At 38.8% G+C, this 60948-nt stretch overlaps 2 protein-coding genes across 2 annotated transcripts; one reads left to right on the top strand and one right to left on the bottom strand.

The window, feature by feature from the left end:
- Window positions 1–340: 340 nt before the first annotated feature.
- Window positions 341–5600, bottom strand: syap1 (synapse associated protein 1). Its single transcript, XM_055060137.1, has 9 exons — window positions 5287–5600; window positions 4125–4243; window positions 3866–3932; window positions 3367–3440; window positions 2841–2980; window positions 2555–2718; window positions 1329–1375; window positions 1064–1220; window positions 341–948 (listed from the first exon to the last, which is right to left on the bottom strand). Exons 1-9 carry the CDS (start codon window positions 5474–5476, stop codon window positions 818–820), a joined length of 1089 nt encoding a protein of 362 aa, XP_054916112.1. The 5' UTR covers window positions 5477–5600; the 3' UTR covers window positions 341–817.
- A 299-nt stretch (window positions 5601–5899) lies between these two features.
- Window positions 5900–9226, top strand: phospho2 (phosphatase, orphan 2). The gene is made up of 4 exons (XM_055060025.1): window positions 5900–5988; window positions 6427–6520; window positions 6633–6727; window positions 7261–9226. Exons 2-4 carry the CDS (start codon window positions 6450–6452, stop codon window positions 7785–7787), a joined length of 693 nt encoding a protein of 230 aa, XP_054916000.1. The 5' UTR covers window positions 5900–5988; window positions 6427–6449; the 3' UTR covers window positions 7788–9226.
- The last annotated feature ends 51722 nt before the right edge of the window (window positions 9227–60948 follow it).

The following is a 60948-nucleotide window of genomic DNA, read 5'->3' as shown; positions in this document are numbered from 1 at the left end:
GGAAGTGTGCCCATCACTGCGTTTCAGTCTATACATGTGGACATACAGAAACATTTAGCAGTTGTGACTGCAGAAGTAGCTTCTACAAAACGTTGCTGCTGGAGCCAAACACAAATATAAGCCACAGTCTTCGATCTTATTTATAGAAAATGTTTGAAAGTTATGTACTGTTTTCCACTTTGCCATTAAAGACAACTTCATGTTAAGTCACTTAAAAAACTTTTGCAGTGGTGGCAAAACGTTTTGTTGTGTTTATGCTGCAGCGACGCTATGAATTACATCTACTTCCAACATTACTCGTTCCATAATTTCTCCACCACAGATGTGATGCAGCCTGGTCTGAAATAACATTATCATTTATTAAAGAATCCAAAGAAAGTAAGAAAATCACAGCAAAAGTACAGTTTTCCAGCAATAGAGAAACATTGTACACAAAGTATGAAGAGATTAATTTTTTATAATAAAGGAAATCTAACTTCCAGTATAGTGTTACAGCTGTCTTTATTTACATGCCACTTAATTTCACATTTAACCTTCCTTACTGTGCAACACAGTTGTCCAACTAAGCAGGGAATGTCACCTATTTTGGTGGAAGTTGTCCCACATACAAGTCAAAAGACAGGCTGGAGGAAAAGGAGAAGCTCAAACTAAGTAAGAAAGTACAATTTCATTAATATACCTGCCCAGCCTCCAACTGATGCACTTTTGCTGCAGCTGGATCAACTTTACTGCGTAAGGAAAGAGAGATTTGGGCGTGTCGGCCCTCGTGCATCACTGGTGGTTCATTCGGAGCCGCGGTTTTATGCGGCGTCGTTCCCTAGCTGTCCTCGGACTGGAGCATCTTCTCGATCTCCTGGTCCCACTGGTCGTCCTTGTTGTCTGACTCGGTCACCACCTCGTACTCCTGGAGTTCTTGCTGCAGCTCTTTTTCCCAGTCTGCTGCCTCATCTGGATGGGAAGCAATAATCAGAACAGTTTGGAATTCACAGTGAAACTTGTTTCATTCAGCGTGAAAAAAACAAAACAAAAAAATTGACAACAAAGGAGCACTGAGGAGGCTGACCGTCTGGAGACGGGACGCTGTCCTTCTTGTCCAGCACCAGCTGCTCCATCTCTTTCCTCAGGTCCTCATGATTGATCGCCGTCGAGTCGAAAGCGTCGCTCACAAACTCCGAGACTCCAGGACTTGTTGAAATCTCTTCCTCCTCCTCGTGGGGTGCCTGAAGTTTGAGTAAGCAGGCAGGTTAAAGTTAAGTGACTGGCTTTCCTCTTTTTTAAACATGACATCATAAAAAACATTATTCAGGGTCATGTTATTTTTTTTTTACCTTCTGTATGTCGCTGATGGAAACTGGTGGAGTTTTTGGTCTAACGTCTGCAAAGAACCAACATCATGTTTAAGTTTCCAGTTCATGAACTTTAAAGTCATCTGCCTCTGAGGGACAGGGAGCAGGGCTGATGTGGACTGTTGTTAATAGGCAATATTTTACAATGCTGCTTTTAACGCCACTAAGATTCAAAATCATTTTAACAAGAGACAGATTTTTTTTCTTCACAAAAAGTCAAAACTTATCTACATAAAATCATAAACAGGTCTCAGTCTAATGGTTTCCAATATAAAATATAAACTAGAGCTAGTCGATATCAAAAATAAATCTAATTTTGATGATTATGGCAACACTGGTCAACAGACCAAAAATTGTCTGTGGTTTTTCAACTGTGTTAGCGTCATTCTGATGAGCTGAATCCAAAAATCACATTGGTTTTGCTCAATCAGGTCAACTTAATGAACTATGGAGCAACATGAGCATCAAAATGCATGACTTGTTCTCACATCTGGATCAGTTTCCCTTATCAGGGTTTATTATTTGATTTATAGAAATCTTCCAGTTTGTAACATTAAATTAATACACTCTGTTAGAAAACATTCTTTCTTCTTCTAAAATCTTTTTTGGGTGAGCAAAATTAACAGAAATGAACTGATAATGTCACAAAAAAAAGTCACCAATTTAGTCAGAAGATCAAATTGCTTTAAATCAAATTAGAATAAAAACCTGACCTGATTGAGAAAAAAGGATGTGATAATGCAGCTGAAAAAATGTAGACAACTTTCAAAAAATATATTTTTCTAATCCATTGTAATGATATGATATTTATTGATCCACATTTTTATAAAGAATTTTGATGTGTGGCATTTGAAACATAATATTTAACCAAATATCGCATGTAAAAAAACCTTGTGCTATTGCAAAACTGCACACATTGATTCTGTGATGAGTACAAATGAATACATTGTGCTTTATTATTATTATTATTTAAAATATAAAAACTAAACTTTAAGATGAATTCCTGCCAGATGTTTCGGCAGTAATCAGGTTGATGATATGCAACTTGCAAAACCCACAAACTAGGGAAAGACAAATTTAGGATAATTTTCCCAAATTTTTCACATTTATCCAGAAATACTTCTTTTGTTTGAAAGAATTTTCCAGACCACTTTGTAACTCTGTTTCTGCTTCAGCAAATTTTTAAGTCACGAAAACTAAAGCGGGACCTTTTAAGACGATGTCGTCAGGTGAAACGCTGTCCCCGCCCTCCCCGCTGTCCTTCTGCTGCTGCTGCTGCTGCTGGTGGGCTGCCAGCGCTGTGAGCTGAGCCGACTGCTTGATCAGAGACACCCTGTAGAAGTAATTCCTCCAAAACACGTCCTCCTTCACCCTGCAAGAACACAAACCCATGACAGCATTTGGACACTTTCGCATATTGTGACAATCAAGGAGCAAATTATTAGTAGTTTCGAGACAATCAGGCATGACACAAAGAAGTGAAGGAGCCCTTACTGTTTAGGAACCAGGTCGAAGCGCATGCGGTTGAGAAGCTGGTCTTCCTCCAGCATGACGGCCGCCAGAGGGTACATGTGCTCCATGTCGAAGTGGAACTGGACACCAGCCGGAGGGTCCCGCAGGAAGTTCCGCTTATCCTGGAACCAGATGACCCGGAGGTGAAAGATCAGAACATAATGGACTGATAGACCCACCATCTCCCGCGGCATTAGGAATCACGCATGCTGATATATTGTGAGTGGTATACAATGCCTCACCGCTAACAAACTTGTTAACTTGCTAAATAATTAAGCGCGAAATTCAAACATGCAAATTTAGTGTTTATCAGCCAATGTTACTTTAGAACAGTTAAAATTATACACTCTGCATTTCAAAGTCCAAGTAGTTTTTTTGTTGTTATCATTTTCTACTCCTGTTGGGTTCAAATCAACAGCTATAATAACATTGGTACATTGTAAGCTTATTACAAATAATGCTAATGATAGTACTTTTTTTTTTGGCACATAGAGTAGAATTTTCTTACAGCGGACAGAGCCAGGATCTGCTGCTGGATGGTCTCCTCCTCATTGTAGCCCACCCAGGGAGGCACTGCTGCTTCTACACAAACATCAGCCAACGGACACAGTATTATCAGTATAATACCAAGTGATACCGGCCATTCAGACAAGGCAGCATCTCTGCTATCTAATCATTATATCATGTATCATGTATCATATCATGTATTATGTAGGTTAAAAACCAGACATTTTACCAACAGATTAAAAAATGGCTGAAGAGACATCTGAGAACAATTGTTGATGTTTCTACACATCCCAGCTGGTAGGGGCACACCGCACTCTTCAGATTTGTATTAGAAGAACATTTTGAAATCCCTGTGCGTTATTTTCTTTCCATTTTAAAAAACCTTAAACTTTGCGTTGCTCCTTATAATAAAATCAAATCCACTGGAGAAGATGGAGTAGTGACTGCATGTGGTCTTTGATGTAGGTTTGCTGCCATAAACTCAGAGGTCTTTCTTTCACCTGACTTTTTGGCCTTCTTCTCTTGGACAAACTTCTCCTGCTCCTTATGGAAATCTCCCAGAATAGTCTGCAAGAAAACACACACACACACACATGCACACACAGTTTACAATACACTCAGCAGAAGACCAATCAACTGGCCTTATCTGTCTTAACAGAACAAATGATAAGTCAAACACTGCCCTTGAAATAAAACAAATTCAACCATCTGTGAATAAATGTTTCCTAAAAGTCCCATTAGCCAAAAAGAGCAAAGTGCCTTATCTATGATGCCATCGATCTTCCCTTCTTCCACCGTCTTCTTGATGGTCTGAGCGGTCCCCACCACAGAGTCTGACAACTTCTTGGTGGCACTGGAGGCGAAACTGAAGATGAACTCTTCAAGTGGTGGAAGCAGAACGGAGAACAGAAGTGTTACACAACCTGTGGCAGACTGATACGGTTTTTCCAAAACACTCAGAAGTTTACATCCACTCTTTATGGCCAACACAGGTTGTTAATATTAAGTTTTAATGTTTTATTTGAACTGTCCTTTCTGTGTTGCTGTGGTCTTTTGGCTGTGTGACCATTTCACTCTTGGTTTTTAACCAGAGGCTCCTATACCTCCCTGTCACTATTGTTCCCTTTCTCCTGCACTGTTCCTTTAAATAAGTTTGATTGGGATAATTATTTTAACGCTCCTTCATTCCATTCTCTGACCACAATAATACTGTTCCATTTAGTTTGTTTGTTTCAGCTCAACTACGACTGGTAGGAAAAGGCCCCCAAACTCAAAAGATAAATTAGGGATAATCAATAACATATTTCTTTTTTTTTTAAATAACAGTTTTACAAACTGAATATAATATTTTAGCTCCAAAAAGCTGTTACCTTGCATACCTGCATATATACAATCAACTGAAAGGTGAGGCAATAAATACCTTCAAGTTTTCTCATGCTGCTGTCTTCAAACTGGTTTGCCTGCTCCCAGTGACACTGGTGTCCCACCAGTTTGCAGTTTATGGTGAGTTATTTATAAGCAGCTTCAACAAATTTCCTTGATTCTACGGGTGTTTTTATCAAATGACAGTAGAATAATTTTGAAGGATTGTTTACCTGGATTTGATTAATGGGTCAGCCTGGACTTGGCATTTCTTCTTAAGAATAACTCCAATCGACTTTTACAGTTTTTATAAACCTGCAATTTACCCGAGATATGTTTTGATTTGAGAAAATCCTCAAGAGATTAAAATGTGAGGGACTAAAACGGTTGAAACTGCACGTTAATTGCGCCACCTTAGAAAAATAGATCAAACCAATCCTTTAGAGCCCAAAATAAACAAAACTTCAATCTTTCATGACCATTAGGAGTGGATCAAACAAACCTCTGACCGCAGCTAGTTACGATCATTCAGAAGAAAATAGTAACATCTGGCCCTCACCACCGAGTCCTTTGCTGTGATCAGGGGTTTCTTCTTTCGTATCCGTTGCCCCATCATCCTGCTCATCTGCTTGCTGTTTGTTTACCTCGTTTTGGGCTTCAACCACCTTCTCTTCCTGCTCCACACACAGGCTTTCCTTCTCCTCTGACGTCTTCTCCAAACCCAGCCACGTCCCGAACCCTTTGAACATACTGGTCCGAGGGAGAAAACGAACTGATAAAAGAGAAATGACAGACAGAAACTGACTGCGAACTCAAACAAATGTAAAAATGTTTTTAATGCAATCAGGAACTAGAAACTTCTTCGTCTCTCTTTCTGCGGTGCTCGCTCGATGCTGCCACTCAATGGCCACAAGGCTGTAATACGTTTGTTGACTCAATGATTTCTTTACAACAAGCATAGCAGAATTAAAAGAAATCAAAAAGGTTAATTTACCTTAGTAAAAAAAAAAAAAAAAAAAATATATATATATATATATATATATATATATATATATATATATATATATATATATATATATATATATATATATATATATATATATATATATTATCTAATAACGTGGCATTCTGAAGAATACCACGTCATACCTAAATACCGCCAGAAGGGGGCGGTATTTAGCAGAAAACAGGTAAACGTCCGCACCGCGCGAGCTTCGACTACGAATACGGCTTCGACTGCTTGATGACAGGAAGAGTACGGGTTAGTTTCGTTCTCATTTTACTTGTTTAAGTTGAAGTTTGTGTAAATTGAGTCAAAATACTGCGTAGTGCAGTTTATATATGCCTCGTTGTGTTTGCTAAAATCAAGTGAAAGTGCGGACACGGGAATTTACCAGGTTTACTTGAAAGAAAACAAGGTTGCGCCAGACGTCCGTTAAATACCTGGTCATTTTAAAGACAGAACACTCAAACGGAACTTCCACCCACATATACAAAATACAAACAAGAAAAAATGATTAGTTTAAAGCTGGTTTTCCGATCGGCCTGATAGATTCGATGTTTCATGGAGACCATTCCCTTGTGTTTTATCGAGTCATTCAATATTGATTTGATTTGGAAAAACTAACGTGACCCAGTAATAAACATGCAACGAACATGTTGATCTTGAAGTTAATGAATTTTTCTTCTTCCGAGGCAGGCTGTTGGAAAGTGCGGCTAGAAATGAAGATCCTGGTGGTGTTTGATTTTGACCACACTGTGGTGGACGATAACTGTGATATCTGGGTCATCAAGTACGTATTAAAAGTTTTGTTATATGTCAGAGGATACAAAGAAACTGGGTATTTTATAAGCATTCTAAGTGTCAGTTTATTAACTGGTGATCTTTGTTTTTCCTGCTTTAAGGTGTCTTCCGGAGCAGACTCTCCCAGACTCTGTGCAGAGCACATACAGGAGGGGCCAGTGGACTGAGTACATGGGCAAAGTGATGGCCTACATAGGTTATTACATTGTTTTTCTTATGTTTTAGTTTGTTCTCCTTTGTGCTCAGTGAGTCCTCCACAGAGGTGGTTCAACAAACTGAGTCGATCCATGAACTCTACATTAACTTAAAAGTTAACTTACCCCAAGCAAAAGTTTCTAGTTCCATAACAATTTAGATATTGTAGAACCAATCAGAGCCAGGAGAAGGATGTTGGTGCCTTCAATCAAGCACATGTTTGTGCCACTATGGCAACCGCTTTTCCCCATCGCCAGAGCATGTGGTGAATGCTAAGGCTAGTTAGCATAGTCACAGTGGCCTCCTCCTGGCTCTGTTTTTAGTTGGGAGCGGTGTATTTCTTCAGACAGCAGCTCAGGTGGGATGTGGAGGAGATTGAGCTTTTCACAGATTACCTGTCTCATAACAAACTGTAATGACATGGTGACAGTTTTAACAAAAAAAAATGTTTTATGAAAGTTAGTTAACGGAGTTTTTAATGTGACCTGTACCCCAGTTTTCCATTCTGATCATTTCTGTCTTTGGTTCTAACAGGAGAGCAGGGGGTCGCCCCCGACCGGATCCGCAGCGTCATGCAGACCATTCCCTTCACACCCGGCATGCTGGAGCTGCTCACATTCATATCAGAGAATAAAAGCACGGTGGACTGCATTATCGTCTCCGACGCCAACACCATGTTCATCGAATGGGTCCTCCAGGGGGCGGGACTCCGGGAAGCTGTGGATCAGGTGTACTCCAACCCAGCCAGCATCAGCGAGTCTGGCCGCATGGAACTGCAGCACCACCACTCGCACGAGTGCGCCAAGTGCCCCGTCAACATGTGCAAGAAGAAAGTCCTGGAGACATACCTTTCCGGGAAGGCAGACGGCGGCGAGGTGTACGGGAGGGTGTTTTACGTGGGGGACGGCGGGAACGACCTCTGCCCCGCGTTCTGTCTGAGTGCGCGTGATGCTGTGATGCCCAGCATCACAGCATTTTTGTTGATGATTTTGTTGTGTTTTGGGCTTTATTTGCTCATTATTTATTGTTTTTGGTTGTCGGGTTTTATTTTGGATATTTAAGATGTCTTCCAGTTCCAGGGTGAAGTATTTTGTGCAAAATGAAAGTTTACTAGTCTTTCAGAGGGCAAACTTGCATTATTATGGGATTACCAATATATTAGTTGAAAATGGTCTCAAATAACTTTTAGGCCAATTTATTATCCAGAAAATTTTGTGAACAACTATGTCATTTTAAAGAAAAAAAAAGATAGCTAAGTTAGCATTAAGAATCAGACCACCCCATACCTCCAACTATATGTTTGTGCCACACACTATCTTTTATGTTCTATATTCACCTCATTATGTTCCCATCTGATTACAGGTGGCTAAACCTGGCCATGTGTTAGCCTCATGAAAATATTTGCATTTGTGGGATGTAAGATATTTGTGAGTTAAATGAATTTGTCTTATGATTTATATGTCAGTTATTTGAAATTTTGGAAAATCTAGTCAGAAATCCTGACTAGTTGTTTTGGTCTGAGAGAAGCTTTGGAACCAGCTTTTTGAAAAATGTGGTTTATGTAGTCTCCATGGATACATGATTAAATAACAACACTCAACTTATAAAAAATATTGAAAATGCAATCAATGTCCGCCTATTAATCTTACAAAGTCACTAAATTATTTAGTGTATTGTAACTACTCAAGACCAGAAAAACAGTGTTTTGCTCCATTGCATTTTAGTGATGTATCATTTTCAGAAGTCACTTGAATGTTAACAGTGAATGTCAAAATTCATTAGAAAAATTATTCCCAGTTTGAGTCAGTCCAGTTGGGATTCGTTTCTTTGTCAACATTTTTTTTTTAATTACAGAAAATTAAACTGGTTGTGGTTTAAAATTTTATTTCTGGTTGAGAAGATCTGTTTTGTTTTGTTTTGTATAAAAATTTGAAAAAAAAAATTGTCAGTTGCTGATCCACTTTTCAGAAAATGTCTCAAAAACACATTTGGTCTCCTTGGATACGTTGCTTGTTATCAAACTTTAATACTTGAAAAATATATCTTAGTATTTGTATTATTACTAAATATTTTAGTTTATATTGAAATCCATTACAGCTTACTTTTATTTTTCTAAGACATAGGAGACTTGAATAATTAGTTATTTACACAACGCTGTCTTGGTGAGTTTTATATTTGCATCTGTTGTATTACAGTGAATCTGAAGAATCCTCTGAGTGACGATGGATGGTCAGGGTTGTCCATATTTATTGCATTTGGAGTATTCAAATGAACATTCATCTGAGTTTATTGCTGGGTTGCGTGCAGCCCTGATCTTCAGACTGATTAAATGAATTTCATAACACTACCACTATGAGTTTTATTGATGTGCATTTCTACTGTTGGCTGCATGTGGGAGTAAGAAGGTATTTATTCATACCAAAGGATTCACTGATGGTGTCAGAGCAGCTTTGTGATTCTGAAAAATTGTGGAGCCCAAAGGAATTTTAATTTGATTGACCACGAGTGGAAACACATCTTTAAACATCTGTAGTACTTTTTAAGTGTTAAAGTTATGTAAGCAACAATTTAAGTTCAATCGTACTGAATGGATTATTTAACTCTAATAAAGATAAAACGTTCCTGTTCAGCAGCATCAGTTGTTATAGAAGGGTGAATGACTTGTAGTTTTTTACTTTATGCGCACTATTGGTACAATCTAAGATTAAACTCCTCAATGCAGCCTATAGCCCTTCAATTTATGTTTCCAGATGTTTAAGAGTTTATGATTAGGAATGAATTAGTCAAAATTTTAAAAAATAAAAGGAAAAACTTTAGACTTTTGGAGTTTTTTCCAGCAAATTTGGACTTTTCAAAATCAGACATTTTTCCAGTTGTTTTTTTTTTATCTAGAACATTTCTGGGATGAATTTCAAAACCAAAAAATATTTAGATTAATTTTAAAACTACTGATTTTTCAAACTATTTTTCAACTTTTCAAACTCCGAAATGTTTTTTTGGTTCAAGAAAATTAATGAAGTTAATCTAAAAATTTCAGTGTTTTTGTTTTTTTTTTCTTGCCAGAAATGTACTCCTCCTTTTTCTTGTCTTTATCTCTGATGACCCGAATGCAGCGCAATGACAACAGGTGAAAACAGACTTCACTCCTGGGACAAAAGGTTTGCCTGCTGGTTCCCACCCTGCCCGTGTTCGCTGCATCTGCCCTCCAGGCCTTTGCAAACACTGCAGCTCATTTACTCCAGAACACACTGTGAAGGTACAAACTTTAAGTGCAAATCCTAAAATTCACTGTAGTGGAAACAGTGCTGAAATATTAATAAAAAATGTCATGGTCGATTTTGACTTACTAACATCACCTGAGGTGATATTAATAATTTTCCCATATGTGTGCAGTTTGTGTTGCAGCGTCAGTTATTAAAAAAGAAAAAAAAAAAAAGCTGATCTAGCAGGAAAATTCAGCTAAATGATTTAACAGCACAAATAATGTAAGCTGAAGACTTTTATTATTACAAGCATCCATTTGTTTTAACCAGTGGTATATCAAATACTTATTTCCCCCACTGTATCTGTACATATACCACACATTTTTATTTCTGATTTCTATTAATAAACGTTGCAGATTTGCCTGTGCTTTCAGCATTTAAAAATAAATAGGTGGGGTCACTTCAAAACCAGTAACATCAGCAGCCACATTGATTCCTGCCTGTGTGGAACATTGCTATAATTCACCCCCCATCTGTTTAGTGAAGGACATGCTGCTAATTTAAGAATTTAGTGGCTTTAAAAGCCGCCATTTAGGCAAGCAACTTTGGTTCATGTTCTGGGCGCGCATATTACGAAGCCTTAAGGGAGACACTTGAGGAGATGGGTGAGGAGTAGGAGGGATTTTTTTTTTTTGCTAAATTAAGAAACCGAAACATAAATCCTTTAAAATCCAGCATGGAGCAAGACGCGCCTCTCTGTGTAATCAGTTTTTAATAGTCATCAAGGGAGCTACTCTCCTCTCCATCGTCCCCTATGGTGAAATTATATGTGGATGAACCAACGACTGCTTGGTTGATTTCTGCAGCACTGCAGGGAATTGGAAATCTCCCGGCTAGCGAGAGGCTCAGGAGACTAAATGGAAGTGCTGCTCTGTTTCTTTTGTATGAAGGAAGAGGAGAACCACAGCCACGTGAAAAAGCAGCTCGGTTCATGTACGCTTGTGGCCCTCAACCCCAACTTCAGTTCAAAAATGATACAAATTTGGCTCTTTCAGCGCAAGGTGGCTGATGCAGACTTTTATTATTTTGGAATCAGCGTCAAATGTTCTCCAATGTAATTTTCTGACGAGTTTTCTAAAGGCAACACAAAGTATTTGTCTCTTTTAAACGTCCTTTTACAAAGTGTAGGACGTCGTCTATCCTGATTCTTTCACTGATGTGCCCTAATCAGATTTTCTTTTTTATTAAACTTGGCCACTTAAAGCATGCACTTTGAAACAAAGTGACCCAAATCCTGTTCTAATTACTGAAAATACAGTTGTTCAATCAAACCCAAAAAATACTGATTACTAGACGCCTCACTTTTAATATAGCAAATACACAACAAATAACAGCAACAATAGAATACTTCATTTGCTTGAGTTTGTCTTATTTCTTTTTGGTCAGCAACTGCTTTAGACTCGACAGTTTCAACTCACGTGAGGAACAGATTGGACAACAATGTTACAGCAAAAATAAAACTTTAAAAAATGTGCAACTTTGGCTACAACCTTTTGAAAAACAATCACAAAAAAGCATTTACTTTTTAGTTCTTTTTTGGATAGATCTAATAAATCTCAGATCTCATAAATTGTCCAATGAGGAGATCTTCTCCTGGTGAGGATTTGAGTTTTCTTTGCGTTTATTTTAGGTTTCTGTGTTGTTCTACCCGTTGATAGTTCTCAGCTGTGTCTCGTTTTGTTTCCCTATGTGTATTTAATCCCACCTGGTCTTTGGGTCCTTGTCTATCTCTCTAGTGCTCTGAATATGTCTTGTCAAGCTGTCCAGTCTAGTCTGCCTTCAGTTATTCATTTGTACCAGTTGCTACCAGTTGTGAGCATTAGCCTTCTGCTCATTCTGTGCTGCCTGGACTTTGGACTTGGTATTTCTGACAATTTCATTGTATTCATAATTCATTCTTCATCTCAACCTGGGCCCACAGAGCCTTCCTCACCCCCTCAGACCGCGTTTCATGACACTCCTGGGTCGATGCGCTCGCTGAAGGCTGCTGATCGGCTTCAGTGAAGGCAGGTTATGTAAAGTCTTTCTCTTTATCTGCTGGCTCCAACCTGCTCCCTTCAGCCAGACGTGGACCCATGTGTGCATCCATTGACTTTTAGAAAGACCCTAGCAGCTGCAGCTAGCACTTGGCTGCAGCATGTGGTCAGCTCCTTGCCCCGTGAATAGTGAAATAGCAACTTTTAGATAGTTTGAAAAGAAACAGTCTAAAAACAGTGAAAAGTCCAGCTGGAGTTGGGTTTGACTATAAGCCGCATTAACAACCCGCTCAATTATTTAGACTGAATTTGCCGAGGTAACACTTTCTTTTCACTGCTGTAATTAATTTTTAAAAATCCACATTTGAGATTTTTATGAATAAATATTTCTTTTAAAGCAACAGCTCTCTCCGTCGCTCTGTTGTAGTAATTTAAGATCACTTTGCTGCAGGTTACAGAAGGCAATAAAAGCTTCAAAATGTTCAAAACTCCATCCCCACCGCCTGAGGAAGCAGGCGCTGATGGTGCCCAGATGGCTGAGTTATGATCCCCTCGTCTCAGGGAAACATCCCGGCTCTCTGACAGTGGGCCGTTACCCAAGAAAACACTGGAATACCTTGTTAAAGCCGTGCCTCCTTTGAGCAAATGGCTTTGACAGCCTGCTCTCTGTGCCCACCTTAGCACGTACGTGCAAGCAGTCCCTTATGTGGTGTAACAGGATGAGCTCCAGCTCCCTGATCTCAGAGATAGAGAGATACTGGCGGATAACTGCTGGCATCCTCTGTCCTCCATGGCTCAGAGCCAGCTGAGTCGAGAGCGAAGGCAAAATGAAGACACTTGCCTTTAAATGTAGCAGCTGCAGTGGGCCGAGCCGTTCAGGTGTAGAACTGACATAGTACCTCAGATCTGCTTAACTTTACAGGTTAAGATCTTCTATTTTGTCCTCCATACAGTGTGTGACAGAAACTTGGGATTTCAGGAAAGAGTAAGAAATCTCAAACATATACAGGAGTTGTTTATTTTTTTCTTACAGAAAGAGAATATACAAGTTAATAGTTGATATATAAATTTAAAAAAATCATGACAGAATAAGAGCAAAAATCAAAAGCGTGTGTATCAATCAACCTGTGGAGTGACTGTGTGGAACAGTACAGCTAAAGAACTGAAGCAAAGTTCTGTAGGCAATATTAAATTAGAGGGTATACATTTTGTTAAATATGTTCAATTAAAAGGCACAAGAAATATTTCTAAGTAGTTATATGGAAAATGGATATAGACTGTCAGGAAAATAATGGAACAACAATAATGGAACAAAAACACAGTTTTTTGTGTGTATGTATTTAATTTGTATGTATTTGGGTATCTAAGTATGTATATGTATATAAAGAAAGACGAAAAATGAAGAGATAAAAAAAGCCACCTAATAATTTTTATTTTTATTTTTACAGTGCAAATAGAGAGAAATATTCCAGTCATGTTTTCAAAATAGCATCCCATAACCAAACGATAATAGTGTCAATAGACCCCTGACACTTTCTGTCAAACTGAACACCAAATTATTCTTGAGAAATTTGCCTATTTGTGGATTTTTTTCTAAAATATCTGAAAGAAAATGCAGTTTGGAAAGCTGAAATACTGGCGCAAAGATGTCTGACATGCTACAGGCTAGTTTCATGACAGTAAAGGTGAACATTGTTCTGGTGATTTGATGAAAGGTCTGTGGCTTGTTAAATCAACGCACAGCTCAGCCAGCTCTTCCATTGTGGTACAACGCTCCCCCTCCATGTCGTTCAAGACCATGTTGACGATGAATGCTGGGTCTCTAGTCTGGTGGAAACAGAGCACCAAACTTTGAAGGCACAGAACCAGTTCAGGAACAAGAGTTCCCTGAGTTGAAAATGCTTGAATGAATCTGGGTAACAGCATAAGTCAGTCCTTTCCCTTTAAATAACGTCTACTTTAGTCTTACAGCTCCGTCTCACTCAATGTGTCGCGGTGTCACAATCACCAGCTGATGGTTGACTCAGTTTGTCATTCCACTATTTACTGCACAGCATGACACACAATCACTCTGCTCCAAATCTGCTGCTTGCTTACCTGCCAAAATGTTTTCTGTTTTGATCTGTGTCTCTGCTTGTGCTGGAGCTTTTGGAGAGAAGTTGAGAGGTTGGTGCTGTCAGTTTGATTTGAGTTTTACTTGATAAAGGAGCACAAGTGAAAAAATAAAATAAAATAAAAATGTCACTGCAATGTATTGTACGTTTGCGGGCTTTTATAATTGCCAGCTTTTTTTACCCAAAAAAAGAGAAACTTGGAACACCAGGAATCGTCATAGCACTGGTCTCCATTGGAGACGAATGTCAGATAGAGAAAATAAACTGTGTCTGATTTTATACAACTTCAAATCATAGTTCAACAATTAACATGCAACAAAATGCCCCCATTACAGATTCCTTTGGTGCTGCTATAAAGATAAAAAAGACATTAGTGAGTCGACTGCTCTCCAGACAAGGTGAGTGGCTACAATCTGTTGCCTGCTTCTGTTATTATGTTGTAAATTCAATCTTTTTGTAACTGACTGAATGTTTTTGTTGTGTGTCTAACAACTAGCAGTTGTTTTCATTTCATAAGGTTGAGTTACAGTGCAACACTGAGTTCGGTTGGTAAGGAAGTGAATCTAAAAGATTAGCAGGGCAGGGAACATTGTTGTGGATCATTTCCATTCTGGACATAAACTTCTGAAGTCTTTCTTCTCTTGGAGCAGGCTGCTGTCCATCAGGACAAAAACCTCACAACATAGGAACAGTTCCCTCCCAAATGCATCTGGTTTGGCTGCCATGCACCTCACCTCTAGAATCCATGACAGTCACAACACCATCGCCGATCATTATAGCACTTCAGCTTGTTCCTTTGTTTGTACTCTCTTACTCTTGACTGTAGTTGATGAACTCCTGGGAAAGTCCATTCTCTTAGAATTCCTTTGAAAACACTTCGGCTTACGTAAAACAACTACAGTCATTGTTACTGTCCGAGCGCTGAATGTACCTGGTGGTGTTTTCAAGAGTGACCTGTACCTGATCAGAGACCAGCCGACCGTCTGAACACCCAAGCCCAGATGTATTACAGTTTTCTCTTTGAAAATTGTTGGGTGGCAACATCTCAGATATATTGGAAGCTGAAGCCACATATAATAATAAAGAGGAAGTTCCTTTTTTTATATAAAAGAGTAGGCAAGAAGTTGCTTGACAAGGTAGGGCAATTTTACTGACAAAAACCTTGGTAATTCAGGTGACGTCCAAGCAAACATGTTCCATTATTTATGTTTCATTTCTTTTTTCTCCAAGTCTTCCTGGATACTGAAGGTGCCCTTTAACCTTTGGTCACTGCACCCAAAACACAGCAGTTGAGATGTGGTTATATATACACAATACACATATGGAGATATGACGAAGGCTGATTTAATATTTTCTTATTCTTGAAACTTACCTTAGTTACTTTATTGACCATAGAAATGTATTTTTTAATGGTTGTGACAGGCATACATTATTGGAGAGGCTTTTTAAAATCCTCTTTTAGGTAAATTTAGTGGGATTAAGTTTACTTATTGCCATTTCACTTAATCTCACAAAACTTACCTTTAAAGAGAAACTTTTTTGGGCTCCAAAGAGCCTCTCCAATAGTGTCAATAGGCTTTGCGCCATCCAGTCAGAGGCTCTCAGGAAGTCCAGGCAGTGGTTCCCAATCAATTAAGACCATTATTGATTTGAAAAACCGGGCACTGCGTATTGTGTGAAGAATAAAATCTCTAAGCTTGAGAGGATGGAAATCTGTCAATGTTTTAAGAAAAAGTAAATGTTAGTATTAGAGAGGTGACTGTTATGGTAAAGGTCTGGTAAGCTAAAGAAATCAGTGTCTTCCAAAGTGATGGATGTCGTCTGAGTTTACTCAGTGATGTGGAGGTATAAATGATAAGATATGACAGGAGTCCACCAGACACAATCAATCAATCAATCAATCAATCAATCAATCAATCAATCAATCAATCAATCAATCAATCAATCAATCAATCAATCAATCAATCAATCAATCAATCAATCAATCAATCAATCAATCAATCAATCAATAAAATTTTATTTGTGTAGCACATTTCAGCAGCAAGGCATTTCAAAGTGCTTTACATCATAACAAACACAAAAACAGAGTCATGCAACATAGAATCAACAATTAAAACATTACATTAAGTCAAGTGCCATCATTAAACTTGTAATAATTATGTTTGAATAACATATCTAAACACAAACCAGTGAGACACAGATGGTTAACCTTTTTTATTTGAGTCCATTTCGTCCTGTGCTAAACTTTCTATCAGTTTTATTACTGAATGCGAACATCTCCAAACTGACTTAGTGAAGTTATAAAGTTTTGTATGCGACAACATCAATGTGACAGAAGGTCACATTTCCTTTGTCGACATCTTTCTTGGCACTCAAGGTCACCTCTCAAAATTTGACATAGAAACAGACACAATATTAAATCAGACAATAAAAAGTAAGTACAAAAATTTAATTAAAAATTAAAGTAACATTGTGCAGAAAACTCCAGCAAAGCAGAGTTTTCTTCATGTCTTTGTGTAACACATGCTGTTTTCTTGAGAACAAAAATAAGCCAGTGGTTGTTTTAAAGCAATTATCAGCATTGTGATGCACAAGAAATTCTCTTAAACAGGCACAGCCTAATCTGATGGGAGAAAGGTGTTTCTATCAATTACTCTACCCTCTTTGTTCATTTTGCTTTTGGAAAGTAAGGTCTAAATCACCTTTTATTGATCTGTGCTGTGTTGGATGGGTCCAGTCTTCCCCACCAGTCTGAAGCCGTCTGCAGTTTGGTTTCATGAGCAGAGGCTGACAGCGGATGGCAGTGTTGCTCTGTAGCAAATCTACCACCAGACATACAGGAATAAGAATGGTCTGCGCCATGCTCATGAGTATTTCTGACAATTCCAAATCAAACTTTTCTCTCTTTTTTCCATTTTGAAAGGCAAGGACAAGAACAATCATCGAATCTATGGAAAAGCACACAGACAAGTAAATCTCTGTGAATTGCCCTTGGCTGTAGGCCGAGTAAGTGATCATCCTCTGTTAGAATATGTGGTGGAGGGGTAAAGCCCCCTCATCTTACCCGCTCACTGATCGCAGTTTTCCCTCCTTTTGAAGACTGTAAATATATGTATCATTTATCACCTTCTAAAACAGCTTGTAAAGCTGCCCCTGAGCGAGGCTCTTAACTGCAAGGTGCTGCGGTGAATACATCTGCAGAGGTCTTTAAAGTGAGTCTGATCATACGGAGCATGATGGCACAAAGGCACTATCTGCTCTATAAACAGGGACTTTGAAAGGTATTTAAGTTTAGCCATTAAATTTGAACCAAACATATTAGTTTGTAAATGTAATAATCTAATCTTAACTACTTTTCATTGGTTAAAAAAAAATCCCACCTAAACATTCTGATTAGAATTTAACTGAAGATGTCAGTTCAGTCAACCATTAGCTGTTCTCATATTACTGACAATTCAGGATGTTTTAGACAATTTCTATATTCTTATTGAGTATATCAACTGTTTAGAAGATAATAAAAATGAACCCGTCATATGATTTATGTTTGGGGGAGCGTTAGTGTGTGTTTAGCATTAACTCACGCAGCCACGGTGCTAACGCTAAAAACAAATTGTTAACCTTGAGGTGGTGGCTGGCATTGGAGAGAACATCTTAGCTGCAGTTGGCATGAAGAAGGTTTACATTCCCTTTTGGCTTTCATTTAGCCGTTTCAAAATTAAACAGTTTCCAGCAATGTTTTTTAATAATAATAATTTTGAAGTATAGCATTAGAAAAGGTTTGTGGAAAGTGGAAAATTTGAAATAACTTTCTTAGTTTTGCAAAAAGATTTTTTTTTTCCTTACTAGAGATGGTTTTTGACTTTTCCAAAAAAGAGTTAGTGCGCTACGGGCAGATCAGTTCTGACGTAGCCAACATTTATGTCACAGGACTGATCAGCTGTTTGTGTTAGAATGGCATTTTTCTCTCTTGGTCTCATGTGACATTGCCAGTATTCGTTGACATGACAGAAAGAAAGAAAAATATTCCTGAAAACCTGTTTTGTCCATGCTGGTTTGCACCTTCTACTTCCTGTTTATTACAGCCATGCCTCGCATCAACAACCAATTGATTTGGTCTAAATCAAAAACATTTACTGGTGTTTACATCCAGTAGATGTAAACACAAATAATTTGTATTTTGTGTTGCTTGTGTGACACATTAATAGTTTGCTCAAAATTGGTTTGACAAGTGAATGGAAATTCAGTTCATGACAATGTGTTTCCAATGTTTTATTGTCCTTAGACATGAAGAAAAGCATTTTTACGTTCTTTTTTTCATTTCCCTTAAGGTACAAATATATATTTGACAAATAGATAAATAATAATCAGTGATATCTGCATTTATATTGTTTTCAATATATTTTACCTTTCTCAAGTATTGGTAAGAATTTCATCCTAAATGCAGCCATTTTCTCTTCAGACCACGCTGTCATGGCGTCCAATTTAACAGACTAATGATAAACTGCAATTTCCTCCCAATATGAAATCAAAAGTTCCAAGTGTCCAAAGTTGCATTAGTCCTTAGTAGTTCACTGATGTGTCAATATTTATTGCATCTTACCATAAATGGACTAATTGTATGTTTCTGAAATGTGTGGGTTTGATCAGGAGGTGGCAGTATTTGGAGGGGCATATAAGAGGTACTTGTTTACAACATCAATAACCACACATGTACCAGAAAAGACTTTTTAGAGCTATTTCTATAGTGACTACTAGTTAGGCCTTAAAAAGTTAATGACAAAGAAGTTTTGATTGAGCATAAAAGTACTAGTTAAGGAGCTAAGGGGGTGTATTTTAAAAATGATCAGAATTTAATTAATAACTAAACTATTTGATTTTCTTTTTTCCAAATTTCTTTACAGATTTTTTTAAAAAATCAGATGTATTGCTTAAAGTCTGCTAGCATAACTGGTTACCCGGTTTGTTCTTGTTAAATTCTTAGCTCATTTCATCAACTACCAACATAGTTTTGCAGTTTTCTTTTTTTAGTTCCATATTAATTCTGACAGGCTGTAGAAATCCAACAGAAATGAACGGTTTAAGTGTCCCAGCAGATTATTGCATTGCATTTGCAGTAAGTTTGGGATTCGATGTCGCTGACCCGAGAGCCACAGTGTCTTCTGCTGAGCTCGAGTTCCTCGGTTTCAAACGTCCCCTCCCCAGCAGTTCTGCTCAGCAACCTTGTGATCCTCGCTGTTTTTCGGCCACTTAAAGCTGATAATGAAATATATGCACTGGGAGTCGAGCTGGCGATTAATCAGAGCAGATGTGTATCTAGGTGAGTGCCAGACCAGGTCTCTGGGGCGCGGCGGGCCTGACAGCTTCGACTCCTACGCTGACTTTCATAGGCGACTCGAGCCCTCGCCTCTCACCCAAGCTTCGTCACTGACAACGCGTGTGCCAGCCAGACTTATTACAATTAATTAGCCCGTGCCAGAATGTCCTTACACTTCAGAAGCGATCAAGCCTCGCTTCACCAACACAAACGGGCTGCTGGTGGGCTGTTGTCATGATTACTGGCCCGATAAATCTCTTGATAATTGAAACGGTTGTAACTCCTCTTCGCTATGATCAAGTGACATGCTTGTTAGGGTGTGTTTCTGTTAGCCTTACATTTATACTCTTGAGTCGTCCTGGAAGAGTCATTGTGTATTTTTATATAGGAGTTATTAGAAGATTTCTTTATGTCTGATATAAAGAGCAACAACCTGAGCTGTAAAGTGCTTTACAGGAAAACAGGATGCATTGTAAAACATGTTTTTCTTTTGCTCAGTTTCACTGATATCTGGTTAATATCTAAAAAATTGGCTACTGGGGAAAAAAATGATAAATGCTGAATTTTGCCTTCTTTTGAATAGTTTTTGCTGAAAGTGTTTGTGCCCTTTGACATTAATCTAAGTAACAAAACTAACTCTTTTCCACAAACACAGACGTATCACGTGCCAGTCACTTTCAAGGAATAAAGACACATTTTTGCAAAAAAAGTAAGGTAACGTGTTTCACAAGTCACACCTAGAGGTTTCACATTGAACACATTTGAACATCACAAAAATAAAAAAATACAAAATGGAGGTTTTTAATACATATCCATCTGCGGGATTTTACCCATAAAAATACAATGAAAACAAAATAGACAGACTTTCTGGTATCAAGCACCTGCCTGGCTCTAACTTTACTGATAGAGATATACTGACAGGAGGAAGATGAAAACTGTTTAAGGTAACTAGTGAACTTCAACTGTACTTTGGCTGGGAGTTGCACGTTCAGCCAAGGTTCACATCATCCATAATGACACTCAGTGTGTGTATATTTGTGTCTTTTCTTGTTTTGTCTCGACAAAAAATGAAGAATTATTCTCTACCATCATGTGTCCTTTAAGGGGAGAGGCTTGGCCAGTAGTGACCTGTTCAGGGTCAGAGTGCACCCTGAACAGGTCACTGACCTCTGGAGATAGACACCAATGCTGGTGACCCTGTCATGATTAGATTGGTAAAAAAAAGAAATAATGGGTTGATGAGTCGACATATAGCTTTAAAAAAAAGTGTGTGTGAAAAGATTAATCTTCCTTAAGTCAACACCATTACAGAACGCCTTCAGTATGCGGCATGACAAATTGTAACTCTCAAGCTGTCTGTCATTTTCTCCCATCTTATCACTACAGATTCCCCCAACTGCTAAGGGAAGGCGTTCAGCTAATTAGCGAAAATAGAAATGATGCTAATCCATTTCTTTGGTCCATTTAGCAGGACTTGGTTCACAGACATGAAGCTGACCGTGGCGCATAGGATGCCTAATGAGGCATATAGGCTTAACTTCAATGCTTTGATTACAAGTGTGATATTGTAGTTTTAAGTATGAACCTGGGTGCCCATATACAGGTTCTTCATGTCCTCGACGTCCCGTTCAGAGAGTTGGAGGCCATGCCAGAGGTCAACAGAGGTGACCTGGGAAGGTTTACTAAAGGTTCAAGACAGGTTAAGCAAGAGCGGTGCAATTAAATCTGTTTCTGGTTGAGGGTTAGTGAACCCACAATTTGTGCTATGAAGCAACGGCTCCAACCACAGCTCCAGCATGCAAAGCAGGAGGCTATTAAGATTAAAACTTTGACATGAAGTACAGGAGGTGCTACAAATACATTAGTGTAAGGTAATGAAGCAAAAAATGTAACGTTAAACTTGTAAGACGGGTAGTAGAATGTTTTGGGAACAAATCTTTAGTGAGAAAAGACACTGATTATAAATTCTTGAACACAAAGCATCCGGCCAATCACATTCAAACATCAAAAGACGTACAATATTTCTATTTGAGAAGTACATTGTTGTGCAACTTTCTGATTTAGTTGTGTATTCAACATTGTTATTTGATATGAGAACTTCAGGGGCGTCTGGTTTACAGCAATGTCACTGTGGATGCGTTTCTAGGGTGCATTGAAAAGTCTTGAGGCGTTCTCCATGAACCTAGTGCAGAATGTGTTGAGCATGCAGCCAATGTTGTAGTTGGAAAATATCACTTTTGCTGCAATGAGAGACTCCGCTTTGTGACATAGTGGCATGAAACCTCAAAATCCAATATGGCTGCCTTGAACGTAAATCTTTATAACAGTGATAAAAAACTGTAATTTGTGGGGATGTTTGCACTTATGAGGATTAGTATCTGATTAAATCTTTTACAGATGCACATTTCTAATTCCTAAGCTACAACTAATGCTTATTTCTTTGCTCTCTTCACTCCCATATGTTTACAGTTTCCATAATCATTTGTCTCCCTTTCTTTTTATCTTTATATCACCCTCTTTTTCTTTCGTTTCTTGCCTATCGTCCTTGTGCATCAGTGATGGGGTCATTTTCGTACCCCAGTTTAATTTCTTTCTTTATCATCCATCGGAAAGGACGGAGAGAAAAACTAAGGAAAAAGAAGGAAAAGCAAGTGAGAGGTGGTAAAGAAAGAAAAGGGTCTTACTGGATTTTCTAGGAATCCTTCATCATTTCAGCTTTGTTTAGTCAACCTGATCATTTTCAGTTTGCTGTTTTCACATTGTGATTATTTTGAACTTCCTCCTTTCAGTTAGTGACTTTATTTTACTCAAGTAGTCACTATTGTTAATTTCCTGTTTTCCATCACTTTACTAGACACTAATCTGCCATGTAGAGACCTAGTCCAGATTAGAAATAGTGATAATCTGCTTATTGATGATGGATTGCTTCTACATAACTATATGTTTTCTGTCCAACAGACCAAAAGAAATTAAAAATTAAAAAAATAGTTATGGCAAAACATAACTACAGAATGGACAGGTCAGCTAATTAGCTTAAAACTGCCTCTTAAAATATGCAAAGCATTATTTGTTTACACTGATTTACACAGAATTTTAATAGGCCACAAAATGCTAAAACTTCCCAAGCCAAATGTCACTTTAAGCGAACTGCCACCCAATGTGTTACCTATAGGAAATATTAATAGATATTTACACCTGTAATTAGTTCTGATTATGTGTTGCATAAGGAGAACACCATGAGCTGAATCTTGTTGCTATGTAACACATTTTACTATCTCCATCTCATTAATTGGCAATAAATATCTGCACCTGTCTCTAATACTTGTCCATATATGACATACCAAGGTGTGCTTTAAAAGTAAAAGCAGCTGAAGCACAAGTTGGGCATAGCGTCCTTTAAATATGAAGGTACACACGTTGGTTGTGGACCTTCTTTGGCTCTTCCCCAAAACTTCCAGTTTGCAGCAAAGCGATAATTAACTATAATGCTACTTCTGCTCATTATCAGTTATGTACGTGCTATTGTCTTGTGGTTCTTCCTTGTACTGACGCAGAGCTACCAGTGAGACCCTCTGAATTACCGTATTTTCCGGGCTATAAGCCGCTACTTTTTTCATAGGTTTTGAACCATGCGGCTAATAAAAAGGAGCGGCTATTCTGTGATTTTTTTTCCACCGCTAGGGGCGCTCTAACCGGAACTAGAATCAAAACTAAAATAAAATAAATGCAACGAAGAATACGCTACTTCCTCTTTAGCAGATATAACTGGTAGAAGCAGATAGAAGGACGACAAATTTTCAATCCTATTATCTTTATCTTCTTCACCCCTTCATCATGGAACCCACACGAAGAAATTCGTATGATGCCAGTTTTAAGTTGAAGGCCATCGATGTCGCTATACAAGAAGGAAACCGCGCTGCTGCTCGGAAGCTAGCAATGAGTCTATGGTGAGACGCTGGAGGAGGCAGCGGGAAGAGCTTATGCAATGCCCGAAGTCGAGGAAAGCTTTCAGGGGACAAAAAAGCAGGTGTCCAGAGCTTGAAAATGTCCTGGAGGACTGGGTGAACACGCAGAGAGCAGGTGGCCATGGTGTATCCACTGTACAGATCCGACTTAAAGCCAAAACCATCGCCCGCGAGTAAATTGGAAATTGAAGATTTCAAAGCGGGGCCGTCATGGTGTTTCAGATTTATGAAGCGCAAGAACCTGTCCATCAGGACACGGACCACTCTCTCTCAGCAACTCCCTGCGGACTATCAGGAAAAAATTAAAAACTTCCACAAATTCGTCGAAACAAAGACACAAGAACACTCCATTGGACCAGATGAGATAATAAATATGGATGAGGTGCCTTTGACGTTTGATCTGCCTCTGACCAGGACCGTTAACAAGACGGGCGCATCATCCGTGCTGCTGAAAACAACGGGCCATGAGCGGACGCATTTCACCTGCGTTCTGGCATGCACTGCATCCGGACAAAAACTTCCACCAATGGTGATATTTAAGCGCATTACTATGCCTACAGAACAACTTCCGAAAGGCATAGTGGTCAAAGTTAACGCCAAAGGGTGGATGATGGAAGGCGTGATGAAGGAATGGTTAATGGAGTGCTACAGCAAGCGGCAGGAGGATTTTTTCACCGGAAAAAAGCACTGCTTGTTTTGGACAGTATGAGAGCCCACATCACAGAGTCTGTAAAAGCAGCGATCAAGAAAACAAACTCAATTCCAGTTGTGATTCCTGGAGGTACAACCAAGTATTTGCAGCCACTTGACATCTGCGTCAACCGGGCATTTAAAGCTGCACTCCGGGTTGAGTGGGAGACTTGGATGACAAGTGGTGAGAAGTCATTCACTAAAACCGGCCGCATGCGCAAAGCATCCTTCACTGATGTCTGCCAATGGATCCTGACAGCGTGGAGTGCAGTTAAAGAATCCACCATCACCAAAGCGTTCATAAAGGCTGGACTGCTAAGCCAAGAGAGCGACGCACCTCTAGAGCCAACCTCACCGAAGGATGGCAGTGACATGGAGAGCGAGACTGATGGAGACAGATGTGACGAAGCGCTGCTGAGCTTGTTCAACTCTGACACTGAAGAGGAGGACTTCGTGGGTTTCACCGAAGATGATTAAGGTGACGTGATTTCACGCACAGGAGAAATGAAGATAAATAAATACCGGTTATTTTCTCTTGGTTCTGTCTCGGTTTAATCAAAGTTGCTGTCGTGTTAAAAGACAGGTTAGGAAAGGATCTATTTAGGTAGCTACATACATGTTCATTTACAATTCAAAATCGTTTTGTACCTGTAGTAAATATCTAATCTAAAAACATAAATATCTGTGGCTCGCAAAACTTTTTTTAATGAAGTGGATGCAGCTTGTATGTCTTTGTTAATTTTTTTAAAAAAATAGAGCGGATGCGGCTTATATGCAGGTGCGGCTTGTATGTCTTTTTTATTATTTTTATAAAAATAGACCGGATGCGGCTTATATGCAGGTGCGCTTTATAGTCCAGAAAATACTATACACATTTATACATATTTGAGTAGCCTGGTGAAAACCAGTCCCCTGTTCTCCACTTTGCTTCGCTCAGAGGGTCTGAAATGCTGTTAGTTTGGAGGTACATGTAACTGGTCGCCACCTTCCAGTCAGTCTACAGAATATTTCCCCCAAACACTTGAACACCATTCAGACGTTCATCGTGTTTTTGGACAGTAATGGGTTTAGCCTTTGGAGTCATTCTGACGTTTACCCATTTTTTTCCTTAATGTCTGCCTTTTCTTACTCAGGTTGAATTTTTTGGTGATAACCTAGAAAAACAGAACACAAAAGTGAGCAAAAGCCTTTTTTCAGTGTATCGTGCTCTGTACAAAGAGCATGATGCAAAAATTACATTTGTCTTTATCAATGTCTACCTTGAGCTGAATGCTTATTAGCTTTGAAACCTGAGATCTGAGTTTAGCTTGAGTGTTGGTGTATAGACATGTTTATACTTACCTCTTGGTGTGGCAACTCTCAACTAACACAGCAGCTTTTGATTTGCAAATTTCGCAAATCTACCATAAAGTGTGTCTGTGTGTGTGTGTGTGAGAGACATTGAAGATGTGCTGATAGATAGTGATTATGAGTTCAGAGGTACAGATGTGAAGAGAGTAAATGACAGCCTGGAGAGAGGGAAACGAGGGAGTAAAGAAGATTGCCAGCACCTTAATTTACTTAATAGCAAGTGATGGGAGACATGAAATGAACGTGTAATTCTAACCACAAAACATCTTCATCATGTTGTGTTTTTCTTGCAGAACTGCTCGACGTTTCCGCGGTCTCTTTTCACTAAAACAAGCTACAGCCGACTTTTGCTTTGCATAAAAAATGCAACAGTACCTTTAGGTCTTTTAAACACAGCTCCACAAACTCTCCCTAAAGAATCAACCTGTTCTGGCCATCGACAGTCAATTCATCTCATTGATTTCTACATGATGTCACTGGGTGAGCAACAAGGCTCAGGACAGGCAAGAAAAAAATAACACAAAAGCCACCCTTAAACGAAATTGAATGCTTTCCTGTGTAAATCTAGCACTGGAGTTGTGAAAATGTCCTGCGTGACACTAATGTCAACGCTGTAAGGAAAATCATCTGTTATTGTCCTCGTTAGAGATCTTTCAGGACAGCCTGGGTGCATAAAAGTCACCTCTGACTGAGGAGGCTGGCTTCCTGGAGGAATTCATTTGAGCCATAAGGACCAGGTCATAAAGAGTGTTGTGTCACTACAACACCGGGGAATAGACCGGGTCTTATCAGGCATCAGCAATGTGATTTTATTTTATTTTTTTATTAAAGAACAATGCCTTTGCCTTCAAATTTCACACTGCTTATCTCACATTCTCTCTCTCCCTGTTTTCTTTTTCTTTTTTCTCTGAACAGTAAAAGTCCTGCAACATTGTCAGGGCAGAGCATTTTTATTTTAAATAGAGCCACATTGTTTCTAATGTAGCAGCTAACTGTTGTCAGTGTATGTCTGAGGATAAGAAAATATATTGAAGATTTTTCCTGCATTGAGCATCGTAGTTTGACAAACTGTCAAATTACAATGCTGTTCAAGAACCACAGTTGTGATCTGACATGAAAAATCGAGGTGCGAGGATTTATACTGAGTGGAACTGGAGTGGAAGTGGTTTAGTCCTCATCGTTTCCCCAAAATGTAACTATTGTATAATTTCATTTATGGAAGTTAAAGCCATTTTATGAAGAAGGAAGTTCTTCTTTAGAGGTTTTCATGTTGTATTCTTCAGTAGGTTTAGCTGAAGCGCCACTAGGTCAGACGCTAAATGGGTTTTTCAACTGGTTTGTGTCATTTGACTCTGTACAATGTGAATGTGAACCACACCAGCTAAAAGCCTAACAATTTTAATCCCCAATCAAACCTTGTCCAGCGGGCTCAGACACTGCTGTGTTCAAAATGACTTTTGACCTGGCATTTTGTAGACTAAAAGTCACTTTGTATACATTATAATATTGAGAATTTTTAGCTTTACTTCTTTTTTCAAGCACATCATTTTATTTGTAGCACAGCTGTGTATCCTGCAGACTGTCTGGTACCTCTTACCTCCTGTGAATCATCATAGTGGCGAGTTCACAGAAGTTGGACAAGATCCCCTTCAGGAAGAGGCTCCAGGGAATTCTTCCAAAAGTGGAAGTGACCAAGCAGAACCGCAGAGAAAGCTAAAGTGAACAGACTGTCATCCCTGACCCACTGTATTGCTTTCCACCTCCACAGATCAGAGAACAAGTCAAGGAACTGCTTGAGGGATGTGCTCACAGACCATAACTTACCTCAAAGCAGGGCAGGAAACCAGGACCTTCTACTGTCAGAGCCAGCTGAGCCACACTGGACAGGAGGTCAGTGATTCTGATTTTAGACCCAGTTAAAGACACAGAAAGCTTATGGAAAACAAACAAAAAAAAAGTTAAAGTTTAAGCCTTATTTTCTCATGAAGCAAATGTAGGAGGTAACAACAATGAGGGAAAAAGCTCAATTTGAAGATCTCAAGAGATTTAAGAGTTAATCCGTTTAATTACTTACTAGCAGAAAGTTAAAAACAACTTTTAACATCAAGTATGAGAACACACTGCCTGCAAGAGGTGGAGTCAAATATCAAAACCGATGTGATTTTTTTCTTTTTTTTTTAAAGAAAAGTGATACAATATCTGAATACTACAAAAGGACGAAGGCAATTTAACACAAAGCAGAACCTTGTGTTGGAATAAAAAAACACAGCAGTCTGTTTCAGCACCTTTCCCATAGCGATGGTGATTCCTGAGTGAATTAACAAAAGAGATGAGAGTAAAACATAAATGACTTTGACAGTTCTAGATGTTTGGGTTGTGTGTTTTCTTAGGTCTACAAGAAAAAAGTTAGGGGTTAAGCTGTTTGGCCAGCGCCAATAAAAAGCAAAGCATTTACACTCCTTGAAGTTGTTTTTGTTTCTTTATATTTTGTTAAGCCCCCCCTGAGTCAGTGCTTTGTAGAAGCTCCTCTCGCTGCACATCCAGAGACTGAAATCTTTCCCCATTCTTCTTCTCAGCACAACTCTTGCTCCCTGGGAAGAGATACAGAATTTCTGTGAACAATGTTTGACTTCTATATTTTTTTCATTTGGCTTTAGGTCTGACTTTAACTAGGTCATTCGAACATGCTTTGATCCAGAACATTTTTATTGTAGCTCAGGTTGTTTGCTTCAGGTTTCTGAACATTTTGCCGGTATTTATTTATTTTTTAATTGTAAATTTTTTGCCTGTTTTTGATTTTTAAGTCAGCCTGTCCTGTCAATCCTGTCCTTTCCTTCAGTTCCTCACAGAGTAGACCGGCGCCCTGTGAGGTTACATGAATTCTGTTAGAATGCTCTCCAGACTTTGTCTTCGACTAGTAAAGAGATCTTTAGGATTTATCACGGTCACAGAAGCATCGGGGCATAAAACCTGACCAAGCACTGCCGGTACTGAAAACGCCGGTGGTATGAAGTCAGGGCAACATAACCTCCTTCAACAAGAATAGCATAACATCCCTGGCAAGTGGTTTTGCTTGTTTGCCTCCATCTGGTGTTGTGACCTTTTGTCTACTTGAGCTTAAGTCTGGGGGAACAAGCAGCAGCACCTGGAGAACTGTTGTTTAACTCACTGCTATCATGGTTCCTCCCTCATTTCAGGGATGAGACATAATTTATAGCAGGAAATCACCATCTATATATACATCTTTCCTTCCCATACAAGCATGAAAAGAAAATGAATCTGTCTTTACAATCATCTGGCTTGTAGCTTGCCTTAATATAAATTACCAGTAAGGCAAAACATGATGGCCACTGACAGGTGAAGTGATGAACATCTTTTCAGAGTTTGTTGCATATGGTTTTGAATATGTACAGCTCATTGTCATTCATTAACATATTCACTGGTAGAGCACATGAAAAGGCAATCTAAGTTGGTCTGGAATTCACCAGATCCAGTGGATTGAGATCTGGTTTAAAAGGTGTGAACATTTATGTTCACACCTTTTATAGGACACTAAGGATCTGTGTTAGATACCAGTAATATACACCCAAACAGCACTATAGGCCTCCATACCCTGATGTGGACTGGCAGCAAAACAGGGACCGATACATTATTATTTAGGTGGTCATAATGTTAAATATACAAAACAGCTTATTAACTTAAGGTAGACAAATGTGAAAAATGTTTTTAGCTTCACCTCCTCAAACAGCCTCCCTCTCTCTGGCCAAGTCTCTTTCCCACAATGCAGCTTGTTGATCTGCTGCTCCACAATGACCACCGTTAAGGCTCAAAAATATCCGGAGACTTTGGTGACACACAGTGAAATAACTGGCTTACTGAGCAAGATGCACTCATGCATTTTGATTAGTCTCTGGGTGCAAGAATAATATTAATGTCTGGAATTGCTCTGCTGAGAAGCAAATGTAAACCACAATGGACCTGATTATCTTCTTTTGAAAATGAGAGGTATGTTGCCAGGGACGAGGCACTGTGGTTTTCTTAACACTGCCGTAATAGTAGATTAGATGCAGATTTTTATTTATTTTTTTGTACGTGTGTATTTAAAACTCTGATATCTGCAAAAGAGTGACACACATAGACTTTGATGCTGACATGTAGGAAGCTACAGAGGAAGTCTTTTTCTGGAAATATGGCATTTTTCAGAACCTAATACCACATAATGTAATTTACCTGAACATTTTTAACTGAAAAATGTAATATCCCAAAGTCGGTGGTGAGGAAAATATGTTCTTGACAGATTGAAGTGCCAAAACTTTATGACATTATCGCAGCAAAACTCTAAACACCGAGTCAATTCATGGGAAAAATAGGCAATTTTCTTGGGAAATCTGGGACACATTTTTTGGTATGGTTTAGAAGAGACCACAGTGTGTCCCAGCTAGTTATGAGTGAAGTGAGTTGTGCTGTCGAGGCACTTACTAATGGCCCAATGTATTACTTCCGTAATTAGCTGTGACACAGAACATGTCAGAGAAATTAAGATTGAATGCATGACAAAGACCACACACTGACATGTTCATGCCAGTTAATTAGGGACGAACATTTATCATGGTTAGAGTCAAATGCTGAACTACTTTGTGTATTAAAAAGTGATACATTATTAGTCAGAGCATATTTTGGTGACTGGATTTAGAATTTGGAGGCCAGTAATGAATAATAAAAAAAGTGGTCATTTGATTTTCTTTCCAAAAGGACAAAGAATTATTTTTATTTTCCACAAAATTAGGTCAAAATGAGTTGAGCAGGAGTGGAACACATCCTGGACAGGTGATCATGTGTCTGTTTATATTTTTTATTTAACATACCTCATTTACTGGATACATTTTTAACTTAAAAATACACAGTTCTGCTAGTTTTGGCCCAGTTTTGGGACATGCCAGCATAGCAGCCGCGTTGATAAAATATAAATAAAGCATTAAATCAAATAAACAAAGTAAGTGCACAAACCAAGAGGAGGTTCTGTTTTAGTGACATTTAAGATTGAATACTCTCTTGAATTTGTTACAGCACACACACTCAGGCTGTACTGTAATTAAAAATATACCCTGAATCATGTTACCATAAAATCATGGTGGGGCTTTCTGCTTCAAGTGGAACCATCAATACCCAGGATTTTAAAATTGTCATCCAATTTTCAAATACCTAAGAGACAAAATAAATGATGATAAAAGTCTTAGCAATAACAGGTTTGGTTTTACAGCATGTGGTGTCGAGCTACGTGAGATCAGAGTGAACAAACATGGCCGAATGGGAAGAAGCAATGGCAGTAGTTAGTGGACTATATTTAATAGAGAAAGAAGAATTCAAAGATGTGACCAATGCACACCAGGACAGTTTGGTTTTGTGTGTATTTTAGATTGCCCTCCATGTTTTCATCACCTTGTTTTCGGATTGGCTACTCGTCAAATTCAAAGGGCTGCATTCTCATTTGTCCTCAACTGACACCACACACCGTGATATTGGGCCAAGTCAATCCAGCAAGTTGAGTATCTGTGATTTTAGTTTGGAGTGGTCCAGATGTTCTTCTGAGCGGATCAGCTCACTCTTAACTCACAGCCATCATTTAGGTTGTCTTGTGAACTAGGCTTCTCCAGCTGGTAAGCCTTGACTATTGCCTTTTTGTATTGACATAATTCTTTGATTTCATGAATGCTTATCCTATGCTTCTGTATGTTGGCGTTTCATAGATTGGTGATATGTCCAAGGCATTCCCCATATTTCAACCACTACAGCCACCGACCCCAACATGACTGATTAAATGTTCATAGTTGGATTCTGTGGAACATAAACTGGCATTTTAGAGGTTCGCTTTTATGTTGTTGCATTTTTCTCCAAAATCGAGCCCTAGTATAAATGTGGGTACAGGTGAACCTGCTCTGTAATAACAACTTCCAAATCATACAGTTGAGTGAAAGGCGGCAGGCGGAATCTGCACAAAGTTACTAAAATTCAAAGGTACATGATCAGGAGCCAGGACAGCGCAGCATTCGATGTGTCAACTAGTTTTCCTCACCGTAGCTTGAGATACAAAAAAAAAAACTCTCCGTTTTGTCTCTGCCATAGGCTTGGTGAAGTTGGTTAAATGTCCGCAGTCACTTTTTTGGGTTTATTTTCATTCCTCATGTCGCCCCTCCCCAAACAAACTTTGAACACCCTGGTTTTGCACAAGCCGTCATTACTATGTTCGAAGAATGGAAGAGTAGCCTAAATGTGCTTACATAAAGACGTCCGTCTCCTGTGAAAATAGAACATGAAATATTTTCAGAGAAAGGTGATTTATAAGAAAATGTAAGAAAATGTGACATATTGGAGAAAAATAGTGAGATTAAAAATGTCTTGATTGTTTATCGTGAGACTGATTCTCAGATCAGAAAATGTATGTTTTAAAAATGGATGAACATGAGCTGTTTTGCGCTTTGCATGTCTTTAACAAAATATTGCTGTATGATCAAGCCGGCTTGACTTCATTGTCTCCACCTCGCTATAGCAACCAAAATGTGCTGCATTTGCCGAATGAGTAAAGAGCCGTTTAGCCAGAGCACCTCTGCAGTGGGTCGTAAGGCAGAACGTGGAGCTAAAGGCTCTTTAACATTTGTAGTAATGAACAATACTCTGAATTTGACCTTGAATCATTTATTTATCAGAATCTTATTATCCTAGATAATAAAACCAAGGTACAAAAAAAAAAAAGAAAAAAAAACAGCATTCAAACTGTTGGGTGAAAAGAAAAAAAAGATTTCCCTCATGTGGGATTCTTTTTATGCCTGGTGAAAGAGTATTGCTACACAAAAAACTCTGCTTCGTTGAGTTGTAGAAGTAGATGTAAGGAACTCTTCTGATGTGGCACAGCGTTCGTGTATGCGATGCCCTACATAACGGCACCCCTCACCTCTTCCGTCGTCTTACCTGGAAGGCCCCGTTTAACGGTAAGAGCTTCGTACAATCCCATCTGAGGTCTGCTTTGTGGATTTAGCCACTTTTTAAATTCAAATCACTCACAGCGCAGTGTCAGGACAAGGAGGAGGGGCGCGGAGGGAAAGGTGGGCTTAATATAAAACCCAAATCCCATTAGAGATGGACGGCAGGAAAATGAGGGGCTGGCACCGAGTCGCTTTAACGCGCCATGGAAGAGAGGATTCTTTGATGGGGGTCAGAGATGATGTCCCACTCTGCCCACTTTCTACTCTTTTTTTTCTTTTTTTTTTTTTTTTTTGTTTCCAAACGTCTACCTATCAAACTGGAAATAGCCAGAAGTGAAATGTATCATTACAGGATCTGTGTCCACAGAGGAGCGAGGCTGGAAGGGGTAGGTGACTTCCCTGCCACAGATGAAGGTCTGTGGGGTAATAAGGCATGCATGAGAAGCTGTTTCCCTCCTCTGAATGGGGTATCCATGTCGCTCGGTCCCCATGTAGCCTGCAGAATCTCTAAAGTGGACAACTTCGCATGGCCTTCTTGTATAATTAGTCTCCTGATCCATGTAGGCTGTATTACTCAACGTCTCACCCTCTCTTCGTCCGTTTATAGCTGTTCCTCCCTCTCTATCCGTCTGCTTCTCTGGCTATTCCAAAGTCACAACTCGAGGGGAAAATATGTGCACAACCTGCTGAGTGTTTCCTTCTGGTTTAAAGTCTCTCTCATTCAGCTGCTGTGCTGTGCAAATGTTTTTGACATAGACGTAACCCATATCTTAATATGATCTTGTGTTATTGATTTTTTTATTTTTAAGTAAAAATTTAAAAGTTTTTTTTAGCATTTGTATTCAGTAGCTTGTGTCAATATTTTGTAGAAAAAGATTTATATCTGCAAACAACAGCGCTGGACAACAAAGAGTTGTTGGCCTACTGGGGTTTCATTTTGCTTCAGAAACAGTCTGATCCATGCTGGAAAAGAGTATTGTTGGGGTCTCGATGTGCTAAAAGGAGATGGACTATCGACGAAGCTCTTCAAGCCTAAACTAAGATGTTGCAGCAGTGAAGACATCTCCAATGCTAATGTGTCCACCCTACAAACCGAGGTCTCGTGAACTCGGTTTTTGAAGGCATTCATGAATGCCCGCTCCAAAAGCCGACTATTGCTCAGGGCATTCTGGTTAAATGCAGACAAATGTGAGTGTAGAGCTACCACAAAAAATAGCTTTTGGTCTTTCGCCGAAGGAGAAATCCTACAACCACTAAACTTTGATGCTACTCCATTTTGATTTACATTTTGTGAAGTATGAAGTTCTGCTCAGCGTCTTCTTCAGAGGGTTGTGGTGTCGTTGCCTTCAGTGGTTCTTGGTGCAGCGCCGCCGCAGGCGAGGGGTGAAACAGGCTTTTCAACAGGTTCGGTTCATTTGACACAATACAGTGTGAAAGTGAACCACAGCAGCTGAAAATGTAACAAATGTTGTAACTTTGGTCCCCAATCAAAATGAGTCCACCAAACTATCAGGTGTAAAAACACCGTAAAAGTTTAAATCTAGTAATTCCAGAACCAGTAACAGGCCAGATATTTCTGCATCTTTTACCCATAAAGTATTAAATGTTTATAGAAATGACTTCCATTTAACATGTCATTATGATTGTATTTGTGTTAATATTTTCACTGCTGGTCTTGGTAGCTTCGAACGTAAAAGCAAGCCGGCATGCTGAGGTCATCCGGTTCAAATGCTCTGATTAGCAGGGGAAAACCACCGTGTAGGAAGCCAATGATTCACCTTGACCTTCAGAAAAAAAACAAAAAAAAACAGTGCCTTCGGGCAAAACCCTTTAACCCTCAACTTTGCCAGTGGAGCTACGATAAGGAGCTGTGTTGACCAAAGGGCAAACATGCGTGGGTGTTCGTTTTAACATACCGCAGAAAAAGGCTCTTTCTGCTTTTCTGTCAATACAAAAGTCTCACAAGTTTAACTCGAACACTGTGAGGCTGCTCAGCTGGGGTTCAATCAGATAAAGAGTATCACTTCCTGGGTCAAATTTCCTCCTTGCCTCTGTTGGACTGAGCTTGTTCAAAGTCGAGAGAAAAGAGAAGAAATAAATGACAGAGGCATGAGATGAGAGGAGGGCAGCCGGGCATCGTGTGCCTGTCTTGTTAAAGCAAAGAATAATTACTGGAGCATTATGCAGCAATGCATCAAGTAGTCCTGTCAGATTTGACAATGCCAGGCCGGTGATTAACAGGCCTCAAGAATTGCCTTTCTGAAACGGGCTCTAGGGAGAAAGAACTTCACCTTCAAAGGTTGAACTTCATTTTAAGGCTAAAAGACATTTTCAAACAAATTAATGCAAAATGCCTCCAACCTGTCAGATAAAGCCTTTTCTCTTCTGCCAGTTTTTTTTTTTGTTTTTTTTTTTTGTGTGTGTATTTTCCATCTTGTGGGCCACATCTTAATGAGATATTCTCATGAGTTTTTTTTCCCTCATGAAATGCAAACAGCACCGATGTGTGTGTATTATTTGCAAAATTAATGATCTTAAATATGCTTTCACATATATTTCACAGCTGTCACTGTGACATGGTACGTTTAGTTATTTAAAGCCCAGAGCACAGGTACAGAAAGTGACAAATAAAAAAGGGAGTTTAGTTTGATCGCTCGCTTCTTTGGAGCGTTTCTGCTCTCGCTGTGGGCGCACAGAAATAGAGGGTGAAGAAATGTTGCTCTTTATTTCAGTGTAATTATATTTTTATGGCACGTCGTTGTAGACGGAACATTTTTTATCAATCTCAGTAATAAACTGAACTTGCTGCATTATTCGAAAACTAGGATCAGTCTGGAATGTCTATTCTTGGCTTGGAACGTGTTTGAATTTACTTTTATGTAAAGTACCTTGAGAACTGTTGTGAATTGACTCTATATGAATACAATGAGTTTATTTGTTCTGAGCTGACCAGAGTATCTCCTACCACATGCTTGCTGTGCATCCTACAAACTCTGAAGACTTTTTTCTCTTGTTAGTCAGATTTGTGGAGAGCACAACGCATCGTTGTCCTGAAGACAGAGTCTCTCAGCTGAGCCTTTTCTGCTGCTGCTCCTTAGTTGCCACAGCTTTCTTTTCTAGAATGTGGGCGGCCATCTTTTGAAGGGCTTTCCTGCTAGGACATGCTATTTCCTGTTTTTAGATGTTTAATTGATCAGTCTTCTGTAAAATATTCACAGTATCAATATTCTGGAAAAGCCTTTATGTCCCAGACCTGTCCACTGTGCTGTGGCATGTTTGGTCCAATATTTTCTAAAAGCACTTCAGCTATTCTACAAATTTAAACAAATTACATGGTAAAATGTTTTCATTTTCTGTGGAAACAACAATAGTAATTTTAAAGGCCTGGTATTATGTAAAAGTTTTGTGAACTTTCTCAAGCTTTGTATCTGGTATAATGTTATTCCTTTTTTAAAAACACACCTGGGATGCTGCTTTGATTCTTTCATGCACAATGCTGGGCATCTGAGCAAAACGCCTGGGTGGACCTAGCTCCGCCTTCCAGGGACAGTTTTCAAGCTTCAGAACTTCTGCCTCCCAGCTCCTTCAGACTAGCCAACAGTAATTAGCAAACAAAGCAAGCTACTTCTCAGTGTAACACTGAAAAAAAACATTAAAAGATTAATGGAGAAAGTGTGTTGTGATGACTTCCTGAAGGTGAAGTGTTGGAATAAGTAGGACTTTCTTAAAGAAACGTAGGCCAAAGTTTGTGTCCCAATTGAGTTAAATTACAAAGTAAAATTTCTTTTATCACGTTTGATACACATGTGTATGTATATTTATTGCATTTTTATAACAACTAAAGGTAGCATAGTGACTTGATAGTGCTATAAAATGGCACTATGTGCCAGGAACATACATAGTACTTCCCTTGTAATGTTAACTTTTCTTTTCTGGCTTTGGTACATATATCCATAGATTAGAGACTGGACTCTTTTGGTTCGTGTTTACCCAGCGCCGGTATAAAAATGTCAAAACTTCTGTCGTAAAAATCACAGAAATGATATTTATGATGTTATTTCCAGCTAATCAGCTCTCACTCCCTTTAATCACAATCATAACTCCACCAGAGCCTGAATGACAAACCACCCTGATGCGGCACAGCGCATTTATACCAGGAGTTCCCTCAAGTGGTAATGTTCCCTTAGCTGGATTTATATAATATATTTAAAGCGTGGATTTCTATCTCACCTCTTTAATTAATTCCATAAATCATTATTAATAACCTTTAAAACCCCTCATCTGCAAGGTTATAATCACCGCAGTCAATCTTTGGTGTCAGTTTTGATTGCCAATCCATGTCCTTCTTTAATTGACCTTGTCCAGTGAGGGAAGAGCAGACAATATTGCTTTTCCCCCTTGGTGCCCCACTTATTTCTTCTCAAAATTAAGACTGCTCCCAGTTTGTTCAGCAGATTCAATTCCATCACTTAAGCTGTTAAATAGCTGACACAAGTTACTTTAATTTAAAGTTATGAAATACATAAAACTGTTACTCGTGTTCATTACCTACATATAAAAATGTTATAGCTCCATCTCTTGGAAAACAACGTTAGCGTTGCATGTTTGAGAAAACTCTGTGAGCTTTCACAAATGTGTGTTGGAAGAAGAAATGTAGTTTGGAGCTGGATAAGTTAGATGAGTCTATAAAAATGTTTGATTAACTTTTATTACACCATTACTCTTTTTTTAGTTTAATAAAAATATATTTTTTCTCAAATCTTCTTTTTTTCTCATAGTACAATTTCCAGGAATCCCTGGGACTTTAATGAAAACAATACTCAGGCCCAGGAAGATTTTTTGCAACTAGCCACAGAGCTCCAAACTTTGTGTGGCCTTCAGATTTGCTTAAAAAACAGTGTAGATAACTTAATAAATGGGTTTCCATGTCAATTATGGACATGCGCAGTCAAGCCTTGGCCTTAAATTACCAAGTCCAATGCAAAATCATGGTGTAATGGACTCTACAGCAGAGCTGATGTGTTTTCTGGAGTCTGTTGATCATTCCAGTGACTGAAGCTTGTTTTTGGTAGTGTTAGGACAATGGAAGCTTCAAGCAGGGGCGCCGCCAGGAACCTTGGTTAAACATGTGCTACAGAAAAGCATTCTGGGTAAACACAACCAAAATAAACACACATCCAGCACTAGCGTGAGAAATGGTTCTTGGTTTTTTGCCAAAGACAAAAAATCCTACAACCACTAAAACCTGACAGCATTTTATTTCTTTCAATATTTTGTGAAGAAAGAAGTTGCACTCAGAGGTTTTCATGTTGCTGCATTCATTGTTTCTTGGTGCAGAGCCAAACAGGTTCTTCAAAGGGTTTGGTTTGTTTGCCACAGTGCAGTTGAAAATATTAAAAATTTTGCAATTTCTGCCCCCAGTCAAACAGCGTCTACCGGACTATCAGGTGTGGAAACAGCCTAACATGAGCCACCTCTGTATGCTCTGAAACCTCTTACCTTGTACAAAACGATGCTGAAGAAAGCAAATTTTAAAAAAGACTCGGTACCCAGGCACACATCCAGGGACACATGCAAGCACATCAGCGCAGTGATTTAGTTAAAGACTCACAGAGTCTAAGAATGCCATTTAGTAAAGATGGCAGTGGGTAATAAATCCTCATCAAGTCTGGTGGATCCTGTTAGCTTCTTCTCCGCTTCCTGACAGCTTTTTAATAAGCTGTGTGTGGTCCTGTATGTGTACTTGACATTTACTAGCTGATGTTACCCCTCCCTGTCCGTCAGCACACATTATGCATTTTCTACCAAACACGAGCCGAGCATTAGCATGTACCATAAGCGTGTCATTCATGGTGTTGAGGCCCTGGTGGAATGGGACTAGCCTGTTTGTTGCCGTAATTGATTTCTTTTCAACTGCATAAATGAGTTTTTTTTCTTAGTTCTTTAGAGGTTATTTATATGGAAATGCTAAGATGTTGTGACTACATTCGAGGAGTTATTCTCACCTCTCCCTCTGAAGTCACTGCCGCCTGTGGAAATTCCCATTCTTGCCATTTGCTGTTTGCTCATTCTGTCAGCAAAAATTCATTGGTGTCCATTTTGACTCCCTCCAAGCCTCATCTTGAGCAAAAGAGAAGCTACCAGGGCTCCAGTTATGTAGTGTAATAACATTTGCGCCATAATCGCTTCAATAAAGATTCATCTGCTTCTCTTCATTGTCCTTATGTTGAAGCGCTACAAGGCCAGCCAGAGGAGACGGAGGAAGGAGTAGGTTGTCGCAAAGAGGGTTAAAAAAAGAAAAGCCAAAGAAAAAAAGAGGGAGATGTGGAGAGGACGGTCACACTCATTAGGAATGTTATTTGGTCATTATGACTTTCAGCCTTGAAATAACTGAAGGAAATTAAATCAAATCCTGATTGCCAGATTTCTGAAAAAGATGTTTTTTTCCACATTATTAATATCATTATGTTTTTGTTGAACAAGAAAATTCCTATGGTATGATGACCTTGAATAAAAATATCACCATATTACGATCTTAACAAAGAACAACAAAAGACTGGATGTCGTCTAATTATTTCTTTTTCAAGGTCTCTTTTTCACTCACTTGTTGCTTAGAGCAAGCATGTGAAATATCATTTTGAAGCCCTAATTATGAAATTATTCTCATGAGTCAGGTGGAGAAAATGTGAAGAAAACAACTAGAACCTAAAGCACAATCTTAGCTAAAAGTTGTTGACTCTTGGCTTAAGGATGATCCAGAGTTTGGGAAACACACCAAGCAAATTTGCAAATAACAAATTAATTACAAAGCTTTTTTCACATCAAATTTGGTGCAGAAATTATTTAATCTCTTAATATTAAGAAAAGAAATATAAAACCACCCTGGAATTTGCTTTTTTTGGGGTGTTTTCAGACCTAATAGTCCCGTAGATTTGGTTGGATTGGCGAACTAAATTGCAACATTTGTTAAATGTTCAGTTGGTGAATTTCTCTTTCACACTACACTAAGTCAAATGAACCAAACCCTTTCCCCCTCCTCACCTGTGGTGAGAGCCACAGAAGGAAATAGCATAAAAACTTTTGAAGAAGAGACTGAGTACAAAACTGGAGTACCATCAGGTTTTGGTGGTTGTAAGATTGCAAAAGACCCAGAGCCATTTCTCTAACTTGTGTTACATTCGTATGCTTGTAATGTTTGGATTTATCCAGTCAGCCCTGCACTACAGTTGACTTCCTGTTTTTGAAACGGTCTTTGCTCCATTTTGATTGGTGGTTTGGCTGACGTGAACTCCAGTAGAGTTCACATCAGCTTGTGTGGCAGCTGTGGATTGTTCCCACTCAGCCGATGCCAAAACTCAGAGTTTACTACGGAGGATCCCTGTCTATTCGTGGGTCTGTTTCTGTAGATGTTCTGAAAATGCACCTTGGGAAGTGGAAATATCTTGGTACATTGCCACATGATGCCCTAAGCAGCTAATCAAGGAGTGCCTTTTGTTGTGATTGCCACTTTCGTTTTTCTAAGAGCAAAAACAAGGAAACGCAGATATTAGCTCCTTTGTCGATGCCAAGACAGTTCGCATTAATGTTTACTGAGGAATATTTTGCAGAGGTATTTTCAGAGGGACTCGCAAGTATTCTTCGATTTTAGCTATTCATTCAAAATGGGACGGCCATAAAAAGGGAAACACTCAGGTACATCAACAAGAACATGAGAACTGGATGGTACCATCCTGAGGTTATGACTGCAGATCCAAATCTTTGTTCATGGCCATCAAGTAGAACGCTGAATCAGTTTATGTCAAAGTGACTCTCATTACTTGTCGTGTTGCTACATAAGTGGTCTAATCAACACGGCAAATATTTCAGCATCTACATCATCCCAATGAAAGATATGGAGATGACTGAGGATGTTCCCGCAGTGATTGGGACTCCATGTTGGATAAATATCAGGTCAGATGGCAGGACTCACCGCTACCTTACTTGCACAGGTTGACACTATGCAGATATTCTCATCCAGTCAATGTAGGTTTGGTGATGATGGTAAAGGTAAGGGAATTTTATTTTTGTAGAACATTTTCAGCTATAAGGCAAAAGTGCTTTACATGAGTTAGAGAAAATACAAACAAAATAACAAAAGAAAAGCAAGAGAAAAACAAAAAGTATTCCACAATTTATAAAGTGATACAAGTTTCTCTGGATAAACTAAAAGAAAAGAAACAATATTTCTCTGGATTCTGAGTTTGTTCTAATTCCTCTCTAGAAATGTTCTTGTACTGGATTGCTAAGCAGAATAAGAACAGGCACACCAGGCGTTTCTCTGGATCCAGTAGGTCTGATTCCTGTTCTGGGTCGAGTGAAGTGTATCAACTTGATGCTCCTGATGTCATTCTTTTGGATGGTAATGATGTCTACCAATAAGCTAATGGGATGATATTTCTCTTCTGGAAAGGCAGGTGAACTGAAATCAACCCAGTTTAAAATTTTTAAAGAGACAGACCCGGTAGGTGTTAAAGGGGAACTATTAAAAAAATGAAGTGTCATTTTACAGCACAATCAAGTAACTTCAGCGTTGCCTTCAGATATTGTGAAAATGCTGCATATATGAAACATAACTTAAATAAAATTTGATTTCACAATTTAATGCTTTGAAATTTAGCCTCCGTCTCTTTAAGAAGCTCTTGCTCCGACACTCCACCTTACGGAAGTCAACATAACAATTCTCCATGATCTCATTCATAGTCGTTCTTTGAAACGTTTCACTGGGTGTAGTAGTTATACTGAAATCATCAGATGCAAAGTTCCACCAGGTGACTGCTGACTGCTGCTGCCACGAGTCTGAAGAAACTGAGTTATGAATTGAATTTCTATGTAAAGCCAAAAAAACCTGACTTTACATAACAGTGCCTCGATAAATGTATGTTTTTTTTTTTGTTTAAATTCTTGTATTTGTCTTACTTGTACTGTCTAGAAACACAGCATGTGGTGATATACTTTTATCCATCCCTCCCATGAGTGTTTAGGTTTCAGACGGCGGCAGTGAGACTCACCTACAGCAGTGAGATTCAAACAGAAGATTACTTTAGAAGAACAGCTGCTTCTTTTGTATTTTCATTTTTCCATAGGTAGAAAAGCTGAAATTAAAGTTTGGAGGAAATATTAGGTGGTGCACCTGTTCACATTACGATTCCCTCTGGGAATGCATTTGATACACCCCTCCCTGCCCCTGCCCTCTTCCCTAACTGTATTTATAATGTGGAGCACCTGTTTTATTGTAATGTTCGGTGAAGTTGTTATCTTCCTTTCCCGTCACACGGATGTGACACAGCAGTGAGTTTGTAGAGAAGTGAAGCAATCCCCAAGACGCCGGAAGGCTAACAGTTAATTAGACAGTGTCTCCGTTTGAGCTGATTTTCAGCAATTAAAAACAACTCGGACTGAAATAATTCTGCTACAGGAACGTTGATGTTACTGTGCAAAATTACATGTGTCTATTGTGACTCATCAGTCTGGTAAGGGTGGGGAAAACCTCCCTACCCAGTGTTATACAGGCTGTAAAGACGCACACATCTGCATCTTATATGTCCAAGCAAAGTCTCAAACTATAATGAATGAAGAGATATGCTTGCATCAAATACATGCCATGTTAATGTGCCTGAATAACACTGCAGGTTATACAGTATAGAATGTTTCTCTTTAGGACTAAATCAACATATATTTGGGAAAACATGTTTCATTCTTTCAAAAATTAAAAAGAAAATCTGTCCTGAACCACCGTCATACATTTTGAAGATTTTAGAAAAAAGAAAGCTACATCACAGAGATGAATGCATGTACATGTTAAATATCTGAATGTATCAAACTGAATGCTTTTAATCTTGTCTGTTAAGTTTTGGCCGTGTCATCTGTGTCCAGAGTGAGCTTTCTGCTGCTGTAAGACTCTGTCCCACTGGACAAATAATCCATCAGCATGAAAAATATAACTTAAGAACTCTTAAATATACTAGTTCCTTCCAAAACAGTTGTTTGCGTTATGAATGTTGCGTGCACCGATATTGCAATGACAACATATTCGCAATATGTTGCGAATATCTAATCAATATCTTGTTGTGCAGCCCAAAAACAAAGGAAGAATCGAATGAGCCTCAAAAGAACGACGACTGATACATTTAGGTCCAAAATTATTCATTGCACTGACAGACTTAGATTTAATTTAGTCTTTTAATTTTTCCAACATGTTTCCTCTGAGTGAAAATTTGATTAAAGAACAATATGGATTTTCCCCACACATAGTACCATTTTCAATATGGCACCTTTTATATGATGTAAATAAAAATACAGACATTAATAGTATATCTTTTTGTCAGAAGCATGCTGCTTGGTTAAATGAAATGAAGTTTACATCTAAATCTGCCAGCGGTGTGAATAATTTCAGGCCTAACTTTAACTTCACAGAACGTCCCTTTAATTGGCCCGCGCCATACATCAAAAGTGAGCTGAGGGCTTTACACATTTTTGTCCGGGTGGTGGAGATTTTGAAGCGTGCCCAGATTTTTTTTATCAACGATGCTTAAAGGTACGAGGACTAGCAAGAGGTAAAACTCTTGCATTTAGTGAGATCTGCCGCACATCAGGGACCCGGAAAACACCATTTAGCAGCCATTACTAAAAGCTCTGCCTGCCCATTCATCCATTTCACATGTACAACCCAAATAAACATGGCACCGCTTGCCAGGTCGCTCTGAGGCTCGCCACCTCCCCTCCTCGGCTCGACTTCCTGTATTAATAGCTCCTCAGGAGAGCCTGCGAGGTCTGTGTGTCAGGTTTTATCTCTGGAGAAGAACATGGGGGAAAACTAAATGAAGCCTGAACTTGAGAACAAGCTCATATAAGCTCCTCAAGGGGATGCTCGGAGCACATTAAGGGAAACATCAGTAATGTGCAAAACAAATGGAGAGATGTGAAAACCCCCGAAGACTTTTCCCGCGGCAGCAACAAGGAGCCGGTGCCATAAATCTCCGGACCCCTGTGCACGGCGATGCGTTCGGCCCAGATGAGAGAGAAAGACGGGACCTGGCCAGGTTTCCGTCCTCCTGGAAACAGTGTAGCTGTCAGGAAGAGGCTTTTCATTCCGCTGCTTCGCTCTGAACGTGGGCTGCTTGTTGTCAATTTGCCAAAGGCTTTTTCTTTCTTTTTTTATTTCAGAGTTTATTCACTACGCAGTTAGTTTGAAAAAGTTAAAGCAATTATCCATCGCTGATGTCCGGAGAGCATTTTCTCCTGCCTTCACTGACAGTCTGTTTGTAGTTTACATGATTTGGATAAAGACTAATGGGGTGTGAGGAAAGCGCAGGGGCAATGGGATTATTCTAATAAAGATATATTATGGCAGAGAACAAAAGGCCTTGGCAAGAAATGCGACCGGGGCTCCCGAGTTGCTTATGAATAGGTTGGGTGGGTGGTACGCACTGAGGTGTACACATTCTCTCCTGTGAAATATTGCCAAGATTTCTAAGAGCTGTTCTAAACACAGTGACTGAGTGGAGGGAAAACTCAAAGGATTTCTTCTTGGTCTCAGTCAAGAGTAAGTTTTCAGATTAAAGCTGCAGTATGTGGCTTTCATAAAAAAATATGTTCATCCTTTTTTTTTTTTTTACTACATATTTGTTGAAAGTTTCACTATGTAAGTTTATCTGTATAGATAATCTCTGAAAAAAAATCCATCTTCTCCGCTTCCTCATCCTCAACTTTCTGTCCCTCATGCTCGGCGCTACATTGCTACCGAGGGTTGTTGGCATAAATAAACGGTTTTCCTGCAACAGTAATTGTTTCTCCCCCATTAACGCATTTAGCAACAAGAATATGAGAGTGATCGACAGAGCTTAGCCCCTCCTCCTGGCTCTGATTGGTTGTTTTTGGTGAGGAGTGCTGGATTTCTTCAGATGCCAAAATCAGCTCAGGCAGGAGGTGGAGAAGATGGATATTTTTTTTTCACAGATTATCTCTCATAGCAAATTGTCACCATTTGGATACAGTTTTAGCAAGTTTGTGAAAAGACATATTGTTTTTAAAAGTTGCTGCAGTTTTAAAAGACAACTCAAAAAATTATCCGTGTCCCGATGCCAGTCTATTCTGGATCGAGCACAAGTACGAGTATTTCAGTTTAAATGCTTGCTGATTCCAATAGGTTAATAACTTTGTACTTATACGTCCCATCAAACATATTTTTTATTCTGTTTATGTAAAACACAATGGATCTCCTTTATAGGCCTACAGTTCCTCTGATCATATTAACAAATCAAAAGTACAGCATGACGTACAATAAGGTTGTGAAATAAATCAGTATTTTGATACAGTTTATGCCAAGGAACGCATTTTCAAGATACTCTTCTTGTCAAAATCCATATAAGCTAGCCCTGCTTTTTTATCTTCAAAAGCTGGCACACAACTTCACAAAACAAAACAGTGAAATGTTGCTCAAACTTGTCTAACATGGAAGGCTTCTAGTAAAAGAGCTGCTCCTTTTTCTTCCAAAAGGCAAAAGCCACAGAGCTGTTTTCAAGTATTTTACCAATGAGGCCGACGAACAGAAAACATCTAAAGGATATCGATGATGCAAGCAGCGTTTGAGTGGTAGTGAGAAAGATTATAAGGTCAACAAACATGGTGAAGCATTTTAAAGGCAGACTGTGGTAAGGTATTGAAAGATAAGCAAGGTTCTCATTTTTCCATCAGTGTGTATAAAACATGGTAAAAGGTTCTGAAAGCTGACCTTGATCCTTCAGTATTTAATCAGTATTATACTATGCATTGGAAAGTGAGGTTTTTAAAGATATCTAAATAAAGAGAAGTGAAAAGTTGTCTTTATATGAATGCCATAGATCAACTTCTCTGTAAGCTGATTTACTTATTTTTTCCCAGAAAGATTAGTTAAGAAACAAAGTTTAAATTCTGAATTTAACAATGGGCCCTGTATGGTGCAGAACTAGTGAGCACCCTTTCTTTGCATGTAGGAGGTTTTGAGTTTGAATCCTGACTTTAGGTCATTCTGAATGGATTTGACATGTTGTCAGTTTTCCCTGTGTGCTCCTGCATCCTCCTGTGGTTCAAGAACATGATTGTTATGTTAACTGTGTTCACACCAGTCTTGTTTGGTCTGCACTAACCAAACTCTAGTTTGTTTGTGTAGAAAATCTGATGCAGACTACAAACACGAACTCTGGTTTGCCTAAAAATCTCAGTCTTGGTCCAGTTGAAGTGAAATCTAGTGCGGCTCAAATACCTTTGTGAATGCCGACCAAATCAGAGACCGCTCCAAAAGCAGGAAGCACAGTACAGCGCAGGGCATTATGGGTAACCTGTGAGGGATGTCCTATACCTTACCTCTTTCCCAGTGACCGCTGGTTTTAGAGCACCAACAGGGATAAAGATTGCACACAATGGATGGATAATAATGGGCACTGATTAGATTTTATTCAGGTGTGTATCTGACACAGTCTATTATTTGAAGGTGGTTTAAGAAGGTGGAACAACTGCAGGGCTGACGATCGCCCTGAACTACTGTCCTTTGATGGCACCCTTGTTACTGCGGTGGTATTTATTATTCCTGTATTTTTTAGGCACCAACTCAGCGGTCGCATAATGATCCTGTTCTTCTTTTTTGAAATATCTCAGGTTGCTTTTCACAGTATGTCTCTGGGACCATCGTCTGTCTGTACTGTGACACACCATCAGCTCAACTCTGCTGCATTTGTTTGAGACTCAGTGGAAAGTACCAGCCTGTGCACTTTAGAATTCCTCCTGCTGCTTCCTTCTTCGCCATTAATAAACACAATAGACCCCGCGCCGTCAGAAACCATACGTGTTTCTGCATCGCATTGCTTCCACTTGCTGCAGAGACGATGGTGGAAGACGTGGGAGCTGTTTCAGTCTCTCTCCATAGATTATTCTACCTGTCACTTATGCTCCTGAAAAAACTTTACAGCTTATGCATGTATTCTTTTTTTTTAATGATGCAATATTTTCTTTTTCTGTAATATTTGTTTGGGAAAAAAGTTGAAATGACTTGAATAAGTTAATGTAGAAAAAGATAATGATAGTAGAGTAATTGAGGTGAAGATGTGGGGCAATGGGATCGCATAGAAATAAACAAAAGCAATAAAAATGTATTTTGTCCATCATTACACAAAATCACAGAAGTTGTTCCAGATAATATATTAGACGCTCGGCGCAAATGGACCAAGTAACAACTGGCGGAGTCCTCACAGGAAGTGGTGAGGAAAAAGCAAAGACAGCTTCCCTCATGCTTGATACCCAACTTTAAAGTTCCCAACATCATGTTTTCACTCTTTTGCAATTTTGCCTGTATATTCAGTTTTAGATCAAAACTTGCAACAGGAAAACTAAACGTGTTGTGATTTTTGTCACAATGTCAGCTGTAACAAAGCTCTCTCAGCAGAACAGTCGGGACCAGGCACGGCCCGGTTCCTGTTGCAGTGAAAAGCGAGGCTGGAGCTACAAGAACGTCTGAATGCTGGTTTAATTTTCCTCAGTCTGATCCCTTTCAGGCTTCCCTGTGGCCTGAAAATACAGGCAGCAGGACTGCAATCATCTCCGCTGTTGACTTCTCTGATCTTCAAGAGGTTTTTATGTTGCTCATCAGTGCCTTCTCTTTTCACTGATTCCTCCGGCCCTTTCATGGATTTCTTCGGTTTTTGAGTTCGTCTGAACCTTCTGTCTGGTGCGATTTAAAACAGACAAATGCACAAATTGTTGTCCCATGTTAAATGTTTTGATTGTTGTAAAAGTATTCAAACCCTTTGAACATTTTCACATTCAGTCAGATTACAGCCTAACGTTTCTATGGATTTTATTGGGATTTTATGTGATGAATCACAATAGCTCTGAACAGCTTTCTAACTAAAAAGCAAGCTGTTTGGATTATAAACTAACTATTTAGACTGGAGCTAAATGTGTAGTTAGCACACTAATTTATTAGCTCAAACATATATTTTCAGTTTGCATACTAGACATTTAACCCTAAATATATATTTTGTATACTGTAGTGTAGAAACATTTGAAATTAGTTATTTGGCTCGTAATATTCAGTTAACTTGCTAACTCAACATTTAGTTTTATCTCAAATACTTAGTTTGGAGCTAAATTAGCTAATTAAATATTTAGGTTTAATCTGTGACATTTATGCATGAATAAAATACATGGTAAAAATATAACAATAGAATGAACTCCTTTGTTTTTCTCTGACAGGCTAAATAACCCAAGTTACTGCTGTTAATTTTTGACTGTGTGACTTTGGAAACGCCACCTCACAAATTGACTGCCTGGATTTGCTCTGAAGCTTCACATAATTCCTCCTGAAACTTTCACAGCTCCTAATGTAACTTGTCATTTAAGTCTCTTTTTGGAAAATCTAAGCTAAAAGCATTTGAAAATTCTAATGAAGTACCGCTGGATCTTAAAATCAGCAGTAGTTGAACTGTTAAATGTTATTCATCAGTCTACGAAAGGTAGGGGAGAAATTTGTAGCCTGGGCATGAATTACAATCCCGTAACCGTTGCTCGTGCCGACTGGTCAGAGTGGCTTTGCTGGCCTCATTTGCTGGTTAATTGCATTTTATAGTTGAGCTAAAGACCTGTCATCTGTTTCTCTGCTTTCATTTATCTTACAAATAACCCGGAGAGGGCGGGTTAAAGTACCTGTGCAGCCTCAACAAACCCTTTTTGCTGGATTTTCCCACAAAAGCTCTTTCACACTTTATTTCATGCCCTTGATAAGACTGAATTTAATTCTGGGAACTCATGCAGCTGAAAGTATTGGGTGGGGAGAAGAAAAAAAGAACAACATGAACAAAGATGCCTTCAGGTTTCTGAATTCCAGCTGCCAGAAAAAAAACCTGACAGCTCCAGACTCTTCACAGCAGTACACATACATAATATTCATTACTATTTTTTTTTTCTTCAAACTGCAAATTTATCTTTTCCCGTCCTGTGTAAAAACATTCAAAAAAGCAAAACATCCTGACTGCTTCGGCGCCAAATCCCGGCGCATCCGTCTTTTCTTCAAGGTACCACATATTCCCACTGTGAACGGTGTCCCCATTCCTTGTAATTATGCAAATGACACGTTAATGAGGTGTAATTGTGAAGTCATAAACAGCAGGGATAAACTGTATGAAGATGCAATGTCTTAATAGAGATGGTGGGGAAGCTTCTTCACTGATGGGCTGAATCTGCTAATTGTTTACCTACTACTGCTATTTAAAGTAGCACATGTTCATTTAAGGACATCACGTTTGTATGGAGTGTTTGTTGCTAACTGTTCCACAAATTGTACATTTTATCAGACAAAGGCACAGAAATGTGAAATGTTTTCCTCCCATACGTCAAATGAGAGTGTATTTAGCTGTGTGTGAGAGAGTTCTACAGTATTTAAATACTTTTTAAGTCTTCATAATTAAAATATCAGAGAACTTTTGTAATTTCATTCATTTTCTATTCATTATCTATTTTTCAATTCTTTTAGGGTGGTTGTGTGATGCATTTAGGAGCCACTGACTAGAGCTCTCTGGGCTTGGAGAAGCAATAAGGAACTCGGATTGGAAGCAAATGAACTGAGGCCATGGCGCTGAAATGTGTCAGTGTTGCGTCAGACGCCCGATTTGCAGTTTCCAAAATGGAAATTGCTGCTCTGCATGATTGGATGCATAGAAGTTGCAGACAACTAAGCAGGTTCAAGAGGCAGCAGACGGGGAGCAGAGAGGATAACTTCCTGGTTCAACAGGAAGAGACCTTTGGCAGAACCTGGCTCCGTGTGATCATTATTCTACTGATAAGTAGAATATGGCAATTTGATGTAAAAACACTTTTCATAAATCATGAAAATACACTTTAAAATAAACATTAAATCAGGCTTTTTTAAATGTTATAACTCATTAATTAAACTTTGTGTAGCAGTTGATCACACTGTAACGGGGTTGAAAACTGACCGGCTTTACAACAGGCCAACCTTCAACCCCATTACAAAAACTATTGTTTTTGAACCTTGAACGTTTTCACTAAGATTTTCACTGAAAATTGACAAAAGTCCACATCAGCTTGGGTATGGAGCAATATATATATTTAATAAAAACAATCAGTTAATATGTGTTTCAAAGACAATTCTTTACTTTTTCCCAAACAACAATAAATATTTAAATACTTAACAGTGTTGAAAGGTTGAATTTGACAATGTTGATTTATAATTGTTGATATTGGGAACAATTATAAATTGTTGATATTTGATTATAAAAATAATCAAATATCGGTAAGAAATTATACTAACACTCAAATCTCTTTTATAAATCATGTATTTTTCTCATATTTCTTTGATTTAGGTTAAAGTATACCTAAAATGTTTATATTAGCAGAAATAACTTGGAGTTACTGGCTATTTTATTTGTTTTATATTCAGTGAAAAATGAACATTGGTCAGTGGGGACATGCTCATTTGCTTGATCTCTACGCTTCAACAGACTCAAAAAATAAATTTTTAATTATATTTATATGTTACCAAAGCACATGGATTTTTCCATTTCTTGGTTTTCTCAAAAAATGGGATTTGGATGATATGAAAATCTTTGAGATAAACCTGTGAGACATGAAATGTACAGAATTCAGAGAAGGAATTATTGTTATTGCCATCGATCCCTGGGGAATAATGTCATATCACTGTGTAGCTGCTGAAATAATACATGTGCATCTCACTGACTCATCATCTGGTGTCTATGGAAAGAGAGCGGGTGCAGGTAGGACCTTGTTGCGCTCTTGTTGCTGTGGTGTGTGTCTTTTTTTTATTTAGGTGCTTTCAGTGTGGAAACTGAATGCTGTTGAGGTAGAAAATATTGTTACATAATTTCAGCAAGTGTTCCTTTAAATGGAAATCCAGTATGGATATATTGGTTAATGCATAGCATGTGTTTGGATTGATGTTGTCGGCAGAAGTGTTGTTTCCCCCGGGATTAAAACTGCATACATCTAATGTTAACACATTAGATGTATGCACTGAGGTATCTCATTTCATTGGCAAGCTGGAAGTTATTTTCCATTTTTACACAACAGGAAATTAAACTATTGCCAATATTAAAGTCACAAAATCAACCAATACCAACTGTACTTTGGAAAAATGCCATTACCTTGATAACAGCACTTAGTTAGTTTTCAGGCCATGACTTTACAAACATCTGTGACTTGGAAACAAGAGAAATCTGTTAGAGAGACCAAGAGTGTGTCCAAAGTTGTAGAAAATTGTAGCCACTCATCATCAACATGCAGCTGGTTGGAAAGCTTGTGTTTCTCTTTATCTCCATCATGTTTGCACATTGTTTAACCTTATGGAGATATTTATATCAAACACATTTTGGCTTTGAGAGGTAGGAGAAAATTGACACAAATATTTCATCCAAACTTTGAAAGTGGAGCCCTGTAGTGCTGGATTCAAGCATCACTACTTTCTTGTTTAATGTCCCAAAACTGCTAGGTCAAGTACAACAGAAAAGAAAAAGAAGAAAAAAAGTTATTATCTTGGCTTCGAACCATCAGTAGTGAATAAAACCAAAAGACAGAAAAGAGACCAGGCTGATGGAGACGCTTGTTAGTATTCAAACTCGGCTCTATTGTGGCAATGAATTTGCTGAAAATTACTAACAGTGTTACTTTTTTTGAAACTAGTTAGTATGCGTGTGACAGTGGCAAGGGAGCTGGCGAGTGGCATGAAGGGTGTGCTTTTGCATTTGTGAAACATATAGATGTCTAGAATCAACTGCACATGTCAGGCCTTTAATTACTTTCAACAGTAAATCGATGGGGGCTGATTAATAAGACAGGGTCCAGTGCGAAGGTTGGGGCAGGTTACTGAAACAAGAGAGCTTGCTTAAGGAGAAAAACTAATTGTATGAATTATTGAGCAAGCTGTCCATTCTGAGCAATGATGCAATTGGGGTTTTTTGAGAAACAAATAAATAAATAATTGAACAAAATGTGGCCATTGGTCCACATTTTAAATTTTCTTTAATGTGATTTACTATAGGCTAACTTTGGCGGATTAATGAATACTTCCGGATAACTCTATAAGCTGTTTAATTCCTTAATGAGGGGCCATCAAGTAACTGATTGATATTGAGGTCTCTCTTATTTAATTTGGTAAATGGTTTTGCTACTTTTTGGTCGTCTTTGAAAGTGTGTAGTGAGTGAGGGCATGGGAGAGTCTGATTCAAGACATTGATCAATGTAATACTTGACAAGACAGGAGATTTTGTCAGATGAAGCCAAGAGTGAGCAGCAAGCTAGTATTCCATGTCACATCAGAAAGTGTTTCTTCTGATAGGACTGTAAATGATGCTTCACATTGTGACATTACGCATAGCTAAATCGTGTAAACCACACAAGATGAGTGAAACATATGAATGCAAGTATAACGACAGCAAATAAATTCGACACTGTTTTGGGGGTGCTTGGAGAGAAGACGTCTTTTTGCTCTCTGAGTTGTGGCTAGCTCTCCTACACTTTGAAACCCCTGTTTTAAAAGATTCAAAGGACTTCTAGCACCTTCTTCAACATACAAAAAGAGATACATTCATGAAAATGGGTTCAGATCAGAACCCATTTTCGTGTTGGAAAGCCTAACACAAATCTTCCAACTAATTCAAATTCAGAATGTTTTGTAAGACTTGAAAAGTAACGTTTACAGATTTTCTCTGTCCAATTTTTGAGTTTCAATTATTTTGTAAAGTACAATTGGCTAAGATGGTAAAAATCAAAGACTTGCTGGTATTTTTGCAGTGAAAACCTCTACAATATATTAGCTCAGTTTGTTTGTGTACAAATGTACACTTTTTTCTTTCACTTAGCAGTGATGTAATATTTTTTGTGGATCTATCACGTGAAATACCAATATCACATGATACAGAGCTCAGTTTTGTGCTTGTGAAGCAACACAACGGGTGTGAATACTTTAGCGGCGCTCTGTATAGGTTTTCATCTTACTCAACACTTTTGGATTTATAGACAGAAACATAATAAGCCGTCTTTGAAAATCAATGGAACACAGTCTTCTATTCACGACACATGATTAGAAGTTGACAGAAACCACTTGCTGGCAACACTCGATGACTCTGTGTGTGATGAGAGGGTGGGTGCCAATTTATTTACTGCAATCTTTTTCCCCACTTACTGTAGTGGCTGACTGCGAGAACCAATCCCAAGAAAATGCGTAAAACACACAACTTGATTGCCAGTAATGTGCTTCCGCTGGTATTCTGATGGAAACCCGCTGCATGCATGGTGGAATAGAACAGCCGTTCACCTCCGTCTCTATGTTTGAGCAGACGTTCGATGAAGCACCTGTCAGAGAGGGCGGCAGGGGTCACAGCGACTATTTGCTGTTGTTCACACCATAAATCCCCTTGACTTCTGGCCTCCTTGATTATGCATTTTGATTGAAATTCCAGTAAGTGTTAAATGGCAATTTATCCAGTTCTGCACTGGTCCAACAATGTCTGCTGTGATTATAGTGTTAGCATGAGTTGATCAGACACTGAAGCAGGAATTAGAGCCTAGGCTTGTATGACTCACCCTCTCAAGTAGTTCTCTTCTGTTTCGACTTCTGTCTGTGACAGATGGTGCTGAATAATATTCAGAAATTTTTACTGAGCATGTCTCATGACTACCGCGTTTGCAGATATTTGTGTTTAATTTGCACACAATTCGGCGCTCTGTACTGTGACAGTATTGTCTGAATTTGTGTCACCATAACCATCAAAGTTATTTCAAGTGAGCATATTGAGCATTTTTATATATCTTACACTTTGAGTTGCAAGAGAGAAGATTCTGACTCTTTTGTGTTCATATGAGTCATTGATTTGTCTTGGAGTTCATGATGGGCCCTATTACAAATGCCATCTGGGAATTGACATGATGCCACCTACCAATCAAATCCATTCAGTGGGTTTGTCAGTAAGTGACCAATCGGTGGTTGCAGTTTGACCCAAAGTAAAATGCCCTCTACTCTGAGTAATGCAACCTTCTTTTCTTTAGACAAAATTGTTGGGGTTTATCATTGCGAACATCTTAAAGTCATGGGGATTTGGTGGAAAAAATTTGTAAAAAGTGGTTAAACATCGTCAGTGGGGAGATTTCCCACTGACGATGTTCCAACACCCGTTATCCAGAGAGTGTAAAGGAAGGAATAAAGTTTACAACATTTCCAAAACCCAAACACAATAGTGTAAAAGATTGATCAAGGCAGGCAGTGGGGCTCATCAACAGATGAATCCAACAGCGGTCGATCGTACCACATATCTCGTCTGCATGAAGGTACCTGGTAGTAAATCTTCCACTTTGACAAAATTAGATTAAATGCTTAATGGTTTAAGACTAATGCCTAAAACAAGTTGTGCTTGAATTTGTTTTGTTTGTAGACATATGTTGTACAGTAAATCCTGTTTTGTCAGTGTAGCTTAGCCTTTGTTTATGTTCCTCTGGTTGTGATGGACTTGGACATTAATGTCGATTCCTCTGTGGATTCCCACAAATAACTTTACCGACCGAACAATTTTCCAACGTGACTTGTTGGGAAATTGTCTTGCCTTAATTTTGACTGACAGGGCAAAATGCCTCACCAAATGTCTCAAGAAATGCTTTGTGTGTCATTACCTCAGCCGTGTTTGTCAGGGGTTAACTCTACCTGAGGTACACCTCCATGTCGGGGGAGCGATCTTGTCATGGGTGTCAATTCTATTCTGTTCCTGAGAGACTTAAAGAAGCACTGGCCCTTTTTAGACAATACTTCATGAGGGATTAAGGCACCTTTTAGGTGACTCCATGTGTTTTATGACAGACCTGGTGTGATGAAAGAGAAAGACGTGTGTCTGCCTCAGTTGCTCCTCTGACTCAAGCGGGCTGAGAAGGTGATGTATGGATCGCTTGACCAGCCATCTGCACAATATAAAGCCATGAACAAGATCTGAAAATCATTTCCAACAAGAACAATAAGACCTAACCACATCTGGTCATAGTGCACATGTTGCACATCCCAAACTGCCGACTTTAGCTAAATATAACAGATGTGTTGGTTATTGCCATCTGAACTTGTGATGTATGAATGGCCAGAGGCAGCTCAGAGGTGGCTCATCTTCATGGCTTTATGATAAAACTGTTTTTTGACACAGGTTAATTATAGTGTTTCTTTTCTGAGGTGTAGTTTAGAGAAACATCTTCCCCAATTGGAATCAAATATAAATGCTTTTTGATAATACTGTACATTCTTGACTTCTATGATGTAATTTGGTTTGTTTATACTGTTTTTTTTTTTTTTTTTTTTTTTTTTTTTTTTTTTTTTTTTACCTCTTTTTATATTTTAAGTTTCTCCTCTTCAATTCCATTGGCTTGTTGCAACTAGCCTTGGTTTTTGCCCTTTGTCTCGGTTTGAATCCATGTTTGGACCTGTTGGACTTCCCTGAAACATTTTTTTAATTCCCAATCTATTGACTCCTTTTTTTGTTTGTTCCAAATTTAATTATGGTCTTCTTGTTCTGAATTTGGCCGTCCTCTGTGTGTGCCTACATTTGGACATCTCTGAACTCCAGTGTTTTACTGGAGGACACAGAAAGACATAAAATGTTCTACAAAAGGAGCTAAAGTGAAAATAAACAAGAGAAGTCATTAAGGACAACTCGAATTTGCTAAGTCTGTCTTTGACATTTAACAGCTATGAAACAAAACAGTGAGATTGTGACTGTTGCAGCTTGTGTGTCAACCAATTAACTTAATTGAACAGGCAAGACAAAAGACACTATAATTCAATAATAACTGCATTACTGATGAAGAAATTGCTGAGAATTTACAACAATGCTGAGCAGCAATTTTATTGTAAAGGAAAATGAAGTAATTCATCTATTGAGCATCTTCTTTTAAAGCATCTTTGTCATTTGCGAGCTATGTTAATTATTTCTAAGGAGTTTTCAAGATTACATTTTTTGAAACAGGAGTCAGTAGTTGTGCAGGGGTGGAGATTATGTTGATTACTTTTTCAAGTCAGCCTTATGATGTTTGGCCAACACCTTCAGATGGATTTACATACGAGTCTAATAGGACATCAGTGCCAGAGAAAATTCCTCTCAGGCTTTTCCTGATATTTCACATTGACTCGACTGGGACATGGGGCTGAAAAGACAACCTGAAAACATTGCCCCTCTGGCCAAGGCTGATTCCAGCGCCGAGGCGTAAAGGCTGCAGCTGGAACGGAGGCGGACAGACAATCTGGACACTTTGTCAAAGTCCAGAATGGCTTGTGGGCCGAACCCAGACAAAGGCCGTCACGTTCTCGGAGGGGAGGCGGACAGCCTAGATGGACTGCCTGGCAGCTGTCAGCCTGAATGAAAAGCACCCATGTCTGCCTAAGTAATGGTAAACATCTCAAATGATTCATTCTTTGTCAAGTAATTGAATTTGGATAACTTTCTTTTTTTATTTTTTTTTCTGTAGTAACGGTAAGGACACCACCCCATCACTGCCTGTTAATGAAAAGTCAATTATACTCAATCTTTGACATTATTAAAGGGGTTTTTGAAGTGAAAGTAAAAGGCCATCAGCAGTAGATGTCTGAGCTGCAATAGATAACTCTCCGTTTAATGTAAAGACAGATTACTTAGTATCCAACGCTGAAGTTAAAAGCTAGTCAGATGGGGGCCAAGACCAAAGCAAACCTCTATCATCTTACAACAGCAACAAAAATAACATGTTATATCAGGCTCTGAAAACAGTATTTACTAACTTTGCATAAAATACATGTACATAAAAGCTGGACAGTAGCACATTTGCATTATGCAACAGTTTGCATTTTTTGTCCACAGGGGTTGGCCCTGGGTTTGAATCCTGGCCTGGGGTCTTTCTGCATGGGATTTGTATGTTCCACCTGTGCATTCTCTAAAAACATGAATGTGAGGCTGATTGGTCTCTACAAATTGTTCTTCGGTGTGTGTCGGTGTGTATGGATGGGTGTGCGTGTGTGTGTATGCGTGTACTTGTATACCACATTAAGTGGACCGATTTCACAAATTTCACTAATGATGGGAGGTCATTTCTGCATCACCAGAACCACAACCAAACATGGAGAAGCAGCATTCAGCTTCCATCAGCCACGAATCTGGAATGTGAATGGAACACATAAAATATTGCTTATCCACCAAATAGAAAAATAAATCAATCCCCTTGATAAAATGTTTCTGTTTTGAAGCAACATAATGTTTTGTGAGTTACTTTACTTCTGTCAGGTGATTTTTGTGAGTAGAAACTTTTTACCAGTTTTGTACTCAGTATGTGGTCAATGCGTCAAAATAATTAGTGAACCACGACCCTCCATCCCACCCAACCATCACCTCACTTCCTGTGCAGCTAACCATTAGTTTCTGTGTAATTAACAACAATGCAAATGTGACTGCGTTTTAAAGGTTCCTACAAGACAGTCAGAACAAATCGCTGTGTTGTTTTTCAGATTGCAAGCTCAGCTCCAGCAGCTCCAGCACCAAACGTAAACATTACAATGCTTTCTACACAAGATGGAGCCTAAAACTGTTTGATTACCGCCGTTGGCTTTTTCTTTTCTCAAACTTAGTGTTAATAGACGCAGAAGGGGAAGCTGTGGAATGCTGGAGTGGAGCTGAGAAGGCAAGCTGTGTTCTGCATCGCAGAAAAATAATAAGGAAAAACAAAGATTACAAACAAACCTGAAAGACTCCACAATGAGGCTCATAAAAGCAGAGCAGCAGCTGTTCCACACTACCTCAGAGTAACTCAGCCTCTCAAATATTAACAATGAATGTTTGCATTTCAGAGAGAATCACCTGAAAGCAAAACCAGTCACTGTTTTTTTGCTATGTTCTGAGGTTGATAATAATAATCAGCATCTAGTTGGGGTCTATCCTGGACCATCACAATACAGAGAGACACAAGAGAAAAACAACTGACAACAAACACATTCACTCTTAATTTGTCTAGTTTTATGTCTTGCATAATGACCACTGGAAAATACAAGTTTTTGTTTTGTCGACTCACCATCCCGAACTCATTTGCTGCATTCTTGTTGGTTATGCAGGAAGATACACTTCTGCTTTTCTTCATGTGCGAGTGTTAACGTTGAGTTGGGGGGCGTGGTCAGAAGCATCTTATTTGGATTTAAGTAAGATGCCCTAAAACTGTTTATTTTGAAAGGACCTCAGAATGTGCAGGTCTGAACTCCTTAAATCATATCACATCATGTAATGTAATGTTCAAATATCAAACATGCTTTGTATATTTCATAGACCTATTCCAACCTGTTCAGGGAATCATAATAGGTCAACTTTAACATTGGCTGTCTTGTTTGCGTATTTTCAAGAGTTGACTCACTTGACTGCAGTGGATCAAACTATTCCTAAATATCCTCCATCTGCATTTCAGTTTTTTCAATGGCACCCCCTGCTGTCAAGCAGGAGAATAATCCATCTTAGTTGTCACTTGACTTTTAGCATAAACTTGCTTCAGTGTTTTTTGTTTACATGACAATTGGACTTTCCCATCGTCGACACAAGATTTTGATGAAATATTTGTGAACATTGGCTGAAAGCAAATATGGTAACATTACAATTACAGATACTTAAAGGCGATTCAGCGAACTATAAGAGTGGTACTTTTTTGGGCAGTGTATTAGGTTATATGTATGCAGAGAACATTCATGCCTGAAATAAGTGTTCTGTCTGCCTGAATGAGATATACAAAAACCAGAATGCACAAATGCAAAGAACTCTCAGCTTTATTTTCCACTTACCAGTAAAATAAGCTCACTTTCTGATGCACTGAATGGATTCTGCTGCCTGAATTCAAACAGCCTGTGACCTGCAGAATTATCCAGTATGAACCTAATTTGAATACCAGGCTGATGAGAGCCAAGCGTCTAATCAATTGACAATATAATTTTTAATAGGGTGATTCAAAACAGAGTGGGGTGGGGGGAGACAACTGTGTGTCTTTTTTCATCTGTGCTAATATTTCATTCCTACTTTCAGCTGTTGTGTATGTTTTGGTATTTATTCGACTACTTGTAATTTCAGTTATGATAGAATGGAAAAGCCATTACTAGACAAGCTGCTTGTCTCCCCAGGCTCGGCTCTCGATTTCTACAATGCATTTAAGGGACGACGCTTCAACACGTGAGTTCTGAACTGGGTTAACTAGCATCTATTTGAGTGGTTTTTGGAGAATAACTTACCCAGATGGACACTTTATGTTCTGGAATGTGCTCCAGCGGATGCCATTTTGCATAGACTTCTTCTTTATTGAATCACAAATGCTGGTCGTAAGTGTGCTCTTGAAATACTTTTAATATGCTGGTTTATCACAGTTTCTTGTTTTTTCCATTTGTTTTTTGCTGGAATGTGAAACTCTTAGGATTGCCCTCAACTCTTTCCAGGCTAATTATCGTCGATGAATATGTTTCTGATCTGATATTTTTATTTTTTATTTCTTTAGATGGGGACATATGTTGTTTCGAGGTTTTTAGGGTCTGTTCACACCAGACATGTTTAGTCTGCTTTAATCATTTCCCTAGAGTCTGGTTTGCTTGGGGAGGTTGGAATGCTTTTTGGCTAAACACAACCAAAGCAAACGCCGTTGTCTATAGCTAGCAAGATAAATGACCTGGGGTCTTTTGCCAACAACAAAACAGAAACAGCTGCAGTCTCACGACAGATGTGAACATCTACCTGTTTTCAGATGTGAGCATCTGAATATGTAGCAAATGTAATGTTGGTCTCCAATCAAACTGACTCTTCTGAGCCTCTTAACCTATTTCATGTTGTCAGGCTGATTATGTCTCATTTATTCCTTTATTTTCCAAGTCTGGCAGTAAATAGTCTTGGATTTGACTCTTGACAAAAAGGTAAAAATGAAAGAAATCTATGAGGGAAAGTCTTTTTTTTTCCAGTGTTTTATACAGAACAATTAACTACTAAACCTACATCAATGTTTCCATCCTATTTAAATATATTAAAGTGTCTAATTTGTTCCAGTGATTTAAATGAAGTTGCCTTTATCTTGTCTTCTTTCAACGACTTTGTCTTTACAACAAAACAGGATTACGACAAGTAAAGTAACCACCAATACTTCCTCTGTCACTAAAAGGCTTTTTTTTTCTTCCTTTCTTTGTTTCTCAGTTGCCAACCAGCAGCCAGCCCCTATGATGAATGTGCATATGTCAAGGCTTCTTTTGGCAGGGTCTTGTCTGACATGTCTGGAAAGTTCAATTGTATTCATGCTAATCAGTGTTCCATTCAAATGAGTGTATTAGAATTGCAAATTACTATACATACTTTTTAAGTTCTACTATATTGGCTTAAGTGTAGTTAAAATATTTTTTGTTTTGTTTTTTTTTTCTATTTTGATGCAAAAGATGAACTCAGCTGTGACTTTGAGCATCATAAGATAAAGGATATTAAACACCAAATGACTGTGGATAAAAAGCCCGGCTGAATCTGGGCGGAACAGCTGTCAGGTTTTACTCTGATTAAGGACAAAGACCTTTTGGTGAGGATGAACTCTCAGTCACCAGTCATGTCATCACTATTCACTTCAAATGCTCGCCTAGATCAACCTGTTAGCACTCCGCCACTTTGCGATGTCTCATTTCGAGTACTCTAAACTGTGATGGATAGAAAAAGACAATTCCACTTCAGATTGCCTGTTAATCACTTTGGCATTTTTCTCAGGATGTGCCAAATATTTCTCAGTGTTCAGAATTTTCATTTGCATGCTAATGAAGGTGAAGGGCAGAAGCCACTAATTACAGTCCAGTAAAGGCCTGCCTAATGGTCCACTAAAGACATAGCATGGCTGAGCCCATAATTCCATTATGCAAATGCATAGTCAGGAGTAGAAAACCCACAGTCATTGCAAACTAGACCCACTATTGCTGAACTCATTCGCACTTTGAATGTAAAACCACTCTTTGTATCTTTCATTGATAACAGCAATGCACATATTATATAAAACACAGCTTTGCTTAACTCTTAGCTATGATATGACAGTTGATGTTCTTGTTGCAGTTTAAAGGATGTTCCCTGCTTTGATGAAACTATAATTTAGCAATAAACTACACAATTAGCGTCCCAGTGACTGGCTATTTTTTCAGTAATATGAGCAGAGCATAGCATTGTTGCCTCACAGCTCTTCACAAAATGCTTTTATGATTTAGCTTCAAAGAAATGTCTTTGGTTCCATTGCCTTGGTCTTTCCTCAGTCAGCCAACCATATCTTTGAACAACATATGCTCATGTAACTAAAGTGGCTTTACAGACCCAGCAGTGTATTTGTTGGTTATGTAGGAGCAACAGATTGCACATTCCCCCATTTCACATCTGCTCATCAATTCGACTCTAGCTAGCTCTGTAAAGATCAGCAGTAGCAGGTTGACTTGAACTTATGCTAATTTGATTGTTGCAAATCAGCATGATTTGTAAGGCTCCAGAATGTCTTGCAAAAGTGGCTA

This window comes from Poeciliopsis prolifica, unplaced genomic scaffold (assembly GCF_027474105.1).
Source record: "Poeciliopsis prolifica strain line A6 unplaced genomic scaffold, Auburn_PproV2 SCAFFOLD057, whole genome shotgun sequence".
Taxonomy (NCBI): Eukaryota; Metazoa; Chordata; class Actinopteri; order Cyprinodontiformes; family Poeciliidae; genus Poeciliopsis; species Poeciliopsis prolifica.
This window is presented reverse-complemented; position numbering and strand designations above follow the sequence as displayed.

Bases quoted from the DNA above. Each gene is read 5' to 3' on its own strand.
- syap1 (XM_055060137.1), bottom strand. From the start codon at position 5,476: ATGTTCAAAGGGTTCGGGACGTGGCTGGGTTTGGAGAAGACGTCAGAG. The intron at 2,981-3,366 runs GTAAGAAAATTC...ATCTGGTTCCAG, and splicing joins AGATCCTGGCTCTGTCCGCT to GATAAGCGGAACTTCCTGCG. The intron at 949-1,063 runs GTCAGCCTCCTC...CTTCCCATCCAG, and splicing joins CAGCGTCCCGTCTCCAGACG to ATGAGGCAGCAGACTGGGAA.
- phospho2 (XM_055060025.1), top strand. From the start codon at position 6,450: ATGAAGATCCTGGTGGTGTTTGATTTTGACCACACTGTGGTGGACGAT. The intron at 6,521-6,632 runs GTACGTATTAAA...TCCTGCTTTAAG, and splicing joins TGTGATATCTGGGTCATCAA to GTGTCTTCCGGAGCAGACTC. The intron at 6,728-7,260 runs GTTATTACATTG...TGGTTCTAACAG, and splicing joins CAAAGTGATGGCCTACATAG to GAGAGCAGGGGGTCGCCCCC.